The sequence below is a fragment of the Blennius ocellaris genome, assembly GCF_963422515.1.
Source record: "Blennius ocellaris genome assembly, chromosome: 12".
In the NCBI taxonomy this organism is placed as follows: Eukaryota; Metazoa; Chordata; class Actinopteri; order Blenniiformes; family Blenniidae; genus Blennius; species Blennius ocellaris.
In genome coordinates this window covers 723,528-795,616 of record NC_137661.1, presented here as the reverse complement: position 1 = coordinate 795,616, position 72,089 = coordinate 723,528, and the positions used below count along the sequence as shown (strand labels likewise).

At 42.3% G+C, this 72,089-nt stretch overlaps 2 pseudogenes across 2 annotated transcripts; one reads left to right on the top strand and one right to left on the bottom strand.

Moving 5' to 3' along the window:
* The first annotated feature begins 24,614 nt into the window (after nucleotides 1-24,614).
* Nucleotides 24,615-48,366, top strand: LOC308137094 (phospholipid-transporting ATPase ABCA1-like; annotated as a pseudogene). Its single transcript has 24 exons — nucleotides 24,615-24,667; nucleotides 25,641-25,758; nucleotides 27,169-27,287; nucleotides 27,647-27,791; nucleotides 29,106-29,287; nucleotides 29,549-29,641; nucleotides 29,926-30,166; nucleotides 33,387-33,527; nucleotides 33,795-33,911; nucleotides 34,005-34,202; nucleotides 34,440-34,647; nucleotides 34,943-35,119; nucleotides 35,488-35,710; nucleotides 35,790-36,008; nucleotides 36,806-37,010; nucleotides 37,327-37,440; nucleotides 37,841-38,012; nucleotides 38,188-38,319; nucleotides 39,075-39,226; nucleotides 39,321-39,458; nucleotides 46,569-46,813; nucleotides 46,981-47,038; nucleotides 47,154-47,356; nucleotides 48,274-48,366. The product of its transcript is annotated as a phospholipid-transporting ATPase ABCA1-like (transcript).
* Nucleotides 48,367-59,440: 11,074 nt separating this feature from the next.
* LOC308137093 (phospholipid-transporting ATPase ABCA1-like) lies at nucleotides 59,441-71,585 on the bottom strand (annotated as a pseudogene). The gene is made up of 22 exons: nucleotides 71,575-71,585; nucleotides 71,287-71,380; nucleotides 70,648-70,829; nucleotides 70,294-70,386; nucleotides 69,767-70,010; nucleotides 68,819-68,958; nucleotides 68,435-68,551; nucleotides 68,144-68,341; nucleotides 67,698-67,906; nucleotides 67,255-67,431; nucleotides 66,664-66,886; nucleotides 66,366-66,584; nucleotides 65,364-65,568; nucleotides 64,696-64,818; nucleotides 63,609-63,771; nucleotides 63,302-63,433; nucleotides 62,395-62,546; nucleotides 62,163-62,300; nucleotides 60,991-61,235; nucleotides 60,766-60,823; nucleotides 60,448-60,650; nucleotides 59,441-59,533 (listed from the first exon to the last, which is right to left on the bottom strand). The product of its transcript is annotated as a phospholipid-transporting ATPase ABCA1-like (transcript).
* Nucleotides 71,586-72,089: the final 504 nt, after the last annotated feature.

The window sequence follows — 72,089 nt, the reverse complement described above, 5'->3', positions numbered from 1 at the left end:
CTGCGACGGATTCAGAAACCTGCGGAAGAAAATCTCCAACGCGAGTGGATGCTGACTTCTGTGGGGATGGAAGGCCGCTTTGGTTACGTGTTCAGGTACCAGACAGGAGAACTCTGTTTATATCAAACGGAAACCGGTGAGATGGGCCTACACACGCCGTCGATTACGCTGACGCCGACGGATTGGGCTGTGTTCGGTACACTCTTACCGGAGCTGCAGAGACGCCTCCTGATGGAGGAGGAGGAGGAGAAGGAGGAGGAGGAGGAGGGGAAGAGGGGTCGGCGGTCGGTTTTATTAGTTAAAGGTTGTGTTAGAGGGTTAATTTATTTGTTTAATACGAGGGATAGGGGTATTGAAATTAAATAAATGCTTCTGTCTCACACACATAAGGTTAGTTAATCCTTGTAACTGTTGAAGATAACATGGTTGAGAAACATTTTAACGTTTAATTCACAGTATACAGAGCCTTAAACAGGTGTCTGAGCAGACCGCTGAACGGATACTTTACAGAAATGAGCAGGCGTGCTGGAGAGTTTTACTGTTTAAAGGTTACTTTGAAGAATTTAAATTTAACTCTTAAACTCAGTTTCCTAAGTGAACATACGCGGGCTTTTAATGTAAGGTTTAGTTTAAATGTTCAATTCACGGGTAGTAGTAGTAGTAGTAGTAGGAGGAGGGGTTTTTAACTGTTTAATTCTCTGAATACAGGATTTAATGTTAGATTTCATTCTAACAACAATGACAGCTTACAGCCTCGACTTAGGATTTAGAAGAAATTAAATAAAATACTTCTCACTCACACATAAGGCTAGTTAAAGCTCGTAACTGTTGAAGATAACATAGCTGAGAAACGTTTTAATGTTTAATGTTTAATTCACTGGATACAGGGCCTTAAGCAGACGTCTATGCCGACCATAGAACGGTTATTTTGAAGAACTTAACAGGTACGTTACAACTTCCTAAATTAGTTTATAAGGCTCTGAAGACAATTTCAAAGAGTTTTTTGTTTTGTTTTGTTTTTACTGTCCAAAGGTTACTTTAAAGAGTTTAAATTTAACTCTTAAATACTACTTTCTAACTGAACAGATGTGGACATTTAATGTAAGGTCTAATTTAAATGTTTAATAGCTGTATTAAGGATGGTTTCAAATGTTTCATAGCTGTATTAGGCGATGTTTTTAAACAGTCTATTGTTTAATTCTCTGTATACATGGTCTTAAACACTTCACAACACCAGGCATTACCTCGAAGTTTTGCAAGGCTTGGTTAGAAGTTACAACAACAACATTTTCACCGAGGCATAAAGATGACCCTCACGGAGGTGACGCTGAAAAACACGCCAACTTTTTCGGAATCTGTATGGTGTACCGACAACTCGCAATGGTCGGAAAAGAAAGTTTAGATTTAAGGAGGGCAACCTCGCCAGAATATCCAGAGTGAGAGGAACATTAGATAAAGAAATCCGAGCAGAGTTTTACGGACGAAGTATTTACCATGTCAGAATGCGTCGCTCCGTACTCCCGCCGTATACAATGTCAAAGATTATGACAGAGAACTTAGCGACGGTTCGTTCTACGAGGCAGAGCTACAAAAAAGTGGAACTGACTGAAGACAAGCCGTACAGACAGACAGAGGCCTGAGCATTCCCACGTATGCAGAGCAGATTGGTCACCAGGGGTTTATGTCACCCTGTCCCTGGTTAAACAACACTCGCTCAAGTGGAGCTGGCCCAGGCCACTGAGCTGCAGGGGGGTTGTGGTTCGCGGATATGTGTCAATTAGTCTACCCCTCCCCAAACATGGTACACTCTACTGAAGGAGTGAACTTCTCTACAAGAAACACAGTATCACACATTTCTCCACAGCCACCAATCTAAAGGCCTCCGTGTTTGAAGGATTTAACCGTACACTGAAAACAACATTGTGGAGATATTTCACTGCTTACAACACCCGACGTTACTCGGATCTGAATCTGTAGAAAGACTCCGTACAGATAGACAGAGGCCGAAGCATTCCAGCGTCGGCCCCACAGTGTGTCCACACACATCTACAGCCACCTGGAGCTCCCAACAATTTTACTTTTCATCTGGGTTTTGGGATGACTTGCGCTGAGCACACTGATCTGGTAAGTAAACATTGTACTCTGTTGTAAACCATTACGTTGTCTGATTGAGACAGGGCTTGTAACTTTTATCACATTCTGAACGTGACAGTGTACAATTTAAAAAAGCAGTTTTTATTAATGTTTTTTTTTTTTTTTTGATACTTGAAAATATATTAGGTAGCTGCAGCCCTAATTACATGCAATGCTACAACAACCTGGCGTGCTGATGGTTGGTTACATGTGCGTCTGTATTTTGAACTTGTTGCTTTAACTTTATGTTCTATTTCACTGTCCCTATTTCAGGCTGAAGCAGACGGGTCAGTTGTCCTCACACGCCCACGTCACAGCAATTAAAGTTTTCACTTAACGCCTCATAAACTGAACGAAGAATCCTTCTATTGTGAGTATTTATTTAATAGGTGGGGAGAAACCGGTAGTGTTGCAATGTCATTCAATAGACACTTTTTTTTTTTTTTTTTTTTTCCAAAGCAATGTACATCTGAAAGTTTATTCAACACAAGCAGGGGTCACATTAGGAGAAACATAAGCTCAGTCAGATCCACCAGGCCAGTCTGAGTCCAGTTAGACGAAGGTGACAACAGGCAGCACAGATGGACATTGATGTCACGATAGTTGGATTACGATGAAACCGATATTAAATGGATCAAGTTTGTTAATTCTAATTTAGGATTGTTTAAAATAAAATGTTAGTAGTAGTAGTTTGAGACGATTGAAGATGTTTTGTTCACAGCACGTTTAAATATGTAACTTTTAATTTCATTGCACATTTCACTTTGACTATTAGTCACATAATTCAAAAGTAATTCTCTGAACGTTTTTGTTTGTGAATGTTAGAATGATTCATTGTGCATTTTATTTTGTGAATGAAAAATAAATTCATCATTTTTAACTTGTGACAGAAAAATAAGTATCATAGGTTTGTGACTTCAGACTTTATCTTTTAACTTGTGACAGAAAATAAGTAATCATAGGTTTGTGACTTCAGACTTTTTAAGTCATCTATAATGTAATAAGTAATTCTAAAACAATTAATTGTACATTTAGAAAGAACTATAATCTAACTGAAACAAGTTGTAGTTTAATATGCTTTGACCCATGAAATGTAGTGAAACTCGTTCCTAATCAAGTACTCAACACATTGACGTTAGGTTTAACTGTTTTTTTTTTTTTTTTTTGCTTACATCTTTTCAGGTCCAGCAACACATTTTCTGCTGAAAAGAGAAGCTACTTGCTTAATCATTGCTGCTTGAAACATGGAAGCCACACTGGAACCCCGGCTCCCAAGTCTTCATAAAGAGTATCTCTGCACATTCATTTCATTCACTAGCCTATATTTAATCAGGAGAAACACTTTGAGATTAATAATCTCTTTTACAAGTGTGTCCTGGTTGTACCTGGTAGGTACATAAATTAATTACAGTGTCAGTAATACTAAAATGTTCTTTAAAACAAATAAATAGCAATAGACAAATACATGAAACACAATAAAAGTACAGACACAGAGAGCAGATGAAAGATAAAAAAATATAAAGAAAAAATTCTAAAAACCATCAAATAGTTTAAATCAAGTTAGGTAAGACAAGAACACGGTGACCATTTGTTCGTTTGGTTGTTTGTTTGTTTGTTTGTTTCCAGCCGCTGTAAAAGGCCCTAAACGCCCCCCAGTGAGAGCAGCTCTGTGAGTTTAAGAACGGTCTGTAAAGTATTCCACGAATATAGAGCAGATCACATGAAGGCTTTATGCCCCAGTTCCGTATGGACGGCTGGAGTTGTAAGTAAAATGAAGTCTTTGGACTTATAATGCACTCAAAGTACACATATCAACATGGCATGCTCAAATGAATGACGGCAAAATTTGTGAAACTGTATTTCACAGTCAGTTGTGCAACTTCGTGGCTCTTTGCACAGAAGCAGATTATTTTACCCGTCTGCAAAGACATTTTAAACTGAGACAAACACATACCACAAAATGATTTAGACATTTTAGTAATAATAAGAGGTGACCAGAGCTGAGATATTACCTGAATCACTGGGGAGCCGTTTTTGCAACAAATCTGTTCATTCACATCGACAATCTGGACGTGATTCTTCCATCAACCAAAGCAAGTTGTTTTCACAGTGTGGCCTTTATAGAAGTAAAGGATTCTAACACTTTGACCACCACTGTAACGTGGTCCCAAAGTACCCGGTCAAAATACTCAGTCAAATGAAAGGACTTCAGAGCAGTCTCACTGATCTCACTCACAAATGATCATAATCTGTAGGAATAGAAATATTATAGTATCATGGTAAATTAGTCTCAAGTTTCGTGGTGTGTTAAACAGAGTGTTTTCAAATAAGTTTTCATGTCAATTTCATCCATTGAGTGATCGTTCATAGTTTTGGGGACTCTGTTACTGTTAAATAACGTGTTTTTTAACTGAACTGTTATGTTAAGTCGGCTTCAATATGATGAATGACTAAAACTAAAGATAAGCCTTCAGTTACTTTGAGTACTGCAAACTCAAACAAGTTACCATAATCTAAATTCTTTAATTTACTTTGACTACTGCAAACTTGAAATAAACAAGTTAACATAATCTAAAAGTTTCTAAATTTGTTTCAATACTGTGAACTCACAAGAAGTAATTTAATTCAACTGACCCGGTCTAAGTTCACATTACGTAGTTCTTGTAAGTTACTGATTCTCATTCAGTCTTTAAGTATCACACCACCCGCGGCTTCAAGTCACACTGAGAGGGTGTCATTTGAATGCTAAAGTGTGTCACACGTGAATCTTGCAAGTGACAGAGAAAAGATTCACTTTTTGCAGTTCTCTTATGTCTGTGTGCATCAACACAGGTATCATTTATTTAAGTAAGGTATTGTCTCTGACAATCAGCACATACACGAATATCAGTATACAGAGGAATTAGACTATTTAAAACCCTTTGAATACCCTGCATTCAACAAAATAACCTTAATTCATAAAAACTCTCCACATAAACTAAATTAGACAGTTAGTAACACATCTGTTAAATTCTTCAAAGTAGCCATAAAACAATAAAACCATTTGGAAGACCAGCCCCACTAAAATGCACATTGAATCATTCTAACATTCACAAACAAAAACGTTCAGAGAATTACTTTTGAATTCATAGCGCATTTCACTTTGTGAATGAAAAATAAATTCATCATTTTTAACTTGTGACAGAAAAATAAGTATCATAGGTCTGTGACTTCAGACTTTATTTTTTAACTTGTGACAGAAAAATAAGTAATCATAGGCTTGTGACTTCAGACTTTATTTATTTATTTATTGTTTTAACTTGTGACAGAAAATAAGTAATCATAGGTTTGTGACTTCAGACTTTAAAAGTCATCTATAATGTAATAAATAATTCTAAAACCATTGTAGGACCTGGTAAAAATAAAACAAGGTATTGTAATCCAAAATCAGATTATTGACAAAAGGTTCGGTTGCTTGAATTACTTAGGACTGCATGTAGAGAATTCACTGCTTCCTAAACCAGTGGGGCTGGTCTTCCAAATGGTTTTATTGTTTTATGGCTACTTTGAAGAATTTAACAGATGTGTTACTAACTGTCTAATTTAGTTTATGTGGAGAGTTTTTATGAATTAAGGTTATTTTGTTGAATGCAGGGTATTCAAAGGGTTTTAAATAGTCTAATTCCTCTGTATACTGATATTCGTGTATGTGCTGATTGTCAGAGACAATACCTTACTTAAATAAATGATACCTGTGTTGATGCACACAGACATAAGAGAACTGCAAAAAGTGAATCTTTTCTCTGTCACTTGCAAGATTCACGTGTGACACACTTTAGCATTCAAATGACACCCTCTCAGTGTGACTTGAAGCCGCGGGTGGTGTGATACTTAAAGACTGAATGAGAATCAGTAACTTACAAGAACTACGTAATGTGAACTTAGACCGGGTCAGTTGAATTAAATTACTTCTTGTGAGTTCACAGTATTGAAACAAATTTAGAAACTTTTAGATTATGTTAACTTGTTTATTTCAAGTTTGCAGTAGTCAAAGTAAATTAAAGAATTTAGATTATGGTAACTTGTTTGAGTTTGCAGTACTCAAAGTAACTGAAGGCTTATCTTTAGTTTTAGTCATTCATCATATTGAAGCCGACTTAACATAACAGTTCAGTTAAAAAACACGTTATTTAACAGTAACAGAGTCCCCAAAACTATGAACGATCACTCAATGGATGAAATTGACATGAAAACTTATTTGAAAACACTCTGTTTAACACACCACGAAACTTGAGACTAATTTACCATGATACTATAATATTTCTATTCCTACAGATTATGATCATTTGTGAGTGAGATCAGTGAGACTGCTCTGAAGTCCTTTCATTTGACTGAGTATTTTGACCGGGTACTTTGGGACCACGTTACAGTGGTGGTCAAAGTGTTAGAATCCTTTACTTCTATAAAGGCCACACTGTGAAAACAACTTGCTTTGGTTGATGGAAGAATCACGTCCAGATTGTCGATGTGAATGAACAGATTTGTTGCAAAAACGGCTCCCCAGTGATTCAGGTAATATCTCAGCTCTGGTCACCTCTTATTATTACTAAAATGTCTAAATCATTTTGTGGTATGTGTTTGTCTCAGTTTAAAATGTCTTTGCAGACGGGTAAAATAATCTGCTTCTGTGCAAAGAGCCACGAAGTTGCACAACTGACTGTGAAATACAGTTTCACAAATTTTGCCGTCATTCATTTGAGCATGCCATGTTGATATGTGTACTTTGAGTGCATTATAAGTCCAAAGACTTCATTTTACTTACAACTCCAGCCGTCCATACGGAACTGGGGCATAAAGCCTTCATGTGATCTGCTCTATATTCGTGGAATACTTTACAGACCGTTCTTAAACTCACAGAGCTGCTCTCACTGGGGGGCGTTTAGGGCCTTTTACAGCGGCTGGAAACAAACAAACAAACAAACAACCAAACGAACAAATGGTCACCGTGTTCTTGTCTTACCTAACTTGATTTAAACTATTTGATGGTTTTTAGAATTTTTTCTTTATATTTTTTTATCTTTCATCTGCTCTCTGTGTCTGTACTTTTATTGTGTTTCATGTATTTGTCTATTGCTATTTATTTGTTTTAAAGAACATTTTAGTATTACTGACACTGTAATTAATTTATGTACCTACCAGGTACAACCAGGACACACTTGTAAAAGAGATTATTAATCTCAAAGTGTTTCTCCTGATTAAATATAGGCTAGTGAATGAAATGAATGTGCAGAGATACTCTTTATGAAGACTTGGGAGCCGGGGTTCCAGTGTGGCTTCCATGTTTCAAGCAGCAATGATTAAGCAAGTAGCTTCTCTTTTCAGCAGAAAATGTGTTGCTGGACCTGAAAAGATGTAAGCAAAAAAAAAAAAAAAAAACAGTTAAACCTAACGTCAATGTGTTGAGTACTTGATTAGGAACGAGTTTCACTACATTTCATGGGTCAAAGCATATTAAACTACAACTTGTTTCAGTTAGATTATAGTTCTTTCTAAATGTACAATTAATTGTTTTAGAATTACTTATTACATTATAGATGACTTAAAAAGTCTGAAGTCACAAACCTATGATTACTTATTTTCTGTCACAAGTTAAAAGATAAAGTCTGAAGTCACAAACCTATGATACTTATTTTTCTGTCACAAGTTAAAAATGATGAATTTATTTTTCATTCACAAAATAAAATGCACAATGAATCATTCTAACATTCACAAACAAAAACGTTCAGAGAATTACTTTTGAATTATGTGACTAATAGTCAAAGTGAAATGTGCAATGAAATTAAAAGTTACATATTTAAACGTGCTGTGAACAAAACATCTTCAATCGTCTCAAACTACTACTACTAACATTTTATTTTAAACAATCCTAAATTAGAATTAACAAACTTGATCCATTTAATATCGGTTTCATCGTAATCCAACTATCGTGACATCAATGTCCATCTGTGCTGCCTGTTGTCACCTTCGTCTAACTGGACTCAGACTGGCCTGGTGGATCTGACTGAGCTTATGTTTCTCCTAATGTGACCCCTGCTTGTGTTGAATAAACTTTCAGATGTACATTGCTTTGGAAAAAAAAAAAAAAAAAAAAAGTGTCTATTGAATGACATTGCAACACTACCGGTTTCTCCCCACCTATTAAATAAATACTCACAATAGAAGGATTCTTCGTTCAGTTTATGAGGCGTTAAGTGAAAACTTTAATTGCTGTGACGTGGGCGTGTGAGGACAACTGACCCGTCTGCTTCAGCCTGAAATAGGGACAGTGAAATAGAACATAAAGTTAAAGCAACAAGTTCAAAATACAGACGCACATGTAACCAACCATCAGCACGCCAGGTTGTTGTAGCATTGCATGTAATTAGGGCTGCAGCTACCTAATATATTTTCAAGTATCAAAAAAAAAAAAAAAACATTAATAAAAACTGCTTTTTTAAATTGTACACTGTCACGTTCAGAATGTGATAAAAGTTACAAGCCCTGTCTCAATCAGACAACGTAATGGTTTACAACAGAGTACAATGTTTACTTACCAGATCAGTGTGCTCAGCGCAAGTCATCCCAAAACCCAGATGAAAAGTAAAATTGTTGGGAGCTCCAGGTGGCTGTAGATGTGTGTGGACACACTGTGGGGCCGACGCTGGAATGCTTCGGCCTCTGTCTATCTGTACGGAGTCTTTCTACAGATTCAGATCCGAGTAACGTCGGGTGTTGTAAGCAGTGAAATATCTCCACAATGTTGTTTTCAGTGTACGGTTAAATCCTTCAAACACGGAGGCCTTTAGATTGGTGGCTGTGGAGAAATGTGTGATACTGTGTTTCTTGTAGAGAAGTTCACTCCTTCAGTAGAGTGTACCATGTTTGGGGAGGGGTAGACTAATTGACACATATCCGCGAACCACAACCCCCCTGCAGCTCAGTGGCCTGGGCCAGCTCCACTTGAGCGAGTGTTGTTTAACCAGGGACAGGGTGACATAAACCCCTGGTGACCAATCTGCTCTGCATACGTGGGAATGCTCAGGCCTCTGTCTGTCTGTACGGCTTGTCTTCAGTCAGTTCCACTTTTTTGTAGCTCTGCCTCGTAGAACGAACCGTCGCTAAGTTCTCTGTCATAATCTTTGACATTGTATACGGCGGGAGTACGGAGCGACGCATTCTGACATGGTAAATACTTCGTCCGTAAAACTCTGCTCGGATTTCTTTATCTAATGTTCCTCTCACTCTGGATATTCTGGCGAGGTTGCCCTCCTTAAATCTAAACTTTCTTTTCCGACCATTGCGAGTTGTCGGTACACCATACAGATTCCGAAAAAGTTGGCGTGTTTTTCAGCGTCACCTCCGTGAGGGTCATCTTTATGCCTCGGTGAAAATGTTGTTGTTGTAACTTCTAACCAAGCCTTGCAAAACTTCGAGGTAATGCCTGGTGTTGTGAAGTGTTTAAGACCATGTATACAGAGAATTAAACAATAGACTGTTTAAAAACATCGCCTAATACAGCTATGAAACATTTGAAACCATCCTTAATACAGCTATTAAACATTTAAATTAGACCTTACATTAAAGGTTTTATTGTTTTATGGCTACTTTGAAGAATTTAACAGATGTGTTACTAACTGTCTAATTTAGTTTATGTGGAGAGTTTTTATGAATTAAGGTTATTTTGTTGAATGCAGGGTATTCAAAGGGTTTTAAATAGTCTAATTCCTCTGTATACTGATATTCGTGTATGTGCTGATTGTCAGAGACAATACCTTACTTAAATAAATGATACCTGTGTTGATGCACACAGACATAAGAGAACTGCAAAAAGTGAATCTTTTCTCTGTCACTTGCAAGATTCACGTGTGACACACTTTAGCATTCAAATGACACCCTCTCAGTGTGACTTGAAGCCGCGGGTGGTGTGATACTTAAAGACTGAATGAGAATCAGTAACTTACAAGAACTACGTAATGTGAACTTAGACCGGGTCAGTTGAATTAAATTACTTCTTGTGAGTTCACAGTATTGAAACAAATTTAGAAACTTTTAGATTATGTTAACTTGTTTATTTCAAGTTTGCAGTAGTCAAAGTAAATTAAAGAATTTAGATTATGGTAACTTGTTTGAGTTTGCAGTACTCAAAGTAACTGAAGGCTTATCTTTAGTTTTAGTCATTCATCATATTGAAGCCGACTTAACATAACAGTTCAGTTAAAAAACACGTTATTTAACAGTAACAGAGTCCCCAAAACTATGAACGATCACTCAATGGATGAAATTGACATGAAAACTTATTTGAAAACACTCTGTTTAACACACCACGAAACTTGAGACTAATTTACCATGATACTATAATATTTCTATTCCTACAGATTATGATCATTTGTGAGTGAGATCAGTGAGACTGCTCTGAAGTCCTTTCATTTGACTGAGTATTTTGACCGGGTACTTTGGGACCACGTTACAGTGGTGGTCAAAGTGTTAGAATCCTTTACTTCTATAAAGGCCACACTGTGAAAACAACTTGCTTTGGTTGATGGAAGAATCACGTCCAGATTGTCGATGTGAATGAACAGATTTGTTGCAAAAACGGCTCCCCAGTGATTCAGGTAATATCTCAGCTCTGGTCACCTCTTATTATTACTAAAATGTCTAAATCATTTTGTGGTATGTGTTTGTCTCAGTTTAAAATGTCTTTGCAGACGGGTAAAATAATCTGCTTCTGTGCAAAGAGCCACGAAGTTGCACAACTGACTGTGAAATACAGTTTCACAAATTTTGCCGTCATTCATTTGAGCATGCCATGTTGATATGTGTACTTTGAGTGCATTATAAGTCCAAAGACTTCATTTTACTTACAACTCCAGCCGTCCATACGGAACTGGGGCATAAAGCCTTCATGTGATCTGCTCTATATTCGTGGAATACTTTACAGACCGTTCTTAAACTCACAGAGCTGCTCTCACTGGGGGGCGTTTAGGGCCTTTTACAGCGGCTGGAAACAAACAAACAAACAAACAACCAAACGAACAAATGGTCACCGTGTTCTTGTCTTACCTAACTTGATTTAAACTATTTGATGGTTTTTAGAATTTTTTCTTTATATTTTTTTATCTTTCATCTGCTCTCTGTGTCTGTACTTTTATTGTGTTTCATGTATTTGTCTATTGCTATTTATTTGTTTTAAAGAACATTTTAGTATTACTGACACTGTAATTAATTTATGTACCTACCAGGTACAACCAGGACACACTTGTAAAAGAGATTATTAATCTCAAAGTGTTTCTCCTGATTAAATATAGGCTAGTGAATGAAATGAATGTGCAGAGATACTCTTTATGAAGACTTGGGAGCCGGGGTTCCAGTGTGGCTTCCATGTTTCAAGCAGCAATGATTAAGCAAGTAGCTTCTCTTTTCAGCAGAAAATGTGTTGCTGGACCTGAAAAGATGTAAGCAAAAAAAAAAAAAAAAAACAGTTAAACCTAACGTCAATGTGTTGAGTACTTGATTAGGAACGAGTTTCACTACATTTCATGGGTCAAAGCATATTAAACTACAACTTGTTTCAGTTAGATTATAGTTCTTTCTAAATGTACAATTAATTGTTTTAGAATTACTTATTACATTATAGATGACTTAAAAAGTCTGAAGTCACAAACCTATGATTACTTATTTTCTGTCACAAGTTAAAAGATAAAGTCTGAAGTCACAAACCTATGATACTTATTTTTCTGTCACAAGTTAAAAATGATGAATTTATTTTTCATTCACAAAATAAAATGCACAATGAATCATTCTAACATTCACAAACAAAAACGTTCAGAGAATTACTTTTGAATTATGTGACTAATAGTCAAAGTGAAATGTGCAATGAAATTAAAAGTTACATATTTAAACGTGCTGTGAACAAAACATCTTCAATCGTCTCAAACTACTACTACTAACATTTTATTTTAAACAATCCTAAATTAGAATTAACAAACTTGATCCATTTAATATCGGTTTCATCGTAATCCAACTATCGTGACATCAATGTCCATCTGTGCTGCCTGTTGTCACCTTCGTCTAACTGGACTCAGACTGGCCTGGTGGATCTGACTGAGCTTATGTTTCTCCTAATGTGACCCCTGCTTGTGTTGAATAAACTTTCAGATGTACATTGCTTTGGAAAAAAAAAAAAAAAAAAAAAGTGTCTATTGAATGACATTGCAACACTACCGGTTTCTCCCCACCTATTAAATAAATACTCACAATAGAAGGATTCTTCGTTCAGTTTATGAGGCGTTAAGTGAAAACTTTAATTGCTGTGACGTGGGCGTGTGAGGACAACTGACCCGTCTGCTTCAGCCTGAAATAGGGACAGTGAAATAGAACATAAAGTTAAAGCAACAAGTTCAAAATACAGACGCACATGTAACCAACCATCAGCACGCCAGGTTGTTGTAGCATTGCATGTAATTAGGGCTGCAGCTACCTAATATATTTTCAAGTATCAAAAAAAAAAAAAAAACATTAATAAAAACTGCTTTTTTAAATTGTACACTGTCACGTTCAGAATGTGATAAAAGTTACAAGCCCTGTCTCAATCAGACAACGTAATGGTTTACAACAGAGTACAATGTTTACTTACCAGATCAGTGTGCTCAGCGCAAGTCATCCCAAAACCCAGATGAAAAGTAAAATTGTTGGGAGCTCCAGGTGGCTGTAGATGTGTGTGGACACACTGTGGGGCCGACGCTGGAATGCTTCGGCCTCTGTCTATCTGTACGGAGTCTTTCTACAGATTCAGATCCGAGTAACGTCGGGTGTTGTAAGCAGTGAAATATCTCCACAATGTTGTTTTCAGTGTACGGTTAAATCCTTCAAACACGGAGGCCTTTAGATTGGTGGCTGTGGAGAAATGTGTGATACTGTGTTTCTTGTAGAGAAGTTCACTCCTTCAGTAGAGTGTACCATGTTTGGGGAGGGGTAGACTAATTGACACATATCCGCGAACCACAACCCCCCTGCAGCTCAGTGGCCTGGGCCAGCTCCACTTGAGCGAGTGTTGTTTAACCAGGGACAGGGTGACATAAACCCCTGGTGACCAATCTGCTCTGCATACGTGGGAATGCTCAGGCCTCTGTCTGTCTGTACGGCTTGTCTTCAGTCAGTTCCACTTTTTTGTAGCTCTGCCTCGTAGAACGAACCGTCGCTAAGTTCTCTGTCATAATCTTTGACATTGTATACGGCGGGAGTACGGAGCGACGCATTCTGACATGGTAAATACTTCGTCCGTAAAACTCTGCTCGGATTTCTTTATCTAATGTTCCTCTCACTCTGGATATTCTGGCGAGGTTGCCCTCCTTAAATCTAAACTTTCTTTTCCGACCATTGCGAGTTGTCGGTACACCATACAGATTCCGAAAAAGTTGGCGTGTTTTTCAGCGTCACCTCCGTGAGGGTCATCTTTATGCCTCGGTGAAAATGTTGTTGTTGTAACTTCTAACCAAGCCTTGCAAAACTTCGAGGTAATGCCTGGTGTTGTGAAGTGTTTAAGACCATGTATACAGAGAATTAAACAATAGACTGTTTAAAAACATCGCCTAATACAGCTATGAAACATTTGAAACCATCCTTAATACAGCTATTAAACATTTAAATTAGACCTTACATTAAATGTCCACATCTGTTCAGTTAGAAAGTAGTATTTAAGAGTTAAATTTAAACTCTTTAAAGTAACCTTTGGACAGTAAAAACAAAACAAAACAAAAAACTCTTTGAAATTGTCTTCAGAGCCTTATAAACTAATTTAGGAAGTTGTAACGTACCTGTTAAGTTCTTCAAAATAACCGTTCTATGGTCGGCATAGACGTCTGCTTAAGGCCCTGTATCCAGTGAATTAAACATTAAACATTAAAACGTTTCTCAGCTATGTTATCTTCAACAGTTACGAGCTTTAACTAGCCTTATGTGTGAGTGAGAAGTATTTTATTTAATTTCTTCTAAATCCTAAGTCGAGGCTGTAAGCTGTCATTGTTGTTAGAATGAAATCTAACATTAAATCCTGTATTCAGAGAATTAAACAGTTAAAAACCCCTCCTCCTCCTACTACTACTACTACTACCCGTGAATTGAACATTTAAACTAAACCTTACATTAAAAGCCCGCGTATGTTCACTTAGGAAACTGAGTTTAAGAGTTAAATTTAAATTCTTCAAAGTAACCTTTAAACAGTAAAACTCTCCAGCACGCCTGCTCATTTCTGTAAAGTATCCGTTCAGCGGTCTGCTCAGACACCTGTTTAAGGCTCTGTATACTGTGAATTAAACGTTAAAATGTTTCTCAACCATGTTATCTTCAACAGTTACAAGGATTAACTAACCTTATGTGTGTGAGACAGAAGCATTTATTTAATTTCAATACCCCTATCCCTCGTATTAAACAAATAAATTAACCCTCTAACACAACCTTTAACTAATAAAACCGACCGCCGACCCCTCTTCCCCTCCTCCTCCTCCTCCTTCTCCTCCTCCTCCTCCATCAGGAGGCGTCTCTGCAGCTCCGGTAAGAGTGTACCGAACACAGCCCAATCCGTCGACGTCAGCGTAATCGACGGCGTGTGTAGGCCCATCTCACCGGTTTCCGTTTGATATAAACAGAGTTCTCCTGTCTGGTACCTGAACACGTAACCAAAGCGGCCTTCCATCCCCACAGAAGTCAGCATCCACTCGCGTTGGAGATTTTCTTCCGCAGGTTTCTGAATCCGTCGCAGATAAATCGTCTCTCTGCGAGGAGCATTTGGTGGATTCGAAAAGCCGGTAAATATCGTTACCGCTGTTTCACCTATGAGAGAAGTCTGTGTCGTTTCTGTCATCTGAGCCATGGTGAGTCGATCGCTATTTATCTCGTCACGTATTCTGAGCCTGAAAATATAGGCTCGAAACATTCCCTTTTTTTATTCCCGACGTGTCCTCCCCCCTCCCTTCTCTGCTCCTCTGCCGACCCCCGGATCCTCCTCCCCTCCTCCTCCTCACCCTCCTTCCCCCTCCTGACCTTTTCTGCGTGAGAAAAGCACTTTATCTAAAATCCTAAGTCTAAAAATGTAAACAGGATTTTGGTGTCGCTGATGTAAACAAACCAACTGCTCCCCTTCCTAAACTCTGAGCCTGTCCGTCTGCAGTAATGGTCGTAAACGGTCGTAAACGGAGGAGGAGGGTGACGAGTCTTCAGCCACTTTGCACAAAGATATACAGACAGACAGACAGATTGTATTAAACATTTAAATTAACCCCCTAACACAGCCTTTAACTAATAAAACCTTCAGGAATGAACGTTATAACCTTAGTTCTGTTTAAACCCCCTCTATTCAGAGCATGAGCTTCCCACGACCGTAAACTAATGTTTCTTCAGAATAACAATAACAACACTGACCACACCTGGTGCAAACGCCTAATAAAACCATCAGGATTAAAACGTTATCGCCTTAATTCTGTTAAACCCTCATCTTCCCACGACCGTAAACTAATGTTTCTTCAGAATAACAACAACAAGGACACCTGGTGCAGACATCTGTTGCAGACACCTGTTGTAGGCTATCAATCAATCTGACATATAGCACCTGTACGACCTTTATGACCTCCTCCCCCCTCAGAAAGGGGGGCGGGGCGGGGCGGGGGCGGGGGGCTGGGGGGCGGGGGGCAGGGGGGCGGGGGGCGGGGGGCGGGGGGCGGGGGGCGGGGCGGGGGGCAGGGGGGCGGGGGGCGGGGGGTAATCAATCAAATTTTGACACAAAGCACATTGCTATTTCTCTCTAACGCCTGCCGACATACTGAGTGATAATTTTAACAGGAGCAGCAACGAGGCAGATGGAGGAAGCTTCAGAGGAGAATCACATACAGCAGCACAGAGGATTGTTGGCTGCCCTCTCCCCTCCCTCAAGTACATTTACACCTCCAGAAGCCTCAGCTGAGCACAAAACATCACCAGTTCACACCCTGGTTTCCACCTGCTGGACCTGCTGCCCTCTGGTGGCAGAGACACAATGTTGGCCAGAGTCACAACCACCCTTCATGGACACATTCACACACATTCTGCACTGCCAGAGTACTGTTGTACATTGTATAATGACAATAAAGGCTATTTACCCTCTTGTATTTGAAGGAGATGAAGCAGTATTTAGTAGCCTCAGCAGCTACTGTCAGTGATGGTACTGTCCTACACTCTGAACTGCACTTACTGCCATGAAATATGTCCCACAGTTATTATTCCTATGACCAGTTTCAATCTAAACGGCAAGGTGTTGAATGAGAATCTCTTCTCCCCACATGACTGGGACACATGTTGCACAGTGTGCAGCTCCTCGCATTAGAGGCGACAGAAGCAAAAGCAGTGCAGAAATGAGGGCGAGACCGACGGGGACACAAACTTGGTCTGCGTCCAGGGAGCCGCTGCTTTCAGCAGGAAAACTGCCACGCTGGTCCAGGTACTGTTCAGGTTTCCATCCATGTACGTCTTTCCATTGCAAGTGCAGATATTTTTCACATCGGCTGTTTTTTTACAGAAAGTACTGAACCCATTTAACCGAGGGACGACTGTCTGCGTCAGACATCCTGCAGCCTGCTGCTGGAGGCACGTTTATATGATGGGAGGAGCAGAGGCGTCACGACGGGGAGGCAACAGGCCATTGCCCAGGGCCCTGATTTCAATTTGTGTTTTTTGTTTGTTTTATATTTTTTTTTGTGCGTGGTTGCATTTATATCATATTTAAAATTTTGCACATTTAAATATTGGGTGTAAAGTTTGAAATATGTATTTTATATATTAATTATTTAATAAAGTATTTCTTTACTGACCTGTCATCCTGGACTTCATTCCTCATTCTTCTGGGGCCGGGAGAACCCATAGTCCTTCTTGCGTCGGGCCCCCAGGGCGTCTAGAAACGCCCCTGCTGGCAGGCCGCTGGATTCCACGCTGTGAATACAGGGCAGAGTCGAGTCTAATTACAAATATGGGACAAAAACATAATATTCAGTTGTGTGTACAGACATTTTGTACAGCAGGTGGTCAGTATAAAATAAAGGCACCTTGTGCAGCATGTGGATCCATAGGGCGCTTTATTATAGTAGTGAGAGATTAAAAAAAGAAAGAAAAAAACAAGTACATGTTGTAAGTAGAGAGAGAGAGAAAGAGAGAGAGAGAGAGAGGGGGAGAGAGAGAGGAGAGACCGGCGAATGAGAGAAGATGGAGCTCTTCAAGACCACTTCAACAATTGTGCTGGAAAGCTTAAATACAGTTTTAATGTCTTAAAAATTCACGATTTCTTCTCTTGATCAGTGTAAATGTGGTTTAAAGGAGCATTTTGTGTTTGATAAAGTGAGTTGGTGTTTCTGATTAGGACCTTCTTGTCCAGCGTAAGGCTCAGTTTTATTATCACCCCCCAGTGGCACTGGTCAATAGAGGATGCTGAGTCTCTGCTTATTAACTCTGTCACCTCTAATTCACCATTTGAAAGGAGAAAATTGGCTGAAAAGCTGCAGGTTCAACTTTCTCCATCACTGATAAATTTAAATTCACACAAACAGAAATGTGTTCAGAATCTTGAAAATGTTTCCAGGTTTGTTCATGTTTCTAAAAGTTTAGATTAATGACTGAAACAAGCAGCTTATTTTGCACTTCTTTTTTTGAGGTTTCTATCAAAACATTCTAAAATGCTTTGAAAGATGTCTTGATGTGTTGTTTGAAAATAAACCTGATAGAACTTTTGTTTTCCCTAAACTCAGGTGGATCGTTTGTGGTGAATCTTCAAATGTCCATTGAATTAAATCATGGAGAAGATTTTTTTTTACTTTAAAGCAAATGCAGCTGGAAATGTAAAGGAAGTACTACACTCAGACCAAGTGGGGGCCCTAAGCAGGATTTTATTTTAGGGCCCCCTTCCAATAACATAATAATAATAATAATAATAATAATAATAATAATAATAATAATAATAATAATAATAATAATAATAATATACAATTACTAACGAATCAAACGAACAGCCTCTATCAACAGTGGAACAAGAACTTTACAGATGAACACGTCTGAAAAAACTTTACATATAAACAGTTTATGCCAAAAAAGTTTTTTCTTTTCTATTTCAACAACATCCCACCTTCAAGTGAAGCACGAGCCTCTTCTTGTTTGGACTTTTTCTTTCTTTTGCGAGCTCCCGAATCGTATTGACGTTTGGAAGCCGCCTCTCTCTCTCTACTCTCCACCTGGAAACAACTGCCTGCCGGCGCATCTGACCGCTGATCAGTCAGATGGTGACGCTTCGCACTTTCAATCATTGCGTCTCTTTCTCTCTCTCTCTCTCTCTCTCTCTCTCTCTCCGGCCTCGGGCTGACTTGGTGGCGCGCCTCTCGGCAAAATGCACGCGCATCCTTTGCGCATTTGCAGAGAATGATGATACTTTATTGATCCTGAGGGAAATTCAATTCACTTGCGCAAAATGGGGCCCCCATGGATCGCGGGGCCCGACGCACAGCGCGAGTTCTGCGTGTCGGGAGGAGCGGGCCTGACTGCACTCCACTTTGGGTTATTTTGAGGGGGATGATTCACTGTTTAAGGCTTTAGAAAATACAGATTCTGGGCCGACAAGAGTATCTGTGCATAAACCTATGAAAAGTGACGCCTACACCAGTCTTCCTAAACGCCTTAGGTGGCTTTAAACCTCCTTGGAATCTAAAATATGATGGACTAACACAGAATAGCATTTTATAGCCCCTTTGCACAAAATTACTTTGTTTCAGCACAAACACAACATTTGACAAAATTACTTATATGCAGTTTAAAAAGCTAAAATGTAATAACAGAATGTCAACGATGACATGATTGATATCTAACTAATTAGATTGAAATTAATTAAAAGCAAATCTAATATATTGGACAATAGCCAGGAATACTGTAAAAAGGTTTCATGTGTTTGGGAATGTGGTCAAATGAACCACAACCATCACTGCCTTGGTATTTATGAGATCCTCTTGAGAGAACAAGGTCCGTTTCCCAATCAAAAACAAAATTACCACAGAAAATATGGAAAAACAAAGACCACTTAGGAATAGGATTTATAGGAATAAAATGATAAAGAAAACCTCCCAAAAATATTTAGTAAAAAGGTGTTGCACATATATTAAATAAGTACAGCTGCTCTTATCACAAACATTATTTCTTCAGTTTGGCAACCGAGGAAACTATTTTCTAATAATCATTCCAAAGTATTTGGGTGGATACTCAACCAAAATAACCCAGTACTCCTCTGCTACACAGCTACCTCCGAGGTTGACTTGACAATTTTCATTTTATATATATGTGTGTGTGTGTGTGTGTGTGTGTGTGTGTGTGTGTGTGTGTGTGTGTGTGTGTGTGTGTGCGTGTGTGTGTGTGTGTGTGTGTGTACTGTATATAAAATATAAATTATATATTATATATATATTATATATATAAATATATATATATATATATATATATATATTTATATATATTTATATATTTATATGTCACATTTTGTTCCATTTGGAAAATGTATACTGTCTTAATCACAGTTCACACTGTAACAAATCAAGCTTTTAATGAAATGTTTATTTACCTTTGAAACCATTGCAGAGATGCAGAAATCAAGCTCATTGTAGAAATCAGGTAAAGAAGTGACGCACCAATATGAAGACATTTACTGATAAACAGTCCAGCTCAGTAGATGTTTATTGTATGAGGAAAAAGTCAGTAATGAACATACAACACAACCGTATCACGACGCGGATTTTCACTGTAATAGAATTGTAGTTTTTAATCACAATGAATCTACCGCCCTGGAGACATCAGACGCTGCAAAACGTTCAGTTGAGGGAATGCATCAATCATGATCTTCACACCAGAGCATACAAGGCAGATTACGTACTGCTGTAATAAAACAGCCGGTCCTTTCAGTATTTAAAGGATTTAGAAGCCTTCATCTGCGGACGTCGTTGCACTTACTCTTTTGGAATCATATGTCAACTTTAAAAGTTTTCCACTCAGGATAAAATGATCAGTAATGAACCTCATCAAGCATCAAGATGCTTCGTGATTCGCCGTACCTTCTCCTTCTTGTTTCTGTTGCCGTGTTTCTTCCAAGGTTTCCCCGCCATCGTTTCGGATCCTGCTTTACCTGCGAGGACGGTCCACTGCCTGGTTTGTATCCCATGATGGACTGAACCCCTTTGGACAGCGCCCGGACATTTTCCTAAAAGAGAGAGGTCTATTAACACTAAAGCAGGACACGTTGATTTCTACAGCACCATTAAGACACAAGGCAATGCACAGTGCTTGACAAGGAAACACATTAAAACAAAGCAATGAAGAAAGGAGAATAAACTAAAAGCTGCACCAACAAGTTTGATCTGAATCTCATTTGGTGGGAAATCCTTTAATCCTTGCAATAGATTTCAGATGGCAGTGAACTGATTTAGTTATTTTCTTAATGTCATTGTTGAATTCTAGGTCTGAGTCCATAATCACGTCCAGATTTCTGCCTTGATTTCATGTCCCAGGTGACATGGAGTCAAAATGAGAGTTGAACCTTTTTTCTTTGGGGCCAAAAACAATTACCTCCCATGTTTTCTGCATTACATTAGAAAACATTCCGACACATCCACTTATTATTTAGATTTATGCACCGACTCTAGTTCCTGTCCTGCAAGTAAGATCTAAACCAATTTAATGCAGTGCCAGAAATTCCCAACAAGTATGTCAAGTCGTATGTTGTAGTCAAGTGTGTCAAAAGCAGCACTGAGCTCCAGGAATAATAAATCTGAAACTCTCGATGTGTCATTGTTCACATGAACGTCCTTCAGCAGTTCAAATACAATTTAAATGTTGGAGTTTGACCAGAATCCATGTGACAAAATGCAGCAGGTATACTTCACCTGGTGGAAAAAGTTCTTTATGCTCACTTGCAAGAATAACGTATGCTATAAATCATTCCGCCTGCATTGCTGAACTTGACAGTGCCGTCCAACAAATATGACGTAATAATTTTAATATATATTTAATTAATATGTTATAATTACTAATTAATACAATGAAACATAAATATCAATATATACATATATATCTACAAACTCTGGAAAATTTTAAATTTTAAAAAATTGGCTACATTGTTTAACGAACATTAAAATGGTAGAATTATCAAAAAATTCAAAGTATAACTTTTCCTTAAATAAGTTGGAAGTCGCAGTAACAGAGAACAAGTGTTTTTGAGTTACTTTTTTTTTTTTTTTTTTTAGTTACTATGGATACATGGTGCTAACCAATCAGGGTGGCAGCTTCAGCAGCCAATCAGCAACGCAGCTGCACTGGCAGCCAATAGGAAGCCGTTGCTACTTGATGGGCAGTTAGAAGACTAACTCGGCTTCAGTCCACGGTCAGCCTTCTCCGGAGCAGCCATTGGAAAAACTAGCTGGAGCAGCCGAGCTGAGGCATCAAAAATCAAAGTAAGTCTTTACACATTCTGTTGTTTTTAGATCATGCTGGATTCTTTAAGTTGCTTCTTAAAATTTATTCACTTCAGTCTATATCGCTGAGAGGTTTTGATGGTTTAAACTCTGATGACAAACTTTTTAGTTTAAAAGTACTGACGCCAAGTACATCCAAGTTTTAACTAAGAGAGTAGGAAAAGTAACATTTCACACTGAAAAAATGCTGTAAGTTCAAAAATCCTTCAAATTGGTCACTTGGCTATCGAATAACAATCATTTGTTTGAGGACTACAAATCCATCAAGGCCTGACAGCTAGCTGCTAAAGCTAACCTGATGACCTGCAGGCCGTCTCCATGGCAACATACATAAACACCTACCATTTTAATTCTACTGTGTACTTTGTTGACACTTTTTCACTAGTATTGTCAAAATTAATTCAGAAATGTTCTAATTATGTTGCATCTCCTTTGTTATCTGTGTTTAAATATGGTGGAAATATTTGTTGAAGGTTAAGTGCTGCAGTCTGGCCGAGTGTGACCACTTTTATAACAATTGAGATCAGAAGTGATCGGGGTGTTGATGTGTTTTTAGGCCTGTGAGCAGGTTGAACTATTTTAAGGTGCTTGTAGTTTTCGTCTAAATACATGATTGTAAGTGAAAACAGAGAGCAGAGCCGTCACTCATCAGAAGAAGTTTATAAACAAGGAGCTTTGACCAGGTTTTTTTTAATTATCTGATCAACTCTTGTCAGTTTATCTTAAAGTGGCTCCATGTTTTCATGAAGTTCTGTTTTTAAACCAAGCTTGTATGCTGTAAATTACACTCAGATTATTCAGTCCAGTTTACAGTTTACACAGTAACGACACTGAAACTCCAAACACAATCTAGTTTTAACTAGCAGAGTGGGAAAAGTACCATTTCAAACTGTATTTTCACTCAGAAGCTTTAGAAAGAGTTCAATTTGTAGCATTTCAGTTTATTTTAATCATTTATCTTACATTTAATTGTCCTGAAGTATTTATTGTTGCTGCAGCTATTGAATTGTGGTTGATGTTCATTAGATGTATTTTCAGTTGTGTTTATATAAACTGTTGTGAAATCATAAATTCAGTCACTTCTGATGTTAAGAACTAATAGTACCAGTATCATTATTCTTATAACATGTTTGGCTTTTAAGTGACTGTCAACCTCATTCTAATATTCAAGTCTTTTTCCATCTCTAGAATGGGCGGTTGCAAAGCGATGGCGGATTTTCTGGAGCCTAATCCCAGACCAGACCCCGTCCACCTTCAATGGCTGGAGCTCCAGGTAGAATCCACACTCCTTCAACAAACATTCACTGCACACTAAACCATTCTGGACGTGTGAAATATGGATTAACCCTGTTGTCCTTTCACACCTTTGTTGTTTTTTTGTAACTCCTGCAATCAGACTTGCTTTTGTTGTTGTTGTTGTTGTTGTTGTTGTTGTTGTTGTTGCCTGAATACCCGTTTGAAGATACATCAGTTTTCCGTTGTGTGTTGCCAGGATCACAGCTATGGCCGGCCCCCTCTCCCGGCCAAGAGGAGGAAAATCAAAAATGCCTCGGGTAACGTGGCTCATTCACAACACAAAGCTGCGGCTGTTTTTGTTGTTCATGATATCTAACCAATCCACTTCTCGTTTGTTTTCGTAGATGGAGAAAGCTGGACAAGTCGTAGTATTGAGCTGTTTTTCTCCACTGCATCCTACTCCGCCGACCTGCTCACTCCTACCAGGCTCAGACTAACAATGTCGAACGTGTCTCGAAAGAGGAAGAGCATGGAAAAGGCCTGGGGGGCGCCCAAGGGCAAGAAGGTGAAGGTGAGCGCTGCTGCCCATCAGCTCACCATAAAACTGGATCCAGATACAGTGAGGGACTTGTTTTCCCATTACAAACATGTTGAATGAGTTTATTTTCTCTCTTTCAGACGTTGGCCGATGCAGCCAAGACGTCCACGAGCATAAAGGTAAGATCACTTATCCTGACTCACTCCCCCCCCCATCTTGCCTGAACACTCGTTTTCAACACGGTCTTCCATTGTGTGTTTTCAGGGCCACGACTCCGGTCCACCAGCTCCCTCCAAACAGAGGCCCCGCCCACTTCAAGTGGACGAGAGGAGTGGCTGCTGCAAAAAGGTAACGAGCTGCAGGCAGAGTTCACAAGTTTTCACTCATTGATGTGGAAGTTATTTCTATTTGTCAAAGTAAAGCTCAGCTCAGCAGTTTTCAGGGTATTTCATTGTCCTTTTAATGCTTTTTTGATGCAGAGATGGTTGAAACAATGGGCGGAAGAGCGCGTGGAGGACAAGACCTCCCAGCAGAATGGCAGATCCTCCCCCAACCTGCCTTCTAGTGGTACGAATATCATGCTGGATTCTCACAAACAAGCAGAACTGAGCTAGTGGAGGCTGCTGTTGACTTTCCCTGTGTCATTGTTTTATGTTTATGTTGTATAAGAGCTTTGTAGCTCTTCCAGGTTGTGGCTAGTTGAGGAGTGTTGGTCTCGGCTTTCCTGAAGTTTTTCCTGACATCTCATCTTTTGAAATTCACAGAACTCACCCTGCCACTCAAGAAGCGCTGCTCTCGGTATCTGGCGGAGTTGATGCCACAACCCATCTGACTCGCCACACCAGCAGAGCGCCAAGAACTTTGTAAATAAAACTAAAAAGTTCTGTGAAAGGTGGTCACTGACTCATTTGTATGCTCAAATTGTCCCCAGAGATGGAACACACACACACACACACACACACACACACACACACACACACACACACACACACACACACACACACACACACACACACACACACACACACACACACACACACACACACACACCTGGGGGGTATTGCACAAAAGCAGGGTAAAGGATAAAGCCTGGAAAAATCAGCTGTCCTGGATAAAGTTATCCCCAAATCGGTTGAACCAAAGCTGGCCAGGTTTATCCAGGTCAAGTAACCATGGTGATTTATCCTCATGAAGACGTCCCTGGTGTGGCTCTGCTGTCTGCGCTGTGAGAAATTATTGTTTTACAGAATGTTAATAGTTTTTATACATGTTTGTTCACCAAACTATAATAAATAATCATTTAATTTGTCTGTTGACTTTTGGTTTTAATATTTTTTTAATGATCATGATGACAAAATAACATAAAAACACAAGATTCGAGCAATGAAAGTGAGAAGTCAGATGGTTTATTAGGAATATTTTCCTTATTAATAAAACACCAACACTGAAAAGTTAGAAAAGATACAGAATAATGTGACAGAAGACACTTTTAAGCGTTGTAAAAATAAGACAATGGATACTATACATTATTTGGACCTCACCTTTTAACTTTAACATATCTCTATTCAATTAATTTTTTTCTGTCAGGCCTATGGCTATGTTGTACGTCTCTGAGACCAATCTGCCTGCTCTGGTTCTTCTCCTGCTTTACGGGTACTTTTAACAAGATTTCACACACTGCTGTCACGACAGTAATATCTTTTAACATATATCACATGTTTATCTACTTTCTGGAATGGCTTCATTTTGACCAGGCACTCCTCAGCCACCTCAATAGTCTATTTCTGCAAAACAGTGTGATCCAGTTCAATGACGTTGTTATCAATTTTGCTCTTCTAGTTTATTTTACATCACACTGAAGGTTTTTAAATAATTATACCGTAATTTTTAGGTTGTTTTTTTTTCAGTGGAGTTGATAATCTACATTACAATTAGAGCTGATATGTATATGGTGCCTCCTGTCATTCATGCTAATGTGTTGACCAAAATAAGACAAACATTTTTTTAATACATTGCCTTCACCTGAACAAAAGAAATGAGGCGACAGTAGCTGACCTCCATGATAATCTCCAGCAATACTGAACATTACTACCTGTTACTGGCCAGTGTGTGTCCGGTCTCTTCCATTCACTATTGGCTATTAGTGACATTAACTCACATGCGTGTAACTCTTGTTCTGTCTTTTTCTTATTCCAAAGTAATCCTGCAATAGTTTGTGAGAAACAGTTTGATGCCATCAGTGACCTGCTGACCGGTCGGGAACATCTGGAGCTGTATGCCCGCCTGCGGGGGGCGCCAGAGGACTCTGTCTGCAAGGTAACCAAACAGGACAGAAGAAGTGTGGCTCTATCGCCTGATGGACTCGTGGTGATGCTGTGAGAACATCTGTGTCAATTCCTCACCTCAATCCAAAAATCTTAAACACACACACACACACACACACACACACACACACACACACACACACACACACACACACACACACACACACACACACACACACACACACACACACACACACACAATCATAATATGACTTATTGCTCTCTGTCACCATCAACCACGATGTCCAATTAAACTAGAATTCTCTTTGTTTTTGTTGTTGTTAACTTATTCGTTCTGATTTTTCTGAATATTAACATCTTTGTTTTTTCTTTGTGCTTTGACTTGTTTATATCTGTGGCTCTGCTTCCGGGGTGCATTGTCCCGCCCTCAATGCCGCCTCGACCAATTAGCTCTTTGTCCGTGACTTTACGGTTCTTCTCTCTGAATTACCAGCGCGAAAGTTTCACTCCTACGGCTTTTTTGCAGGATCCCTTGTCTTTAACGACAATTTTCACCCGATTTGAAAGGTTAGTAGACGTTACTTTCTGTATACATTTTGTGTGTGTGTGTGAGTGTGTGTGAGTGGGTGTGTGTGTGTGTGTGTGTGTGTGTGTGCGTGCGTGTGTAAGTGCTTGCGTGTGCATTTTCCGTCGGAGATGTTGTCCCTTTAAAATTCACATTTTAAAGCAGCAATTTTCACTTATATGACTGAAAAAAAATAATTGGTCGGTCAATAAAATAGTTTAAGTAAATTTACTATTTTATTAACCAATTTTTTTTTACTGTGGATATTGTGAATATATAGTTACTCCTGTATTTATATGAATCAACTGTTTAATTTCCACTGGATATTGTAAATATATAGTTACTTCTGTATTTATATGTATAGATGCATATATATGTATCTAATTATCTATACAGTCTGTTCTTTTAAGTGCAACTATCCTGCCTGTCTTCAGGTTTTTGTGCCATGTTGAGCTGAGATTTAAAAAAAACAAATGTAGATTTAGAAAATATATGTTAAATGTTGTATTTTATTCTTGTTTTTTTCATACTGGACATCAGATTACCTGAAATACTAGGAACTCTCTATATCTTGTAATACTTCAGAAGCCTCCAATGTCAGTGTTGCTATGGACACTGTTCAAATTGGTATTTCAATGTTGATTTGGTTGTTTCTGCAGAGGGAGCCGGTTTTTAGAAATACTCGGGGAGGCCAGGTCATCCTGGCCAACTCTGCTGCTGCTTCTGCCTATCAAAAGCCTCCAGGTGGCTTCTGTGATGCTCTTCCTATGCAGAAAGTCCTGCAGGAGGCCAGCGGCAGTTCGGCGTCTTGGGGGTGACCCAAACAACCAGGTGCATGTGTTGGGGCAGTTTACTGTGCAGTTTGGTCATTTTCAGGGCGTCACCTTCCAGTGGCTGCTTGGAAATGCTCTGGGCTCTGCAGCCTACATCGCCTATGACATTGGGAAGGAGGTTCCCAGTGCTGCACCGTCTCCCTCAACAAGTTCAAGCTCAGGGTGAGTCTCCAGGCATGTCTCTCTTGAGAGGCCGCCACTTGGTGGACACGTCGAGTCATTGCATTCTCCCTTTGTGCGCCGTCGCGCCCCTAGTGGTCGTTACGGTCACTGCCTCGAACCAGACGCCTGCCTCCCTCTGCTGTCCGTTCGAGGTCATTACACCCACTCACACTGACCCTCCAAGGTCCGCCGCCACCTGGTGGACACTCGTGGCCACTACATCCCCACTCAGGCTTCCACACACACACACACTCACACACTCACTCACTCACTCACTCACACCCTCTTTCTTTGTACATAGTGTTTGCTGTTAGTAGATTAGATCTCCATGTTTAACGTTTATTACTTTATTACTGCAGGCGCAGTTCTGGAACACCCGCAGGGAAAAGATTGAGGGGGTTCCTTCTGAGGGCCAACGAGACGTTCTCCACCTTCCTCTTGACGAACAGCAGCTGGTCACCGGAGACTGTGGACCAGCTGCTGAGGGCTCGGCTTCACTTTCAGGTACATTCTCCAACTTTAGTCCTCATTTAACGAAATGGGGTTGTTAGACCTCGGATCTCCGATATGGCCTCAGAATGGCTGGCGAGCGGTTTGAGCAGTGAGTAAAATCAGGGAGGAGTCAGCTTTGTAGGTGGTCCACATCTTTCTTTCTTTTATTTTCACACGTGCCCAAAACAAAAACTTACAACGTGCTACAAAAGCATTGGAGGATTGAGGAGTGTGGCTTCTCCAGCAGCAGAACAGTGAATGATGTAAAAAGGCGCCTTAAATACACTTCCCTCAACTGGGTGAAACCATTAAAACTCCATTGGTACTAAAAGTTAACATTAGTGTCTAAAAACCAAGTTAAAATCCTCCAAACCAAAACCCTAACTATAACTTAATGAACCAAAACTCCTATTAACCAATACCTCTAAAACCAAACACCTAAATAGTAAATTAAATCCTAAACCCTACTACAACTGTGTGCAACACCCCCACTTGCTCCTCCTCTTGGTTCAGCCCGGAACCTTCTTCAATGTGTCCGTCCCAGGGGGAATCTTTTACTCGGACACCAGCCTGAACACAAGACAAGGTAAGTGGAAACTCCTCACACACCACATCTTCAAACATTCACAGCACACATCAACAACTAAAATAATAAGATATTCTTAAATACACATGTTGCACATTGCTCAATTCATTGTTGTGTTTCTCCACAGGTGGCCGGACCTATCGACAACAGACGATTCAATAAGTAAGTTAAAACAACAATTGTGTGCAAATTCATTTATATATGTGCAAATATCTTTATCTTAAAGTGCCGTGTGCTTCTTAAAGTGCTGATGAACATTATAAAGTGCTGAAAAAGTGCTGTGAGTGCATCAAAATAAAGGAACGAGCTTCCTGTTCGTTACAGGGGTTTTTTTTCCCGTGTGTAGAGCAAAAGTTTGGTAAAGCCCCGTCAACGTGATGTTTTGTGAATGTGTCAACATGAGATGCAAAACGTATTCAGATTTGAAATAAAGATTAAATTATAGATTATTGTGATTTATAATTATATTAATGGTAACACAAAAACAGTCAGAAAATAGATACCATTATTCTATACTGATTTAATTGATTCTATGAACTAAAGTTGGAAATGGTAAATGGTAATCAGTCAAGAATAATAAGACTCGGAAAATATGAAGTACATTTCAAACTATAGAAATATGATCTTCAGGATGTCCTCATGGTGTCGCTCTGGAGCCCAATGACTTATTCTCCCGCTGTTCTTCTTTCTGTTGTGTGATTATTTGTCTCGTAACGTGATTTTAATTTTGTGCCACGCAGGTTTCTCCGACCGGACCTCAAATGCAGCTGAAGGACTTGGTGTGCAATGCGAGTGTCCTGAGACAGTGGCTGACGGTAGACGAGGGAGAAGCCGCCATGAACGACCTCCAGACGGCTGTGTGACCAGCCTGCTGACGTTCTGCCTCTTTCTGTCTCAACTCCACCTCACCAAGTTCCTCACGGTAGACTCCAGTTAACAGGGGAACCGGGGTTTTTACAAAGAAGCGTTATCGTATGTTGACTATGGCTGATATTATCGGGAGATAATATCCACTTGGCATTCTGCTGTATGTACGTACTTCATAAGAGCACTTTATTAGTGCACGCAGGTCCTATGCTTCCTTTTATGTGTTGTACAAACTAAGTTGTCACTTTCTAGTTTCTAAATCTTCCCAAGGAGTTTCCTATTTCACCACTGGTGATATTGTGTGCGTCTCCTCCAGAGAGAGCGTCTGATGGTCAATGCTGGAGACCTCAGGTCCATCAGTCAGGCCGTCACGTCCGTCTCTCAGGAGCTCGCTGTCCTCATGGATGATGTAAGAACGCACATTTGTTGTTGCTTTTTCATGCCACTGCGTTGTATAGATGACGAACTTCACATTTATCATTGAATCCCTGTAAATTAAATGGAACATTCTAACCATTTTTCTTTCTTTTTTTAAAACCTTATGTCGCGTTGTATTATTTTGTGTTTCTAATTATAAAATGTTTTGATTGTAATGCTTTTCCACCAGTTTTATGCCTTCAATCTAGCACTTTCATGTTTCGTGTCCCTTCCTTAAACTAATTTTCGCTCTCTTCTCCTTCTTTCTTCCTCCAGTTCTCCTCCCTCTCCAGTTTTGCAGAGATGAGTGCAACACTTCACCTCCTGTCTCCAGAAAATCGCACAGCATTGCCCAGAGAAAGCTTCAGAGCTTTCTCAAGAATCATGTGCGGTCACCTGGAGATTGGAGGCGAACGCATCCCCTCCCTAAACTAGTATGAAGACAATGACATCAAGTCTTTCTTGGGCAAGAACGGCACTGAGGACCTGAGGTCCGTTTCACGAAGCAGGTTTAAGGATTACCCCAGGTTAATGAACACCGAGTTGAGGGAAATGCGGGATTTTCCGTTTCACAAAGGGAGGTAACTCAAACCAGAGGAAGCGGGGTAACTCAAGCCTGTTTCACGAAGTGGTGTAACGTCAACTCCCGGTCAGTTACCGGGGCAACAGACGCTCTAGAACTAACCTGGTCGGGAGCAGGTTTTTGTCAGTGAACATGGAGTTTTGCTCTGGCTCTGCCCCCTTTCAGACGGACACGGGATTTCATTTCCTCATTCAGCGGGGGAGTTTTGGTGAAACAGTTCTGCAGTGCCTTATTCCAGAGGCAAATTAGACGTCAACTTTATTCCCTCAATATGGAATGTGCTTTTGATAATGATCTGATTGATGAAGGCGCAGCACTACTTCGCCAAGAATTTAATATTCGCAGATAATAATAATATTTGCATCATCAAAAAGGAAGGTGTCTGCAAATGCCAGTACATCTATGTGCGGGCATAGATGTACTGGCATTTGCAGACACCTTCCTTTTTGAGCGGTACCATTTTACTGCTGAGACCATTATGTACATCCACAGTTTAATCGCTCTGTACATTAGCAACATCACCAGCTGAGCCTTGCCCTGACGTCATAGCAAATATTGTAAGTTGTGCTGCATTTCCTCGTAAATGGCAGAGCTGTCAGAGACACCATATGCCATCATCACTTCGGGGTCTGACCACCACCATCACCACCAAATAAAGACATGATGCACAATTCATTTGGTCTTTTTTATTTCCTACAAATACAAGAGCTAGTTTAGTTAATGTAGTTAGTAGTTAGCATAATTCACCTGGGACTGTACCCCCACCCTTAACTTGTGCTCCAGTAGTTCAATTTACAGATTTGCATTTCCTTAGCAGTTTTTTCCATCTTCTGGAGCGGGTGGAGTCTATAGATCTGTTTTACAGATAACTGGGAAGACATAAGGAGGACATTCAATTATTACAGTTGGACATGAATTGACAGAATGAACCTCAGGTGTTTACTGAACATCTGTCTCACTGTGTCAGTCCTTGCAGTGGATGTTGAGGGACCCTCCTGCTGCTGCCCAGCCAGGCCCTGTTAAAAATAATGTGTCAATACTTCAGTGTAGACAAAATATCACTCTTTATTCCACCACAATGTTTCAGAAATGTAAAGAGGATGAGAATTATCATACCTCTATTGGCCTTTGTGGATCCTCCTCTGTAAAGGCAGCAGACAGGGTTTCCTCGTACTCTTCATTCTACATGAATATGTTTCAGTAAATTTAAACTACCATTTAGCAAGATCTTTGGAGTGTTGCCTACTTACAAGGTCTGTTGTGGCATGAGGGGGTCCAGCAGGCAGAGAGCACCATCCCAATCTGTTGGGTGACAAAAAAAAGACATGATGGGGAAATAAAGATGAACAGAAATAGGCTTAAAGAGATATATAGGCCTCGGCATATTATATATTATGAAGGAAGTGGTATCTTGAGGGGTGAGCTCTGAAGAGGAGCTCCTCCAGGGATTCCCTCAGCCACTGGCCTCCCAACATTCTGGCTTAGGGCTCCTCTGCCTCTGTTAAAGGTGGAGGTGCTGGGCCACCACCCATTTTTCATCTGCCTTCTTTCTGTTGGAGTAAAGTGTGCGTTAGTTTAGCCTTAATTATTTGACAGCACATGATATGGGTGAGAAGACATTTATGTGTTTTATTCCCAACATATCGCTGTTTGAAAACAGTGATATGTTGGGAATAAAACACCTGCACAGTCAAATGGCCACTTGATATTTACTGTACAATGTCACACATGATCGAAATTACGTTTAGAAATGTATTGATTAACAATTAAATTAGCAGCGGTCTTACCCGATTGGACAATGTTTTTATATTTCACTTTCAGCTGCTGCCAAGAGGCTTCTCCCCGCGCTTCTGCACCTAAAAGAAATAAATTAATAAGCTACCATCCAAGTAGTATTCCCTTGCAATAATGTTGCGATGACAAAGACGTTTGAACTTACACATTCACTTGAGCAGCGATCTTCTTCCACGCCGCCTCCCTCTCTTTAGCAGCCGCTGCGCTGTTGCATTTTTTTTTTTTTATATGTTCATATTCGCATATGATCGGATCAATACTTCCTGCTCCACTGGCGTCAAAAACTCCGCCCTCCGCGTCTCAGTTGTCATGGTGACTCGTTGAATCGGGGCTCCATTGATGCGGTCTTTTTAGAGTCGTGGTGCACGCGCTCAACGCCAGGTGAAACTACTCTGAGTTCATCAAACTGGTCAAAATCCGGCGTCGTGAAACCGAAAACTCCGCGTTTTCTGTCTCAGTGTAACTCAATTCAGAGCTCGGTGTTAAGCCCATGGCTTCTTAAACCTGCTTCGTGAAACGGACCTCTGGACCTCATCGGTGATAACAACACAAGTACCATTCTTTCCAAATCGTGGTGGTTTTGTTGTGAGATTTGAACGAGTGCAGAACATTTTCCGTGACTCTCTGTGTGGCAGGAAGGCATGAGTTTGTGTGTAATTAGGGCAAATTGTTAATCATAAAATTTAACTTAGAAAAATAATGTCTCTTGAAGGTTAAGACCACGGCTGCTGGTAGGTTATGAAGACTTACTAGCTGTTGGGCATTGAGAGAAAAGTTGGGCAAATTAAATAAATGAGAAAAATCGACATGCTGATTTTCCTTACAAATGTTTCACTGTGAATAGCGGTGCCTTTCTGCTGTATAACATTTATTGTAGGTCTAAAAGTCAACAACGGGTGGTTACTGTTGATGTTTTGACCTTTGTTTTATATAAATGGATATCGTATTGTTGGATATGACTATTTTTTGAGAGGTTGGCAAGAGCTGAAGACAGCGTGCAAATTTTTTTGAGCAGATTTAATTGGATAGGGGGTTTTATTCATAGAATTCAGAAGAACTGTGTTTTCTCACTAACTAAGGATCAAGTCAGTAACGGTCATATGAGGGTTGATGTATTTGAGATGTGTAATACCTTGACTGATCCATGCTGGGTTTTTTGTTGACCAAGAAGTCAGGATCGGCCACTACTATTGGGTCTGGACAATTAACCTTTTGTTTACCGCTTCTCATGTGGTTTGATTTTCTGTAAATAATCATAATGCAGAAGGAAATTTAAGGACAACAACATTATATTGTTGAAGAGAATGAAACTTACTTGTGCACACGGGTAACAACTCATCTGCTTCATTTCTCCTTGCAGCTCCATTCTGTAAAAGTCTGATCCAGGGTCTTGGAGTCCAACCCTCTGTCTCGCATCGTGTGGCGAGGAATCAAACCTCTGTTCATCGGGAAACTGCTTTACACAGCAGACACTCCTGCAGTGCAGCAAGTCATGAAAGAGGTACAAGAAACAAAGCTCAGACTCTCAGGATTTGACCTGTTGTGGAACGTGAAGATGTTACTTTACAGGCTTTTTTTTACCCCAACAAACGAAAGCAGGTGGATTTATTCAACCTCTGGTTTTGTATGTGTGCCTAATAAGATGGTCTATGAGCTTTTTCAGGGGAAGTTGTGGGGTATTTTTCAGCTTAGCAAGTTTTGGCCCTTGCTCTTGCACTGGTTGAATAACCCATCACTTTATGCTGACATTAAGTTGTTTCTTTTGAAGGTGAACAAGACTTTTGAAGACCTGCAGATTATCCAGGAACTGAATGACGCCTGGATTGAAGTTGGGCCACGAATCAAGAGCTTCATGAAAACCAGTGTGCAGATTCAGCTGCTGCAGGTCTGACCCTATAGACGCCCTCCCAACACAGGAGGAAAGATCTGTGACGCTGGAAATCCATCTCTCATTTACACCATGTTGTGTGTGAACCAGGATTTGTTGAAGCGTCCAGAGATTGCCGTGTTGGTCAACTTGCGTTTGGAGAATTCTCCATGGACGGCCTCGCGCATCGCTCGGTTCCTGTCGACGCCCTCTCCGGACACCCCAAGGAAGCCTGGAGCCCCACCGACCTGGCTGGACATCTACAATGACCTCACTCACACAATCACCACGTTGGCACAAATCACCGAGGTTAGCTTCTTTTGATGTTCTATTTCTAATCCATGCTGATCTCGTAATAGTCAAGGAAGTTCGTTCCGAGCCTGAATATATACCACAGCATGAATAATTTTTACTTTGAAATTTCCCCCAAATACTTTTAAAGTTGTACAGAGTGTGAAAAGGGGAATTTGTTGTTTTTACTGCTCACAAACTGTTTTATTTTGAAGGTGTTGTTTTCTGGCTGTTTTCACCTTTTCTGGCCTGCAGTGCTTCTCCTTGAACAAACTGGAAGGACTGGAGTCTGAGGCTCAGCTGGTGAACAGAGCCCTGGAGCTGTTGGAGGACCGGCAGTTCTGGGCAGGTGTGGTTTTCCTGCTGCCCAACACATCCTGGGATAAGCTGCCCCCCCCCATGTCGTCTACAAGATCCGATTGGACATTGACGACGTGACCAGAACCAACAAGATCAAGGACAGGTACTGAAGATGATCCAGAATCTCTTCCTTCACTCTGTCTATTGTTTTCCAAAGTAGCATAAGCTAAACGTATCTTCTTCTCTTATACTCTGTACTGATATGTTAATCATAATGCTGATAATCACGGTGAGTGGTTGTCTAGTAGGTTTGTGACAGAATGTCACTGCTAATGATCTTTTAGAGTGTTTTTAGAGTCGTATCAATATCCTGTTCAGTTTTGAAGATGTGTCTTGCTGCAGAGGGATTCTAATTTTAGCTCCTACATTTTAACACGACTCCTTTTTCTTTTCTCGAGGTTTTGGGATCCCGGTCCAGCTGCTGACCCCTTCAGTGACATGCGCTACATTTGGGGGGGCTTGGTCTATGTTCAGGACCTCGTGGAGAGAGCTGTGACACGCATGTTAACTGCAGTCCAGCAGACTACTGGCATCTACATCCAGCAATTGCCCTACCCATGTTATGTCGATGACGTATGAGTGATGCATAGTCTTAAATAAACAAAATCACAGAGAATATCAAAATGGCCAGACTTTGTTAACTAGTTTAACTTCACTCGGTTGTTCCGAGGTAGAAAATACAGGTATGATTGGCTCCAACTCCATGTGTTATTAATATAGATAAATTAGATGGAAAATATCAGTTGCTCTTTTAGATGTTACTGTTTGGATGAAGACCCTGGTCTTGTTTACTGGAACTCATCAGTGAGGCTTAATAACATTTGATGAACAATTTGGGGAAAAATCCCAAAATATTTTTCCTTTTTCAACAACGGTCTTGTTTTATTTCGTCGTGCCATCTGCTGCATCTTTACTTTGCTTAATTTCCACCTGCTTCTGACAGTTTTCTTGGAGTGCTGAACCGCTCCCTGCCGCTCTTCATGACACTGGCCTGGATCTACTCGGTGGCCATGATCATCAACGGTGTAGTGTACGAGAAGGAGGCGAGGCTGAAGGAAACCATGAGGATCATGGGTCTGGGAACTAGAACACTTTGGCTCAGCTGGTTCATCAGCAGCATCGTTCCTTTCCTGATCTCTACGGCACTTCTTCTCGCCCTGCTCAAGGCAAGACAAGCAGCCCCTGTAAAATGCATGCTACAAACCTGTCTCCTGTCCACTGACGGTGTCCCTCTGTTTTGTCCAGTGGGGGGACATCTTGCCGTACAGTGACCCAGTCGTCGTCTTCTTCTTCCTCACGGCCTTTGCCACCGCCACCATCATGCAGTTTCCTCATCAGTACCTTCTTCTCTAAGGCAAACCTGGCCGCTGCCTGTGGCGGCCTCATCTACTTCAGCCTCTACCTGCCCTACGTCCTGTGTGTCGCCTGGAGAGACGCCTCGACACCACATACCGGGTCTTAGCTGTAAGCCAATCAAACAAAAATGTCACATGTGTATACTGTCTGTTCCGAGACAAAGCTGTCGTCTGTTGCTGCTGTGAGTTCTGTGAATTGATTTGCATTGTCGCAGGTTTTAGTGGTTCCTGTGATTCAGAGTGTCAGTAATCAGTAAATGCTTTCAAATCTTCACCTCGCTGATTTGGTATTTGATTTATAACAGAGTTTTAACTGCAAGTCATACATGTTTTGTTGACAAAATCAGTAATAAAACCCAATAATGTAAAACTGTGCAGCCTAAGCACAGGACTAAATGGATGAACAGCACTCAAGTTAATGCTGTTGCTCCATGATAGCCATTCATTTCAAAAGGCTGTTGCACTTGGAACAGCTTCAATCATCCTTCCTCTTTACTACCTTGTCTAACTTAGCATCACAAGGGGCTGGAGGCAAACCTCCACTGACTGTTGGTGACGGCAGGATACACCCTGCACAGATCAATTGCTCCATCATTTGGCAAACACTCAGACGAATACGATGAGACATACTTTGTGGTTGTAAAAAGAAAAGCACAAAGAAAGTAAACCCATGCACCCACAGGGAAGCGTGCTAAATACACACCAGAAGAAGCCTAAACACAACCAGGACTCAAGCGGGGATGTTATTGTTGCACTTTGAAGTGTCCTGGTACAAAGCACTGACACCCAAACTGCTCCCAATGGGTGAATGTGGCCAACAAGTGTTTCCGAGGCTTTCGATCGGCGGAAAAGTGCAATGAAATTCAAACGTTTGCTATTTGTGATGTCCATGTTTGCTTCTTTCAGAGTTTCCTCTCCACGGTGGCCTTTGGCTTCGGTTGTGAGTATTTCTCTCAGTATGAAGAGCAAGGTGTTGGCATCCAGTGGTACAACCTGCGCTCCAGCCCCATGGAAGGAGACACCTACAACTTCACCACCTCCATAATCATGCTCTGTGTAGACGCCTTCCTCTATGCCATTGCAGCCTGGTACATGGAAGCAGTGTTTCCAGGTATGAAGACAGTGGCTTTATCGCAGCTGGACGCAATAAAAGTACAGTAGAAAGATTAAATCAAGCACGTGTCAAAAGCTAACAAATACTATGACCATTTTCATTTTGTGTCAGAGCAGGGTACTAACTGTCAGAGAGGAAGAGACAATTTAGGAGAACAGTTGATTACAACTGAAAAGCTGTATCGTCAACATGATGGTTGTTATATTTTTATAATAGGTTATTATAAAGGCAAAAAATCTTGTATTCTCTTCTACACATTTACACACACTGATTAGCTGAAATAGTTTTTGCTGTCGTTTTCTGTTTTATGCAGGTGAGTATGGGATCCCCAGGCCCTGGTACTTCATCTTTCAGATCAACTACTGGGGTGGCGTTCCTCTTGAAGCAAGCATGCCAATCCCTCCTCCACCTACAGAGCAGGATGAAGGTACGAGACGTTCTCTCTCAAGTTACACTCTTTTCTGACACAGTCCTCTAAAAGGAGGCTTGTGAAGTGCAGTTTGAAAAAGGAAGCCACTTTAGTGATATGAAGTCATTTATTGGACAGACTTAATCTGTCAATCTGCCCCAGGCAGTAAAAAAAACATCAGTTTTCAGGTATAAAGTAACTTTTTTCTGACTTTTGTGTAGTTCTGTCAATTCCTGAAAGCTACCGGACTTTTACTTTCTTCACTAGCTGACAGTTGTCTTCATTTTACTGCCTGTAGGTGGAAAAATACCATTTGCAATATAAATGAATAAACAGGTTAACAATATATAAGCGCATATTTAGTCGAGAATACTTGACTAGATAATATATTGCATTGTGTGTTGTTGTCTCTAAATAGATCACATTGAACCAGAGCCCAGCAATTTGATCCTGGGCGTGAGCATCAGAAATCTGGTCAAAATCTACAAGAACGGGGCCAAACTGGCCGTCAACCACCTCAACCTCAAGTTCTTTGAGGGACAGATCACGTCTTTTCTTGGACACAATGGAGCTGGAAAAACCACCACCATGTAAGAGCTGAAAGAAAATATTTATTAGCAATTAGTGTTTCATTTTCTTGTGCCTGTCAATTCAGTTTGGTGTTTTTTCTTTCTTCATTCACTGCAATGTGGTTCGGTAATGAATCTGAAATAGTGTCAGCCCTCCTGCAGTTGCCTAACTTTGAGTGTATCTGATGCTTGTCAGATCTGTCCTGACTGGCCTCTTCCCACCCACCTCTGGGACTGTGGACATCAAAGGGATGGACATCCGTCATGACATGGATATCATCAGAAGAACGCTGGGAGTGTGTCCACAACACAATGTCCTGTTTGACATGTAATTCTCCTCCAAGTCTTCTAGCAATGTTCCTTGTCTTGACTTTCTCCCTTCACGTGTTGTTCTTTTCTAATTGAGCATTGAAATGGAACACAAGTCAAATACACGCAATACTAAATCAATGCAGAGCTAAATTACCTGATAATCTGCCAACTGGCCTGATATTTATTTCTTAATAAACCATTGATGCACACAAGATACAATTTAATTACACCCTGAACCGATGCAGCCGATACATGATGGTATACACATTGCTATTAATACTCTCTGAAAAGTGTCTATATGATATTTGGCATTGGAAGCCTCATCGATTGGTCACATCATTAAAGACCATTCAAGTATAGAAAACAACTTTAAAAAAACAACAAAACACTGCCTGTCTGGACAGAAATCCACAAAGTCCCTAGAGGTTTCTGTCGGCCTTCAACACAAAAGAAACTGTAGTTTGGTATAATTTATTAGTTACTGTTGTTTCAGTTTTCTGAAGCTCTATTTTACAAGCTTCCGAGGGCTCAGTGACCTCAGTGAATTTCAATATTTAATTTCTAGATTACTGTCTTCTAAAGACCTTATGAGACTGGGTTCTGTCTGCCAGACAGACATTTAGCAAGATGTGGTTACTTCAAATTGAAGACTGTTATGTTGGAGATATTCAAAATGGAATTGACAATATAGAGAATAATATTGTAAAATGCTATGAACAAAAACTGTAAATGGCGTCACAGCTTTGACATTTTTCTCTTTCTTCTTCCCAGTCTCACGGTGGAGGAGCATGTGTGGTTTTATGTCTGTCTGAAGGGTCTGTCAGAGGAAGAGGTCCATGAGGAACTGGACACGCTGCTGGAGGATGTCGGCCTCCTGCACAAACCACATGAGCAGACCAAAAATCTCTCTGCTACAGACTATGGTTTGACGTCGCTGCATCAAAAGGTTGAAAAGGAAAATCCAGCTTGGTGAGATACATGTGTTCAAAGTGTCTCTCTGTCTGTCTTGTCTGTTAGGAGGGATGCAGAGGAAGCTGTCTGTGGCTATAGCGTTGGTTGGCGGTTCAAAGGTGGTTGTCCTGGATGAACCCACTGCTGGCGTTGACCCCTATTCCCGCAGAGGAATCTGGGACCTGCTGCTGAAATACCGCAAAGGTATTGTACTGGGGCAGCACTATGTTACTGTGGCTTCTGAACAGTATTTTTTAGCTGCTTCCAAGTTGGATTGCACCTAAATGAAATTCTGATTTTACCTATTTATTATTTCTCCCTGTGTGCTGCGATCTTAAGTTAAATGTTAAGTAAATGGAGTAGATTATTCAGACTTATGCGTTGACTCTAGCAGCAGTTTTCTCCCAGTCGTCTCCTCCGCTGCTGCAGCGCCGGGACTTTTACGGCAAAATAACTCAATTTTCAGTCTGTTGCCATCGTGACTCGTGGTATCAGGGCTCCATTGATGATGGCTTTTTATTGTGGTTGTGCATGCGCTTAAATCAAGTTCCACATACTGAGAGTTGATTGAGCTAATTCAGATCAGAGACTCAGAGTTCAGGGTGAGACTCAGAGATTATTGAACCTCCTTCTGGAATCCCCCCAGGAGGAATGAGAGAAAAACACATTTTGAAGCTTGTCAGATCATTATGCCATGTGCTAAGACAAGATGCTTGCCTGCATGTACTAAAAAAAGCAAGAATGGTTTAAAAAAGAAAATAAGGACTTCCGGTAATGGTGGGTGAGGAGTAGACACGTTTTCTCCAGCTCCCGAACTTATTTCATTGTAACAGTAGAATTACCCCCTTTTTAATCAGAAAACGCCGAAAACAGTGACGCTTCGACTCCGAAATGACTTCCAGGACAACAAAACAGCAGCTTCGGAAGGATTCTCCGCCCAAGGAGGACAAAACGGACAGCAGTGTTAACATGGCCGCGCTGACTCACCTGCTGGAGGAGCACAAGACTGCCCTGTCCGTGGAGTTCAAGACCACCATCTCCACACTAGAGTCAAAGCTTGATATCGTTCAAACTACTCTAAACGCTCACGGGCAGAGCATCTCTTCACTGGAAGCTAATGCGGACGTGGTGAGTGATCGTTTGGACTCGTTGGAGGCTAAGTGTGCGGAGCTAACTGCTAGCAACGCTAAGCTAAAGGCCAAAGCCGCGGACTTGGAGTCGCGTAGCAGGCGGAATAACATCCGCATTATGGGGCTGCCAGAATCGATCGAGGGCCCCCAACCAACGACCTTTTTTGCCTCCTTTCTGCACGAACTCATTGGCAAGGATACCCTGCTATCCCCCCCTGTGTTGGATCGTGCACATCGGTCCCTGGCCCCAAAACCAAAGCAAGGCGAAAGACCGAGGCCAGTGATAATTAGGTTTCACAATTTTCAGACGAAGGAGAAAGTGATTCGAGAGGCCCGGAAAAGAAGATCTGACATGCAATACCTTGGTAAGCCCATCGCTCTTTACGAAGACTATACCCCCGAGGTGATGGAGCAGCGCGTCGCATACCGGGACGTCATGCAACAGCTGTATAAGCAGGGGCTTAAACCCTCACTTCTCTACCCGGCCCGACTGCTGATCACCACGGAGGGAGGGGAAAGACTGCGGCTGCCATCTGTGAAGGAGGCTAAGGAATATCTGGCTGCCAAGCATTCTTAGTGAGATCTGCACTGGACACGCTAATGAAGGCCACCAGGTACCATGCTGAAGTTCGTTTTGTTTTGGATGCTGATGCTGTTTTGACCAGTGGAGCCCTCCCACTCGGTGGCGGGGATCGGTACTGAAGCCCAGCTCATTGAAGACCTTCTTTCGTTATTTACTTAATCATCTTCCTAATGAGCCTGATGCAGAACACTAACATTTAGATCTGTTCATAAACGTTCAATATGGTCCCAATGAAACGAGTGTTCTGCCTTCTGAGGTTGCCTTGTCTAGTATAAGCTGTTCACAAATATTATCTTCCCTTTTGTTTTCCCTCTCTTTTTACCATATTCAGTGTTCTTGTGCCTCTCTGTTCTAGGGAGGAATATTGTTGTTTTTTTTTGTATAGCTACACTATTTTACAGAGTCAATGTTGAATTAATATAAGTTTACTGGTTGAATATTTAATTCTGCAGAAAACCTGTTAATTCATTCTTGTATATTATTACCTGCATATTCAAGGTTCTACATCTTACCATTTTTTCCAAACACCTTAAACAGCTCGTCTGTATGCATTTTGATATGATTAATTCTTTCATTTACATATTAATTTGATTTCTATTATGCTGTTTCAACAAAGACATATTTGGATATTATAACATTTATTTCTTACTTCTTCGATACCTTGTTGCCTTTGGTGTGCTCAATTTCATACAGGCTGCTGATCAGTTGCTATACCTGTTAATCTAGGGGTTAATTCTCTTTGTGTTCCCTTTTCCATGGGAGCAGGAGAAACGGGAGTAGGAGGAATAGGAAGTTTGTATCTTGTATGATACAGGAGTTTAGTTTTCCTAAGGGATTATTTGTGATGTGTGTGTATGTGTGTGTGTGCGCATGTGTGTGTACTGTTTCTTGTATTGTCGTCGTCGTCCCCTCCTCCCCCCTCTTTTTTTTATGTGTGTGTGCTTCCTTTTGCAGCTCAGTCAGCTGATTCTGATGAAAGCCTATTTTGATGACAGGTAGAAATATCCGCTTTATTTCGTGGAATGTCAAAGGACTGAACAATGTCGTCAAGGCCAACAAGGTAATATCGCACCTACAACACCTCAAGGGAGATCTGTGCTTCTTACAGGAAACTCACCTTCGTAATTGTGATATTTCTCGTTTGAAAAGGCCCTGGATGGGTCACTTGTTCCACTCTGGTTTCACTGAGAAAGTAAGGGGTGCTGCGATTGTTATACACAAGGACATCGCTTTTGAACCATCTGTTAATATATGTGATCCTAACGGACGCTTTGTTATAGTTTCGGGCAAATTGCAGAATATTCCTGTGGTTCTAGCCTCGGTATACGCTCCCACGTGGGATGATGAAAAATTTATATCAAAATTCTTTTCCTCTCTACCTAATATAGCAGACCATCTCATCATTATTGGGGGTGATTTTAATCTGGTACAGGATACAACTCTTGATAGGTCATCTGCAAAACAGACCACCCTAACAAAATCAGCTGCTACCTTGAAATTCCACACTGACCATCTGGGATTGGTGGACCCTTGGAGGACTAGGTTCCCTTCTAATAAGGAGTTCTCCTTCTTCTCTCATGTTCACCATAGCTTCTCACGAATCGATTTTTTCCTGGTAGATAATAAGTTGTTGCACAATATTGTTGCTTGTAAATATCACAGTATAGTAATCTCTGATCATGCCCCTACTTCAGTTGACATTTCCTTTTCCCCCTGCAGACCGGCTCACAAATTCTGGAAATTTAATTCACAGTTGCTTTCAGAAGCTAAGTTCAAAGATTTTCTTACCAAAGAAATAAATTTTTTCTTCGAAATAAATGACACACCTGATATCAGCAGTGATATACTGTGGGATTCCTTTAAGGCTTATCTACGAGGGCAGGTTATTTCATTTGTATCCCATTTTAAAAAAAAGGAACTCTCTAAATTAAAAGAATTATCAGATAAAATACACATTTTAGATGCTGAATATGCCACCAACCCTTCCGCTGTGTTATATAAGGAAAGATTGCAGTTAGAGTCTCAATATGAATTGTTGTCAACCAGAAAAGTTGAGATTCAGCTTTTACAAACAAAGCAACGCTTCTTTGAACAAGGGGACAAACCTGGCAAACTTTTGGCATACCAGGCCCGAGCTGCAAGTGCCTCAAGACATATACCCAAAATAATGACTCTGAACGGGTTAGTCACAATGGACCCTAGGGAAATTTGTGATACCTTTTCTTGTTATTATTCAACACTTTACTCTTCTGAGGTCTCCTCTTGTATTTGGTCAGAGCCTACCTCTTTGGACTGTTTGGCATATCCCCAAGTAGACAACGATTTATTTAGTAATCTAGGAGCCCCCATAGCGGTTGCTGAGGTCCTGGAGGCTATCAGTTGTTTACAAAGCTCCAAATCTCCTGGACCGGATGGATACTCCATAGAATTTTTTAAAACATTTTCCAGCATATTGGCTCCTATCCTGGTGAGGGTATTTAACGATGCATTTATAAATGGGAGACTACCATCTACATTTTCAGAAGCATCAATAACCTTGTTGCTTAAGAAGGATAAAGATCCCCTCCAATGTAGCAGTTACAGGCCCATTTCCCTCCTTAATGTTGACTTTAAAATTTTATCAAAAGTACTCGCCATTCGCCTTCAGAAGGTCACACCAACGCTAATACACCCAGACCAGACTGGTTTTGTCTCTGGTCGACAGTCTTTTCATAACACTAGAAGGTTATTAAACATTACATGCTCTTCTTCAGATTGTAACTCAGCGGAAATAATTTTATCATTAGACGCCGAGAAGGCATTTGACCGCGTGGAATGGGACTACCTGTTCGTTATCCTACGTAAATTTGGTTTCAACCCCAACTTTATATCATGGATTAAGCTACTTTACACTTCCCCCATGGCTAGTATAAATATTAATGGTATAAAATCAAAATTATTTTCTCTATCCCGTGGCACCCGGCAGGGATGTCCTCTTTCCCCGTCCCTGTTTGCGCTTGCCGTCGAACCCTTAGCACTATGGCTTCGTTATGAAAGGAAATTTGAAGGGATCTCCAGATTTGGTATTTCTCACAAGCTCTCTCTGTACGCAGATGACCTTCTGCTTTATGTCACCAACCCAGCCAAATCCATCCCTGCTGTCTTAGATATTTTAGAACAATTCAGAAAGCTATCTGGCTATAAAATCAACCTTCACAAAAGTGAGTATCTCCCACTTAACTCCCCTGCAGAGAACCTCCCACCCTCCCTTTTTTCCTTTAGAAAAGCGACCCAAGGATTGAAATACCTCGGCATTGTTGTAACAAAATCACTCTCCGAATTGTTTGCTAAAAATTTTCAACCGCTACTCGAGCGTTGTAAATCGGATTTTGCTAGGTGGGCCACTATTCCTTTGTCCCTTGTGGGTCGTGTCAATTTAGTCAAAATGACAATTCTTCCCCGTTTTCTCTATGTTTTTGACCACGTTCCGGTATTTGTTCGAAAATCCTTTTTTTCTACACTTGACCAGTTGATTAACTCTTTTTTATGGTGCAATAAACGAGCTCGCATAAAGAGGTTAACTCTTCAACTCCCTAAATCTCTGGGAGGTCTGGCCTTACCAGACCTTCGCCGATACTATTGGGCTAGTAATGTCAAGAAAATCCTTTTCTGGAATGTTAAGATTGCACTCAATGATTGTCCTTTATGGGCCATCATGGAACTCGCCTCTTCACCTGTCGCATTATGGGCAGTGGTTTGTTCACAGTTACCTCTACCAACCAAACGTGTAGCGCAGAATACCATTGTTTCTGAGACCTTAAAAATTTGGAGTCAATTTAGGAAACAATTCGGTCTACACCCCTCATCGAGATTAGCCCCAGTGTTTCGAAACCCTTTATTCCTTCCATCTTGTTCTGACCTTGCATTTGAATTATGGTCAAACAAGGGTCTGCAGACCCTTGAAGACCTATATATTGATGATATTTTTCCTTCATTTGCAGACTTATCAAAAAGATTTACTCTCCCACAATCGCATTTATTCCGTTTCTTCCAGATCCGACATTTTGTACAAAATCAATTTCCTCATTTTCCTAATCGCCCCCCTGAGACCTTGATGGATTCCCTTCTCTCTTTGAAAACATCACAAAAATCCCTGACTTCAATCCTATACGATGCTGTTTTTAGAATGAACCCAACCTCCCTTAACTCCCTGAGAGTTGTTTGGGATCGTGACCTCCAAATATCTATATCTGATGAACAATGGGGCCGTATCCTTAATCTAGTTCACACATCCTCAATATGTGCTAGACACAAACTCCTACAGTGCAAGATTTTGCACAGGAGCCACTTCACTAACGCACGGTTAGCTAAGATCTACCCAGACAGAGCGGACTCTTGTAACAGATGTAATCTCGGACCAGCGGATCACATGCACATGTTTTGGTCGTGCCCCAAACTTTTTGAATTTTGGCGTACCATTTTCGATACGTTGACGACGGTCCTTGGTCGTGCAGTTAATTTGGACCCCCTTGTCGCTCTTTTTGGATTACCCCCATCATTTGGTTGGTCGAAAACCTCACAACAAATTATTGCATTCACTACCTTGCTTGCAAGGAGGCTTATCCTCCTGAAATGGACGCATTCATCCCCACCTACACATAATAGATGGATTCAAGAGATTTTGCGATGCGTGAGACTTGAGAAAATCAGATTCTCCCTGAACGGTTCCCTACAGGCCTTTTATAAACTCTGGCAACCCGTTCTACTGCATATAGACACCTTGCACATTGAAGCTGAAACACAATAAGCTGAGTTGTTAATTCTTTATTTATTTTAGTTTATTATTTTATCATGTTGTTATTGTTGTCGTTGTTTTTGTTTTTGTTTGGTTTTTTGTGTGTTCGTTTGTTTGTTCTGTTTGTTTGTTTTTTATTATTATTTATTTATTTTTAATTAATATTTAATTATTTACATAATTTTTCATTGTGATTATCTTCAACCCTTGAGTCCTTGTCTTGTCTTGTCTTGTCTCGTATTGTGGTGTGAATGCTGCGAGTGAATGATTTATTTTGTTTGGGAAGGGAGAATTGCTCTCCAATGCACCTTGGTTTTATATTACGTTTTACTGTAGCGAGTTTAATTACATTGAGAGATGACCATTGTTGTACATCTGGTATGTTTTTACATGTGTCTGTACCTCCCAATGTAAAAACCAATAAAAATATTTGACAAAAAAAAAAAAAGAAAATAAAAGAAAGAAGGTGACCTTTCTTATGGTTTCTTGAAATGAAATGCACAAAGCTGGACTGAAGCACCTGCAGACAAAACTTGATTCCTGATGGGTACAAAAGTCAGTTCTTTACTTTTCGGAGATGCTCTATTAAAATTGGCTGGGTCACTGTTGGTTTCTCAAGCTACGCTTTAACTATAATGCTGGATTTCCTGATGCATACATGATTAACAGCCGGTGGGATCTATCGACAATTTCTCCCAAAAATTAGAATGATAAATTCAAGCATGCGAAAAGACCAGAATTTGAACCCCAGATTTCTTCCTGCTGCCCCCCCTCCCCAACTCAATAAGTCAATTCCCTGTACGTCGTGTCCCGTGTTCCTCCACCAGACCGGACCATCATCCTGTCCACCCACTACATGGATGAGGCCGAGCTGTTGGGTGACCGCATCGCCATCATCTCTCAGGGGAAGCTCTGCTGCTGCGGTTCTCCACTCCTCCTGAAATCCAAGCTGGGTTCCGGCTACTACCTCACTGTGGTGAAGCGAGAAGGCCTGGAGGCTGGTACTCCCAGCAATTCTAGCATCTGCACCAGCACCAGCATCAGCACCAACAAGCTGCCTCCTCTCACCAAGGTTTACCGTCGTCACATTCTTCACTTACCGAACTGAACACCCTCTCATTGTTTTGGTTCATGGAGCATGGAGCAGAACAAACAGAGTGACGTGGGCTCGCATTTATTTTAGAAATGACCTTGTTTTCCTGATGTATTAAAGGTTGATAAGTAGGATTTGTATTTCAGGACAGTGAGTCCTCCTTGAGTGAAGACACTGGGCTTGGCAGTGAGGAGAGCAGCTCCAGTGAGGACTTGGCTGCAGCCTGACCTCCCCGCTCAGGTCAATCAACTTTTGGATGCTATTGCGGATTTTAACGAGACCCATGCTGATGTCGGACTCGTCTCCATCTTCACGACAGACCTGGCAGCTTTGATGTCGTTGGCTCAGCACTACATTCCAGGGGCAAAGCTGGTGGAGGAGTCCAGATGCGAGGCAGTGATCAACCTTCCCCTGACAGCTGCCAAGGACAGCAGCCTGGCAGTCTTCCTGTCAGAGTTGGATCAGAAGCTTGGTGAGCTGGGCGTCAGCAGCTACGGGCTGTCAGATAGCATGCTGGAGGAGGTGAGATACACTTTCGTTTAGCGATTATTCACTGTACAACATGGTCAGGAAAAAAAAAAGAAGCATAACTTGTGTTTATATTTATATGAGTGATCGAGCACAAAATCCCTAAAATAGTCAAAAAGGTCCCTATGGTTGACACACGCACCTTCTGGTTTGTTGAATTATTTCAAAACCGTCTTACAGTTATTAAAGCTACTTCATTAATAGAATGTACAAAGTACATCAAATGAAAAGTAAAGTGGGCCTGCCAGCTCTCTCAGGCACTGAGTGTGAAAGTCTACCAGAACTCTCTGCATTTTCCAAAGTTCTAAATTTTACGTGGCGTTTGTCTAATTTTGAGCAATTTGAAATGAAAAGTTTTTGTGGTATGGCTTTTGTGATCCATTGTCAATTAAACGCTTGACTCGAGGTTTGGTAGTTGTTTTCTTTTCCTTTAAAAGTAAAAAAATCCGGTGGATTGGTTTTATATAAAGGCGTATTGACCTGCTGTTGACATGCTCTCACAATTGTTGTTCTCTGTACCTGATGTGATCATTTTCATGAGTTTATTTGTCTTTTTTACCTTTCGAGTTCATTTATTTCTTAAAATGTGTCAAAGATAAACAATAGACATCATTTATTCCATTTTTATCTTGATTTCTTTTCTCCCAGAGACGAGGCATGGTTTGAACCCACCACAGAGCTGAGCTCCTTTAACTGGTTATTTCAGATATTGAAAGTTTTGACACAGAACTTTTGTATTGAATTCATAATGAGAATAAGCATCAGTGAACGAGCAACATTAACTTTGCTTTACGAAGCGTTATGAAGTAACAATAAAAACTGTCTGCCCTCAGTGAATATTTTCTTCAGAATGTTTTTATACAGCATTGCAAACAATTGAATCATTGATCATGGCTCCCGTTTGACTCCAGATCTTTCTGCGAGTGGCAGAGGAGAAGCCTGCGGACGCCGAACCAGAGCTGCAGGCCGAGTCCAACCACGGTCAGCCATCAGCAGAGCAGTGAGCCCAGAGTCCTCCTGAAGAGGAACCTGAGGCAGGTGAGTACCGTCACTCAGCGATGCGCCGTTTGTATTTATTACACTCAATGCGAACAGTTGGCCTTCTGCTTCATCTTGGTTTTTGACGGTTTGTTTCCATTCTTCTTTAGCCTCGTCTGCTGTGAGTTTCTGTGTTTCTGCTCCTCAAAAGGACTAAAAGATTCTCTGGTCTCTGGTTTTCACATTCACAGCAATGACGCTCCTGGGAACCCAGCCATGGAGAACCTGCTGGAGGCTCTGCTGGATCAGCCCGGCTTTGGGACCAAGTGCATGGATAGAGAGGCGGAGGACACCAACACCACATATGAGAACCATTCACTTTATTTACAAGAAAATAAAAAGAATGAAATAAAACCACAACAGAAACAAACCAGCAAATTTGTACTGAGTTTCGAGGGTCTTGTCCTCATACAGCAGGTTGTCATTCTCATGCAGCAGGTTGTCATTCTCATACAGCTGGAGCTTCTCTTGTAAGATCTTGTTGGCCTCCACCAGCCATGAGTTCTTAGTGTAGAGGCTCATCTTATCATACATACAGAGGTTGTACTGTGCACACAAGTTCTCCATCTCAGCCTGCACCGTCTCATACTGAATTTGGAGGTTCTCCTTCTCATGGAGGACCGCCTCATGCTGAGCCTGGAGGGTTGCCTTCTCATGCAGGACCACCTCATGCAGAGTTTGGAGGGTCTCCTTCTCATGCTGGACCACCTCATGCTGAGCCTGGAGGGTTGCCTTCTCATGCAGGACCACCTCATGCAGAGTTTGGAGGTTCTCCTTCTCATGGAGGACCCCCTCATGCTGAGCCTGGAGGGTTGCCTTCTCATGCAGGACCACCTCATGCAGAGTTTGGAGGGTCTCCTTCTCATGCTGGACCACCTCATGCTGAGCCTGGAGGGTCTCTTTCTCATGCAGGACCACCTCATGCTGAGTCTGGAGGTTCTCCTTCTCATGCAGCAGGGTTTTGTACCGAGTTTGGAGGGTCTTGTTCTCATACAGCAGGTTGTCATTCTCATGCAGCTGGAGCTTCTTCTGTAAGACCTTGTTGGCCTCCACCAGCCTCATATTCTTAGTGCAGAGGCCCTTCTTCTCATTCATGACCGCCTCATGCCGAGTCTGGAGGTTCTCCTTCTCATGCAGCAGGGTTTTGTACTGAGTTTGGAGGGTCTTGTTCTCATACAGCAGGTTGTCATTCTCATGCAGCTGGAGCTTCTCCTGTAAGACTTTGTTGGCCTCCACCAGTCTCATGTTCTTAGTGCAGAGGCCCTTCTTCTCATTCATGACCGCCTCATGCCGAGTCTGGAGGTTCTCCTTCTCATGCAGCAGGGTTTTGTACTGAGTTTGGAGGGTCTTGTTCTCATACAGCAGGTTGTCATTCTCATACAGCTGGAGCTTCTCTTGTAAGATCTTGTTGGCCTCCACCAGCCTCATGTTCTTAGTGTAGAGGCTCATCTTCTCATACATACAGAGGTTGTACTGTGCACAGAAGTTCTCCATCTCAGCCTGCACCGTCTCATACTGAATCTGGAGGTTCTCCTTCTCATGGAGGACCGCCTCATGCTGAGCCTGGATGTTCTCCTTCTCATGGAGGACTGCCTCATGCTGAGTCCGGAGGTTTTCCTTCTCATGGAGGACCGCCTCATACTGGGTCCGGAGGTTCTCCTGCTCTTTCAGCAGCCTGTCTCTCTCCTTGTTTTTCTGCCTTTTCACCTCGTTCAGCTCTTCATAGCAGCGCTGGAACATTCTGGAGAGACTCTCGACTTTCTCCTGGAGATCCGCCTTGTCTCCTTGACAAGCTGAGCAGCTTTCTGAAGACGCCTCCGTCTTCTTCCGTCTGCCTTTCTCCGACGCTTTAGAGACCATCTGGAGACTCGCCAGTCTCTGGAGCTCCTCTTTAGTTTTCTGTATTTCCGGGCAGTTTGAAGTATTTTCCGGCTGGAATACTTCCTTGCTGGACTTCATGAGTTCTCGGACGCGACGCTTTACCATTGTCTCCTCACGAGTAAGGCCAGGACAAGGATCAAAGGCAGGGCTCTGTTTGAAACCTTCTCCTTCTTTGTGATTGTACCTTTGAGACATTGTCTAACTTTTTTATCAGTAGAATAAAACTATCACCGTTGTGGCTAATGTCGCAGCTCCTTGCTTGTCTTTGCAGCTCCACAGTTCAAATGTGGCGATCCAAGCTGGCCTCTCCTTTATATAGACCATGTGGTGACATCATATGGTCTCACTTTCATCTTGAGTTGAAACCCTCAGATCAAAGTCATACCCAATAGGGAAGCACTGATCCATGCAGAGTCTCCATGGTAACAGACAATGGCTCCTTTGATCTCCTCCATGAAGAGCCTCTCATCCGCTTTGCATGGGACTTTTTCTGCGCAGTTTTTGGGGGATTTATTGGGAAACGGTGAGTCGTTGACAGTGATGCCGGTTACTGGTACTCCAGGTAACTAGTTACTGGTACTTCAGGACAAGCAGTCCAAGGTTGATCAGTTGTCACTGGGAGGCCGATGCAGGTCATCATCGGTCAACCAATCAGAGGCGGCGGTTCACCTGAACTCTTGATTGGATCATAGCTCCTGAATCCTCCTCCGATCATTTCAATCAGACTTTTCCAATCCGAATTTAGACCTTTTTCCGCTATTCCTCCTTATTTCCGACCAGACGAACCACCTGACGTGTGTTTGGTGCTTCCAGTCCTTTAAATCCTCCATGTTGGATAAAATGTCATTTGTTGCCCACGGTGCTTTTCATCTTGTGTGTTATTGTTTTTATTTGTTGTTTTTTTTTTTAAAGTTTTGTTCTTAACTTTGCAGCTGAAACTCCAAACTAATCATGATCATGTCCCAGATTCCTGTGGATTGTTTTTCCAAGCTGATTCAGTTTCCACTCTCTGGATAATCTTTTTTTTGTTTCATCCCTTTTCTGCCCTTGTTCTTGTTCCTGCAACATTAAAGATCCTCAAAAGAACCAAAGAAGCACGAAAACATTGATCCCACAGCCAAAGTAAATAATCTCACACTGTTACTGGTGTTGCCAAACAATAAAAAAAAAAATAGATTTAATCACACAGTTTTCTGTAATAAGAAATCACTTCTTTTTTTCCCCTTCAGACTGAAACTTGTGATGGAAAATCATGAGATCAATGTGGAATCAACACCCAGAAACTATATTCTGGGTTTCTGATTTGACCTGTTGGTCATCCTGTTGGCGACGACGAATTTCAAAAGAGACCTGCCGTTGGCTGGGCCTAGGGCCCAGCCGTTGGCGAGGTCCCTAATAATAAACATTCGAAATACAATATAGAATTTCGCGACCAGGTGGGGGCCCCGGCCACTCTGAGGGGGTCATGAGAGTGACCGGATGAGTGCGGGGCCTCCTGCGGAATTCCAAAAGAGACCTGCCGTTGGCTGGGCCTAGGGCCCAGCCGTTGGCGAGGTCCCTAAAAATAACTTTTTGCCAAGTTCATAACAGCCAAAAAAGGAGCTTTAAGTAGAAGCAAGGCGTTCATCTAGCACCAGGGGTGTCAAATTCATTTTAGTTCAGGGACCCTAAACGCCCAGTTTCATTTTGAATGGGCTGGACCTGTAAAATAGTACGAGATTACCCTTTAATTTGAAACTGTCAATGTACACAGTATAGTGGTATTGACAGTTTTACTATGTGTTCACAAAGTACAGGGAGGAAGGGCTGAAAGGATGATTGATTATTTATCTATATTTCTATTTGCTGGTTTGTTTCTGTTGTGGTTTTATTTAATTCTTTTTATTTTCTTGTAAATAAAGTGAATGGTTCTCATATGTGGTGTTGGTGTCCTCCGCCTCTCTATCCATGCACTTGGTCCCAAAGCCGGGCTGATCCAGCAGAGCCTCCAGCAGGTTCTCCATGGCTGGGTTCCCAGTAGCGTCGTTGCTGTGAATGTGAAAACCGGGGCCTTCTCTGTCCCGCCGGGGTTGGGGGGGTGGTGGGGGGATGGCCCCCGGGGGTGCGGCGGGCTCCGCTGTCGGGGCCGGGGAGGCTCCCTGCCCGCGTGGCCTGGGAGCGCTGCACTGGCCGGTCCTGGCTTGGTGGCTCGGGTCGGGGCCCGGGGCTCTGCGCCCTTTATCCTTCTCCTGTGGGCCCCTCTGGCCTCGGGGGGGGGGGGGTCCTCTCTGCGCGCTCCGTCTGGTGCCTTCCGGGTTGGGGCATGGCTCTCCGGGGGGGTTTGTCGGGGCCTCCCTGGATCCGGTGGGTCGCTGGGTGCCGGAGTGGCGGTGTCCGGCCCTGGTGGCCTTGGGCCCCGTGGTGGTGCTGGGGCCCCCCAACAACAGTTCCATTCACATCCAGAGGACACACACACACACACACACACACACACACACACACACACACACACACACACACACACACACACACACACACACACACACACACACACACACACACACACACACACACACACACACACACACACACACACTTCCACTCCTCATTGACGAGATTGTTCTGTTAATTATCAAAACCAAGTTGTTGTTTGCTTTTGTTGTTGTTGTGTTTGTTTGTTTTATTTATTTATTTTTGTTCTATGTCCTTTTGTTTTGCTTTTGTTATAATTGTTGTCATTATTTAGGTCTTTTGCTCTGTTGTTGCTCAGGCTGGTCTTAATCTCATGGCAGTTGGAAAATATTTAGATCACTGTGGTTAATGTATTACATTATGTGGTTAATGTATTATCAAAAAAAAAAGAATGTATGTAGCACTAACAAGGGTATTGTATGTATTTTTTATTTATTTTGTTTCACCAAGTCTTTCTCTGTCTCTCCTCTCCTCTCCTCTATCCTCTCACCCCAACCGGTCAGCAGAATGCCGCCACCTCTGAGTCTGGTTTCTGCATAAGGTTTCTCCTTGTTGGGGGAGTTTTTCCTTCCCACAGTCGCAAACACACCTGCTTGCTCATGTGGATATGTTGGGCTTTTCTATTTTCTCTATAACAGCAAATTGGAATGACTGTAAAGTATTTTTTTTTTTTAATAAAAAAATAAAAAAAAAGTGAATGTGAAAACCAGAGACCAGATAATCTTTTAGTCCTTTTGAGGAGCAGAAACACAGAAACTCACAGCAGACGAGGCTAAAGAAGAGCACTTGTGAAAAAAAGAAAAAATGGTGTGCAGACGTACCTAAAGAAGGTGTACTGCTCTTTGTACATCCAGGGCTGCAACTGCAAGGAGCATTATGGAAACAAACCGTCAAAAAGGAAGATGAAACAGAAGGCCAACTGTTCGCATTGAGTGTAATAAATACAAACGGCGCATCGCTGAGTGACAGTACTCACCTGCCTCAGGTTCCTTGCGTCTTCAGAAAGCTGCTCAGCTTGTCAAGGAGACAAGGCGGATCTCCAGGAGAAAGTCGAGAGTCTCTCCAGAATGTTCCAGCGCTGCTATGAAGAGCTGAACGAGGTGAAAAGGCAGAAAAACAAGGAGAGAGACAGGCTGCTGAAAGAGCAGGAGAACCTCCGGACCCAGTATGAGGCGGTCCTCCATGAGAAGGAAAACCTCCGGACTCAGCATGAGGCAGTCCTCCATGAGAAGGAGAACATCCAGGCTCAGCATGAGGCGGTCCTCCATGAGAAGGAGAACCTCCAGATTCAGTATGAGACGGTGCAGGCTGAGATGGAGAACTTCTGTGCACAGTACAACCTCTGTATGTATGAGAAGATGAGCCTCTACACTAAGAACATGAGGCTGGTGGAGGCCAACAAGATCTTACAAGAGAAGCTCCAGCTGTATGAGAATGACAACCTGCTGTATGAGAACAAGACCCTCCAAACTCAGTACAAAACCCTGCTGCATGAGAAGGAGAACCTCCAGACTCGGCATGAGGCGGTCATGAATGAGAAGAAGAGCCTCTGCACTAAGAACATGAGGCTGGTGGAGGCCAACAAGGTCTTACAGAAGAAGCTCCAGCTGTATGAGAATGACAACCTGATGTATGAGAACAAGACCCTCCAAACTCAGTACAAAACCCTGCTGCAGGAGAAGGAGAACCTCCAGACTCGGCATGAGGCAGTCATGAATGAGAAGAAGGGCCTCTGCACTAAGAACATGAGACTGGTGGAGGCCAACAAAGTCTTACAGGAGAAGCTCCAGCTGCATGAGAATGACAACCTGCTGTATGAGAACAAGACCCTCCAAACTCAGTACAAAACCCTGCTGCATGAGAAGGAGAACCTCCAGACTCGGCATGAGGCGGTCATGAATGAGAAGAAGAGCCTCTGCACTAAGAACATGAGGCTGGTGGAGGCCAACAAGGTCTTACAGAAGAAGCTCCAGCTGTATGAGAATGACAACCTGATGTATGAGAACAAGACCCTCCAAACTCAGTACAAAACCCTGCTGCATGAGAAGGAGAACCTCCAGACTCGGCATGAGGCGGTCATGAATGAGAAGAAGGGCCTCTGCACTAAGAACATGAGACTGGTGGAGGCCAACAAAGTCTTACAGGAGAAGCTCCAGCTGCATGAGAATGACAACCTGCTGTATGAGAACAAGACCCTCCAAACTCAGTACAAAACCCTGCTGCATGAGAAGGAGAACCTCCAGACTCGGCATGAGGCGGTCATGAATGAGAAGAAGGGCCTCTGCACTAAGAATATGAGGCTGGTGGAGGCCAACAAGGTCTTACAGAAGAACCTCCAGACTCAGCATGAGGTGGTCCTGCATGAGAAGGCAACCCTCCAGGCTCAGCATGAGGCGGTCCTCCATGAGAAGGAGAACCTCCAAACTCTGCATGAGGTGGTCCTGCATGAGAAGGCAACCCTCCAGGCTCAGCATGAGGTGGTCCAGCATGAGAAGGAGACCCTCCAAACTCTGCATGAGGTGGTCCTGCATGAGAAGGCAACCCTCCAGGCTCAGCATGAGGCGGTCCTCCATGAGAAGGAGAACCTCCAAATTCAGTATGAGACGGTGCAGGCTGAGATGGAGAACTTGTGTGCACAGTACAACCTCTGTATGTATGATAAGATGAGCCTCTACACTAAGAACTCATGGCTGGTGGAGGCCAACAAGATCTTACAAGAGAAGCTCCAGCTGTATGAGAATGACAACCTGCTGCATGAGAATGACAACCTGCTGTATGAGGACAAGACCCTCGAAACTCAGTACAAATTTGCTGGTTTGTTTCTGTTGTGGTTGTATTTCATTCTTTTTATTTTCTTGTAAATAAAGTGAATGGTTCTCATATGTGGTGTTGGTGTCCTCCGCCTCTCTATCCATGCACTTGGTCCCAAAGCCGGGCTGATCCAGCAGAGCCTCCAGCAGGTTCTCCATGGCTGGGTTCCCAGTAGCGTCGTTGCTGTGAATGTGAAAACCGGGGCCTTCTCTGTCCCGCCGGGGTTGGGGGGGTGGTGGGGGGATGGCCCCCGGGGGTGCGGCGGGCTCCGCTGTCGGGGCCGGGGAGGCTCCCTGCCCGCGTGGCCTGGGAGCGCTGCACTGGCCGGTCCTGGCTTGGTGGCTCGGGTCGGGGCCCGGGGCTCTGCGCCCTTTATCCTTCTCCTGTGGGCCCCTCTGGCCTCGGGGGGGGGGGGGTCCTCTCTGCGCGCTCCGTCTGGTGCCTTCCGGGTTGGGGCATGGCTCTCCGGGGGGGTTTGTCGGGGCCTCCCTGGATCCGGTGGGTCGCTGGGTGCCGGAGTGGCGGTGTCCGGCCCTGGTGGCCTTGGGCCCCGTGGTGGTGCTGGGGCCCCCCAACAACAGTTCCATTCACATCCAGAGGACACACACACACACACACACACACACACACACACACACACACACACACACACACACACACACACACACACACACACACACACACACACACACACACACACACACACACACACACACACTTCCACTCCTCATTGACGAGATTGTTCTGTTAATTATCAAAACCAAGTTGTTGTTTGCTTTTGTTGTTGTTGTGTTTGTTTGTTTTATTTATTTATTTTTGTTCTATGTCCTTTTGTTTTGCTTTTGTTATAATTGTTGTCATTATTTAGGTCTTTTGCTCTGTTGTTGCTCAGGCTGGTCTTAATCTCATGGCAGTTGGAAAATATTTAGATCACTGTGGTTAATGTATTACATTATGTGGTTAATGTATTATCAAAAAAAAAAGAATGTATGTAGCACTAACAAGGGTATTGTATGTATTTTTTATTTATTTTGTTTCACCAAGTCTTTCTCTGTCTCTCCTCTCCTCTCCTCTATCCTCTCACCCCAACCGGTCAGCAGAATGCCGCCACCTCTGAGTCTGGTTTCTGCATAAGGTTTCTCCTTGTTGGGGGAGTTTTTCCTTCCCACAGTCGCAAACACACCTGCTTGCTCATGTGGATATGTTGGGCTTTTCTATTTTCTCTATAACAGCAAATTGGAATGACTGTAAAGTATTTTTTTTTTTTAATAAAAAAATAAAAAAAAAGTGAATGTGAAAACCAGAGACCAGATAATCTTTTAGTCCTTTTGAGGAGCAGAAACACAGAAACTCACAGCAGACGAGGCTAAAGAAGAGCACTTGTGAAAAAAAGAAAAAATGGTGTGCAGACGTACCTAAAGAAGGTGTACTGCTCTTTGTACATCCAGGGCTGCAACTGCAAGGAGCATTATGGAAACAAACCGTCAAAAAGGAAGATGAAACAGAAGGCCAACTGTTCGCATTGAGTGTAATAAATACAAACGGCGCATCGCTGAGTGACAGTACTCACCTGCCTCAGGTTCCTTGCGTCTTCAGAAAGCTGCTCAGCTTGTCAAGGAGACAAGGCGGATCTCCAGGAGAAAGTCGAGAGTCTCTCCAGAATGTTCCAGCGCTGCTATGAAGAGCTGAACGAGGTGAAAAGGCAGAAAAACAAGGAGAGAGACAGGCTGCTGAAAGAGCAGGAGAACCTCCGGACCCAGTATGAGGCGGTCCTCCATGAGAAGGAAAACCTCCGGACTCAGCATGAGGCAGTCCTCCATGAGAAGGAGAACATCCAGGCTCAGCATGAGGCGGTCCTCCATGAGAAGGAGAACCTCCAGATTCAGTATGAGACGGTGCAGGCTGAGATGGAGAACTTCTGTGCACAGTACAACCTCTGTATGTATGAGAAGATGAGCCTCTACACTAAGAACATGAGGCTGGTGGAGGCCAACAAGATCTTACAAGAGAAGCTCCAGCTGTATGAGAATGACAACCTGCTGTATGAGAACAAGACCCTCCAAACTCAGTACAAAACCCTGCTGCATGAGAAGGAGAACCTCCAGACTCGGCATGAGGCGGTCATGAATGAGAAGAAGAGCCTCTGCACTAAGAACATGAGGCTGGTGGAGGCCAACAAGGTCTTACAGAAGAAGCTCCAGCTGTATGAGAATGACAACCTGATGTATGAGAACAAGACCCTCCAAACTCAGTACAAAACCCTGCTGCAGGAGAAGGAGAACCTCCAGACTCGGCATGAGGCAGTCATGAATGAGAAGAAGGGCCTCTGCACTAAGAACATGAGACTGGTGGAGGCCAACAAAGTCTTACAGGAGAAGCTCCAGCTGCATGAGAATGACAACCTGCTGTATGAGAACAAGACCCTCCAAACTCAGTACAAAACCCTGCTGCATGAGAAGGAGAACCTCCAGACTCGGCATGAGGCGGTCATGGATGAGAAGAAGAGCCTCTGCACTAAGAACATGAGGCTGGTGGAGGCCAACAAGGTCTTACAGAAGAAGCTCCAGCTGTATGAGAATGACAACCTGATGTATGAGAACAAGACCCTCCAAACTCAGTACAAAACCCTGCTGCATGAGAAGGAGAACCTCCAGACTCGGCATGAGGCGGTCATGAATGAGAAGAAGGGCCTCTGCACTAAGAACATGAGACTGGTGGAGGCCAACAAAGTCTTACAGGAGAAGCTCCAGCTGCATGAGAATGACAACCTGCTGTATGAGAACAAGACCCTCCAAACTCAGTACAAAACCCTGCTGCATGAGAAGGAGAACCTCCAGACTCGGCATGAGGCGGTCATGAATGAGAAGAAGGGCCTCTGCACTAAGAATATGAGGCTGGTGGAGGCCAACAAGGTCTTACAGAAGAACCTCCAGACTCAGCATGAGGTGGTCCTGCATGAGAAAGAGACCCTCCAGGCTCAGCATGAGGTGGTCCAGCATGAGAAGGAGACCCTCCAAACTCTGCATGAGGTGGTCCTGCATGAGAAGGCAACCCTCCAGGCTCAGCATGAGGGGGTCCTCCATGAGAAGGAGAACCTCCAAACTCTGCATGAGGTGGTCCTGCATGAGAAGGCAACCCTCCAGGCTCAGCATGAGGTGGTCCAGCATGAGAAGGAGACCCTCCAAACTCTGCATGAGGTGGTCCTGCATGAGAAGGCAACCCTCCAGGCTCAGCATGAGGCGGTCCTCCATGAGAAGGAGAACCTCCAAATTCAGTATGAGACGGTGCAGGCTGAGATGGAGAACTTGTGTGCACAGTACAACCTCTGTATGTATGATAAGATGAGCCTCTACACTAAGAACTCATGGCTGGTGGAGGCCAACAAGATCTTACAAGAGAAGCTCCAGCTGTATGAGAATGACAACCTGCTGCATGAGAATGACAACCTGCTGTATGAGGACAAGACCCTCGAAACTCAGTACAAATTTGCTGGTTTGTTTCTGTTGTGGTTGTATTTCATTCTTTTTATTTTCTTGTAAATAAAGTGAATGGTTCTCATATGTGGTGTTGGTGTCCTCCGCCTCTCTATCCATGCACTTGGTCCCAAAGCCGGGCTGATCCAGCAGAGCCTCCAGCAGGTTCTCCATGGCTGGGTTCCCAGGAGCGTCATTGCTGTGAATGTGAAAACCAGAGACCAGAGAATCTTTTAGTCCTTTTGAGGAGCAGAAACACAGAAACTCACAGCAGACGAGGCTAAAGAAGAATGGAAACAAACCGTCAAAAACCAAGATGAAGCAGAAGGCCAACTGTTCGCATTGAGTGTAATAAATACAAACGGCGCATCGCTGAGTGACGGTACTCACCTGCCTCAGGTTCCTCTTCAGGAGGACTCTGGGCTCACTGCTCTGCTGATGGCTGACCGTGGTTGGACTCGGCCTGCAGCTCTGGTTCGGCGTCCGCAGGCTTCTCCTCTGCCACTCGCAGAAAGATCTGGAGTCAAACGGGAGCCATGATCAATGATTCAATTGTTTGCAATGCTGTATAAAAACATTCTGAAGAAAATATTCACTGAGGGCAGACAGTTTTTATTGTTACTTCATAACGCTTCGTAAAGCAAAGTTAATGTTGCTCGTTCACTGATGCTTATTCTCATTATGAATTCAATACAAAAGTTCTGTGTCAAAACTTTCAATATCTGAAATAACCAGTTAAAGGAGCTCAGCTCTGTGGTGGGTTCAAACCATGCCTCGTCTCTGGGAGAAAAGAAATCAAGATAAAAATGGAATAAATGATGTCTATTGTTTATCTTTGACACATTTTAAGAAATAAATGAACTCGAAAGGTAAAAAAGACAAATAAACTCATGAAAATGATCACATCAGGTACAGAGAACAACAATTGTGAGAGCATGTCAACAGCAGGTCAATACGCCTTTATATAAAACCAATCCACCGGATTTTTTTACTTTTAAAGGAAAAGAAAACAACTACCAAACCTCGAGTCAAGCGTTTAATTGACAATGGATCACAAAAGCCATACCACAAAAACTTTTCATTTCAAATTGCTCAAAATTAGACAAACGCCACGTAAAATTTAGAACTTTGGAAAATGCAGAGAGTTCTGGTAGACTTTCACACTCAGTGCCTGAGAGCTGGCAGGCCCACTTTACTTTTCATTTGATGTACTTTGTACATTCTATTAATGAAGTAGCTTTAATAACTGTAAGACGGTTTTGAAATAATTCAACAAACCAGAAGGTGCGTGTGTCAACCATAGGGACCTTTTTGACTATTTTAGGGATTTTGTGCTCGATCACTCATATAAATATAAACACAAGTTATGCTTTTTTTTTTTTCCTGACCATGTTGTACAGTGAATAATTGCTAAACGAAAGCGTATCTCACCTCCTCCAGCATGCTATCTGACAGCCCGTAGCTGCTGACGCCCAGCTCACCAAGCTTCTGATCCAACTCTGACAGGAAGACTGCCAGGCTGCTGTCCTTGGCAGCTGTCAGGGGAAGGTTGATCACTGCCTCGCATCTGGACTCCTCCACCAGCTTTGCCCCTGGAATGTAGTGCTGAGCCAACGACATCAAAGCTGCCAGGTCTGTCGTGAAGATGGAGACGAGTCCGACATCAGCATGGGTCTCGTTAAAATCCGCAATAGCATCCAAAAGTTGATTGACCTGAGCGGGGAGGTCAGGCTGCAGCCAAGTCCTCACTGGAGCTGCTCTCCTCACTGCCAAGCCCAGTGTCTTCACTCAAGGAGGACTCACTGTCCTGAAATACAAATCCTACTTATCAACCTTTAATACATCAGGAAAACAAGGTCATTTCTAAAATAAATGCGAGCCCACGTCACTCTGTTTGTTCTGCTCCATGCTCCATGAACCAAAACAATGAGAGGGTGTTCAGTTCGGTAAGTGAAGAATGTGACGACGGTAAACCTTGGTGAGAGGAGGCAGCTTGTTGGTGCTGATGCTGGTGCTGGTGCAGATGCTAGAATTGCTGGGAGTACCAGCCTCCAGGCCTTCTCGCTTCACCACAGTGAGGTAGTAGCCGGAACCCAGCTTGGATTTCAGGAGGAGTGGAGAACCGCAGCAGCAGAGCTTCCCCTGAGAGATGATGGCGATGCGGTCACCCAACAGCTCGGCCTCATCCATGTAGTGGGTGGACAGGATGATGGTCCGGTCTGGTGGAGGAACACGGGACACGACGTACAGGGAATTGACTTATTGAGTTGGGGAGGGGGGGCAGCAGGAAGAAATCTGGGGTTCAAATTCTGGTCTTTTCGCATGCTTGAATTTATCATTCTAATTTTTGGGAGAAATTGTCGATAAATCCTAGGCTGTTAATCATGTATGCATCAGGAAATCCAGCATTATAGTTAAAGCGTAGCTTGAGAAACCAACAGTGACCCAGCCAATTTTAATAGAGCATCTCTGAAAAGTAAAGAACTGACTTTTGTACCCATCAGGAATCAAGTTTTGTCTGCAGGTGCTTCAGTCCAGCTTTGTGCATTTCATTTCAAGAAACCATAAGAAAGGTCACCTTCTTTCTTTTATTTTCTTTTTTAAACCATTCTTGCTTTTTTTAGTACATGCAGGCAAGCATCTTGTCTTAGCACATGGCATAATGATCTGACAAGCTTCAAAATGTGTTTTTCTCTCATTCCTCCTGGGGGGATTCCAGAAGGAGGTTCAATAATCTCTGAGTCTCACCCTGAACTCTGAGTCTCTGATCTGAATTAGCTCAATCAACTCTCAGTATGTGGAACTTGATTTAAGCGCATGCACAACCACAATAAAAAGCCATCATCAATGGAGCCCTGATACCACGAGTCACGATGGCAACAGACTGAAAATTGAGTTATTTTGCCGTAAAAGTCCCGGCGCTGCAGCAGCGGAGGAGACGACTGGGAGAAAACTGCTGCTAGAGTCAACGCATAAGTCTGAATAATCTACTCCATTTACTTAACATTTAACTTAAGATCGCAGCACACAGGGAGAAATAATAAATAGGTAAAATCAGAATTTCATTTAGGTGCAATCCAACTTGGAAGCAGCTAAAAAATACTGTTCAGAAGCCACAGTAACATAGTGCTGCCCCAGTACAATACCTTTGCGGTATTTCAGCAGCAGGTCCCAGATTCCTCTGCGGGAATAGGGGTCAACGCCAGCAGTGGGTTCATCCAGGACAACCACCTTTGAACCGCCAACCAACGCTATAGCCACAGACAGCTTCCTCTGCATCCCTCCTAACAGACAAGACAGACAGAGAGACACTTTGAACACATGTATCTCACCAAGCTGGATTTTCCTTTTCAACCTTTTGATGCAGCGACGTCAAACCATAGTCTGTAGCAGAGAGATTTTTGGTCTGCTCATGTGGTTTGTGCAGGAGGCCGACATCCTCCAGCAGCGTGTCCAGTTCCTCATGGACCTCTTCCTCTGACAGACCCTTCAGACAGACATAAAACCACACATGCTCCTCCACCGTGAGACTGGGAAGAAGAAAGAGAAAAATGTCAAAGCTGTGACGCCATTTACAGTTTTTGTTCATAGCATTTTACAATATTATTCTCTATATTGTCAATTCCATTTTGAATATCTCCAACATAACAGTCTTCAATTTGAAGTAACCACATCTTGCTAAATGTCTGTCTGGCAGACAGAACCCAGTCTCATAAGGTCTTTAGAAGACAGTAATCTAGAAATTAAATATTGAAATTCACTGAGGTCACTGAGCCCTCGGAAGCTTGTAAAATAGAGCTTCAGAAAACTGAAACAACAGTAACTAATAAATTATACCAAACTACAGTTTCTTTTGTGTTGAAGGCCGACAGAAACCTCTAGGGACTTTGTGGATTTCTGTCCAGACAGGCAGTGTTTTGTTGTTTTTTTAAAGTTGTTTTCTATACTTGAATGGTCTTTAATGATGTGACCAATCGATGAGGCTTCCAATGCCAAATATCATATAGACACTTTTCAGAGAGTATTAATAGCAATGTGTATACCATCATGTATCGGCTGCATCGGTTCAGGGTGTAATTAAATTGTATCTTGTGTGCATCAATGGTTTATTAAGAAATAAATATCAGGCCAGTTGGCAGATTATCAGGTAATTTAGCTCTGCATTGATTTAGTATTGCGTGTATTTGACTTGTGTTCCATTTCAATGCTCAATTAGAAAAGAACAACACGTGAAGGGAGAAAGTCAAGACAAGGAACATTGCTAGAAGACTTGGAGGAGAATTACATGTCAAACAGGACATTGTGTTGTGGACACACTCCCAGCGTTCTTCTGATGATATCCATGTCATGACGGATGTCCATCCCTTTGATGTCCACAGTCCCAGAGGTGGGTGGGAAGAGGCCAGTCAGGACAGATCTGACAAGCATCAGATACACTCAAAGTTAGGCAACTGCAGGAGGGCTGACACTATTTCAGATTCATTACCGAACCACATTGCAGTGAATGAAGAAAGAAAAAACACCAAACTGAATTGACAGGCACAAGAAAATGAAACACTAATTGCTAATAAATATTTTCTTTCAGCTCTTACATGGTGGTGGTTTTTCCAGCTCCATTGTGTCCAAGAAAAGACGTGATCTGTCCCTCAAAGAACTTGAGGTTGAGGTGGTTGACGGCCAGTTTGGCCCCGTTCTTGTAGATTTTGACCAGATTTCTGATGCTCACGCCCAGGATCAAATTGCTGGGCTCTGGTTCTGTCACGCCCCACTCCTCAGAGGCCTCTTAGGGGCGTGGCTGGGTGTTCTTCCTCTCTTGTCTCTCCTCCCCTTTTGGTTGCAGGCTGTGTTTAAGGAGGTGGAGCTGCTGAAGGATTAATCTCCTGACTCAGGTCAGCTGCGACGACCGGGTGGAGCTCGTTTTCTGCTGATCAGCTGCACCTCTTAAGCATGTGCTCGACTCCACTCGGCGCTGGATCGTAAAACTCCCTGAGTTAGTAGACCTGCGTGTACGTTGTCCCAAGTTAGTCATCTACTAACGTCGTTTCCTTTGCTTTCCCTTTGAAGACTCGCCAGCCTCAGCTTCCTTGGTTCCTGACCCACCGTGACCAGATCAAACTCGCGCCCCGGTAGCTCCTGCCTCAGCTAGCCACCTTGACCTCCTGCCTCCGGAGCCTGCAACACCTTCACTCCACGCTTGTTAAAGAATAAACTCTTCGAAGCGTACTAATCTGTCTTCCGCTGGTTTCTCCGCACCTGAGCCTCTGAAGTCCCACTGTAACAGGTTCAATGTGATCTATTTAGAGACAACACACAATGCAATATATTATCTAGTCAAGTATTCTCGACTAAATATGCGCTTATATTGTTAACCTGTTTATTCATTTATATTGCAAATGGTATTTTTCCACCTACAGGCAGTAAAATGAAGACAACTGTCAGCTAGTGAAGAAAGTAAAAGTCCGGTAGCTTTCAGGAATTGACAGAACTACACAAAAGTCAGAAAAAAGTTACTTTATACCTGAAAACTGATGTTTTTTTTACTGCCTGGGGCAGATTGACAGATTAAGTCTGTCCAATAAATGACTTCATATCACTAAAGTGGCTTCCTTTTTCAAACTGCACTTCACAAGCCTCCTTTTAGAGGGCTGTGTCAGAAAAGAGTGTAACTTGAGAGAGAACGTCTCGTACCTTCATCCTGCTCTGTAGGTGGAGGAGGGATTGGCATGCTTGCTTCAAGAGGAACGCCACCCCAGTAGTTGATCTGAAAGATGAAGTACCAGGGCCTGGGGATCCCATACTCACCTGCATAAAACGGAAAACGACAGCAAAAACTATTTCAGCTAATCAGTGTGTGTAAATGTGTAGAAGAGAATACAAGATCAAGTTTGGATGTTTTTTTTAAATGTCTTTGCTTTTACAGCGTTTCTCTACATTATGTTTTAAAGATGGTTGAGAGATGAGGTTAAACCTGTTTTCATTGATCTAAGAACAATAACGGTGTTTTGCAAATCACTTCATAATATATGGATATTGGACACAAAATAGAACAGAGACAACAAAACCAAACTAAAATATTAATAAATCTACAGTCAACCAGTAACTTTGGACATTTCTGCCTTTATAATAACCTATTATAAAAATATAACAACCATCATGTTGACGATACAGCTTTTCAGTTGTAATCAACTGTTCTCCTAAATTGTCTCTTCCTCTCTGACAGTTAGTAACCTGCTCTGACACAAAATGAAAATGGTCATAGTATTTGTTAGCTTTTGACACGTGCTTGATTTAATCTTTCTACTGTACTTTTATTGCGTCCAGCTGCGATAAAGCCACTGTCTTCATACCTGGAAACACTGCTTCCATGTACCAGGCTGCAATGGCATAGAGGAAGGCGTCTACACAGAGCATGATTATGGAGGTGGTGAAGTTGTAGGTGTCTCCTTCCATGGGGCTGGAGCGCAGGTTGTACCACTGGATGCCCACACCTTGCTCTTCATACTGAGAGAAATACTCACAACCGAAGCCAAAGGCCACCGTGGAGAGGAAACTCTGAAAGAAGCAAACATGGACATCACAAATAGCAAACGTTTGAATTTCATTGCACTTTTCCGCCGATCGAAAGCCTCGGAAACACTTGTTGGCCACATTCACCCATTGGGAGCAGTTTGGGTGTCAGTGCTTTGTTCCAGGACACTTCAAAGTGCAACAATAACATCCCCCGCTTGAGTCCTGGTTGTGTTTAGGCTTCTTCTGGTGTGTATTTAGCACGCTTCCCTGTGGGTGCATGGGTTTACTTTCTTTGTGCTTTTCTTTTTACAACCACAAAGTATGTCTCATCGTATTCGTCTGAGTGTTTGCCAAATGATGGAGCAATTGATCTGTGCAGGGTGTATCCTGCCGTCACCAACAGTCAGTGGAGGTTGCCTCCAGCCCCTTGTGATGCTAAGTTAGACAAGGTAGTAAAGAGGAAGGATGATTGAAGCTGTTCCAAGTGCAACAGCCTTTTGAAATGAATGGCTATCATGGAGCAACAGCATTAACTTGAGTGCTGTTCATCCATTTAGTCCTGTGCTTAGGCTGCACAGTTTTACATTATTGGGTTTTATTACTGATTTTGTCAACAAAACATGTATGACTTGCAGTTAAAACTCTGTTATAAATCAAATACCAAATCAGCGAGGTGAAGATTTGAAAGCATTTACTGATTACTGACACTCTGAATCACAGGAACCACTAAAACCTGCGACAATGCAAATCAATTCACAGAACTCACAGCAGCAACAGACGACAGCTTTGTCTCGGAACAGACAGTATACACATGTGACATTTTTGTTTGATTGGCTTACAGCTAAGACCCGGTATGTGGTGTCGAGGCGTCTCTCCAGGCGACACACAGGACGTAGGGCAGGTAGAGGCTGAAGTAGATGAGGCCGCCACAGGCAGCGGCCAGGTTTGCCTTAGAGAAGAAGGTACTGATGAGGAAACTGCATGATGGTGGCGGTGGCAAAGGCCGTGAGGAAGAAGAAGACGACGACTGGGTCACTGTACGGCAAGATGTCCCCCCACTGGACAAAACAGAGGGACACCGTCAGTGGACAGGAGACAGGTTTGTAGCATGCATTTTACAGGGGCTGCTTGTCTTGCCTTGAGCAGGGCGAGAAGAAGTGCCGCAGAGATCAGGAAAGGAACGATGCTGCTGATGAACCAGCTGAGCCAAAGTGTTCTAGTTCCCAGACCCATGATCCTCATGGTTTCTTTCAGCCTCGCCTCCTTCTCGTACACCACACCGTTGATGATCATGGCCACCGAATAGATCCAGGCCAGTGTCATGAAGAGCGGCAGGGAGCGGTTCAGCACTCCAAGAAAACTGTCAGAAGCAGGTGGAAATTAAGCAAAGTAAAGATGCAGCAGATGGCACGACGAAATAAAACAAGACCGTTGTTGAAAAAGGAAAAATATTTTGGGATTTTTCCCCAAATTGTTCATCAAATGTTATTAAGCCTCACTGATGAGTTCCAGTAAACAAGACCAGTGTCTTCATCCAAACAGTAACATCTAAAAGAGCCACTGATATTTTCCATCTAATTTATCTATATTAATAACACATGGAGTTGGAGCCAATCATACCTGTATTTTCTACCTCGGAACAACCGAGTGAAGTTAAACTAGTTAACAAAGTCTGGCCATTTTGATATTCTCTGTGATTTTGTTTATTTAAGACGATGCATCACTCATACGTCATCGACATAACATGGGTAGGGCAATTGCTGGATGTAGATGCCAGTAGTCTGCTGGACTGCAGTTAACATGCGTGTCACAGCTCTCTCCACGAGGTCCTGAACATAGACTAAGCCCCCCCAAATGTAGCGCATGTCACTGAAGGGGTCAGCAGCTGGACCGGGATCCCAAAACCTGGATCCCACCGGGATCCCAAACCAGGATCCCAAAGACACATCTTCAAAACTGAACAGGATATTGATACGACTCTAAAAACACTCTAAAAGATCATTAGCAGTGACATTCAGTCACAAACCTACTAGACAACAACTCACCGTGATTATCAGCATTATGATTAACATATCAGTACAGAGTATAAGAGAAGAAGATACGTTTAGCTTATGCTACTTTGGAAAACAATAGACAGAGTGAAGGAAGAGATTCTGGATCATCTTCAGTACCTGTCCTTGATCTTGTTGGTTCTGGTCACGTCGTCAATGTCCAATCGGATCTTGTAGACGACATGGGGGGGGGGCAGCTTATCCCAGGATGTGTTGGGCAGCAGGAAAACCACACCTGCCCAGAACTGCCGGTCCTCCAACAGCTCCAGGGCTCTGTTCACCAGCTGAGCCTCAGACTCCAGTCCTTCCAGTTTGTTCAAGGAGAAGCACTGCAGGCCAGAAAAGGTGAAAACAGCCAGAAAACAACACCTTCAAAATAAAACAGTTTGTGAGCAGTAAAAACAACAAATCCCCCTTTTCACACTCTGTACAACTTTAAAAGTATTTGGGGGAAATTTCAAAGTAAAAATTATTCATGCTGTGGTATATATTCAGGCTCGGAACGAACTTCCTTGACTATTACGAGATCAGCATGGATTAGAAATAGAACATCAAAAGAAGCTAACCTCGGTGATTTGTGCCAACGTGGTGATTGTGTGAGTGAGGTCATTGTAGGTGTCCAGCCAGGTCGGTGGGGCTCCAGGCTTCCTTGGGGTGTCCGGAGAGGGCGTCGACAGGAACCGAGCGATGCGCGAGGCCGTCCATGGAGAATTCTCCAAACGCAAGTTGACCAACACGGCAATCTCTGGACGCTTCAACAAATCCTGGTTCACACACAACATGGTGTAAATGAGAGATGGATTTCCAGCGTCACAGATCTTTCCTCCTGTGTTGGGAGGGCGTCTATAGGGTCAGACCTGCAGCAGCTGAATCTGCACACTGGTTTTCATGAAGCTCTTGATTCGTGGCCCAACTTCAATCCAGGCGTCGTTCAGTTCCTGGATAATCTGCAGGTCTTCAAAAGTCTTGTTCACCTTCAAAAGAAACAACTTAATATCAGCATAAAGTGATGGGTTATTCAACCAGTGCAAGAGCAAGGGCCAAAACTTGCTAAGCTGAAAAATACCCCACAACTTCCCCTGAAAAAGCTCATAGACCATCTTATTAGGCACACATACAAAACCAGAGGTTGAATAAATCCACCTGCTTTCGTTTGTTGGGGTAAAAAAAAGCCTGTAAAGTAACATCTTCACGTTCCACAACAGGTCAAATCCTGAGAGTCTGAGCTTTGTTTCTTGTACCTCTTTCATGACTTGCTGCACTGCAGGAGTGTCTGGTGTGTAAAGCAGTTTCCCGATGAACAGAGGTTTGATTCCTCGCCACACGATGCGAGACAGAGGGTTGGACTCCAGACCCTGGATCAGACTTTTACAGAATGGAGCTGCAAGGAGAAATGAAGCAGATGAGTTGTTACCCGTGTGCACAAGTAAGTTTCATTCTCTTCAACAATATAATGTTGTTGTCCTTAAATTTCCTTCTGCATTATGATTATTTACAGAAAATCAAACCACATGAGAAGCGGTAAACAAAAGGTTAATTGTCCAGACCCAATAGTAGTGGCCGATCCTGACTTCTTGGTCAACAAAAAACCCAGCATGGATCCGTCAAGGTATTACACATCTCAAATACATCAACCCTCATATGACCATTACTGACTTGATCCTTAGTTAGTGAGAAAACACAGTTCTTCTGAATTCTATGAATAAAACCCCCTATCCAATTAAATCTGCTTAACAAATTTTGCACGCTGTCTTCAGCTCTTGTCAACCTCTCAAAAAATAGTCATATCCAACAATACGATATCCATTTATATAAAACAAAGGTCAAAACATCAACAGTAACCACCCGTTGTTGACTTTTAGACCTACAATAAATGTTATACAGCAGAAAGGCACCGCTATTCACAGTGAAACATTTGTAAGGAAAATCAGCATGTCGATTTTTCCCATTTATTTAATTTGCCCAACTTTTCTCTCAATGCCCAACAGCTAGTAAGTCTTCATAACCTACCAGCAGCCGTGGTCTTAACCTTCAAGAGACATTATTTTTCTAAGTTAAATTTTATTATTAACAATTTGCCCTAATTACACACAAACTCATGCCTTCCTGCCACACAGAGAGTCACGGAAAATGTTCTGCACTCGTTCAAATCTCACAACAAAACCACCACGATTTGGAAAGAATGGTACTTGTGTTGTTATCACCGATGAGGTCCAGGTCCTCAGTGCCGTTCTTGCCCAAGAAAGACATTTGTCATTTGTCATTGTCTTCATACCAGTTTAGGGAGGGGATGCGTTCGCCTCCAATCTCCAGGTGACCGCACATGATTCTTGAGAAAGCTCTGAAGCTTTCTCTGGGCAATGCTGTGCGATTTTCTGGAGACAGGAGGTGAAGTGTTGCACTCATCTCTGCAAAACTGGAGAGGGAGGAGAACTGGAGGAAGAAAGAAGGAGAAGAGAGCGAAAATTAGTTTAAGGAAGGGACACGAAACATGAAAGTGCTAGATTGAAGGCATAAAACTGGTGGAAAAGCATTACAATCAAAACATTTTATAATTAGAAACACAAAATAATACAACGCGACATAAGGTTTAAAAAAAAAAAGAAAAATGGTTAGAATGTTCCATTTAATTTACAGGGATTCAATGATAAATGTGAAGTTCGTCATGTATACAACGCAGTGGCATGAAAAAGCAACAACAAATGTGCGTTCTTACATCATCCATGAGGACAGCGAGCTCCTGAGAGACGGACGTGACGGCCTGACTGATGGACCTGAGGTCTCCAGCATTGACCATCAGACGCTCTCTCTGGAGGAGACGCACACAATATCACCAATGGTGAATTAGGAAACTCCTTGGGAAGATTTAGAAACTAGAAAGTGACAACTTAGTTTGTACAACACATAAAAGGAAGCATAGGACCTGCGTGCACTAATAAAGTGCTCTTATGAAGTACGTACATACAGCAGAATGCCAAGTGGATATTATCTCCCGATAATATCAGCCATAGTCAACATACGATAACGCTTCTTTGTAAAAACCCCGGTTCCCCTGTTAACTGGAGTCTACCGTGAGGAACTTGGTGAGGTGGAGTTGAGACAGAAAGAGGCAGAACGTCAGCAGGCTGGTCACACAGCCGTCTGGAGGTCGTTCATGGCGGCTTCTCCCTCGTCTACCGTCAGCCACTGTCTCAGGACACTCGCATTGCACACCAAGTCCTTCAGCTGCATTTGAGGTCCGGTCGGAGAAACCTGCGTGGCACAAAATTAAAATCACGTTACGAGACAAATAATCACACAACAGAAAGAAGAACAGCGGGAGAATAAGTCATTGGGCTCCAGAGCGACACCATGAGGACATCCTGAAGATCATATTTCTATAGTTTGAAATGTACTTCATATTTTCCGAGTCTTATTATTCTTGACTGATTACCATTTACCATTTCCAACTTTAGTTCATAGAATCAATTAAATCAGTATAGAATAATGGTATCTATTTTCTGACTGTTTTTGTGTTACCATTAATAGAATTATAAATCACAATAATCTATAATTTAATCTTTATTTCAAATCTGAATACGTTTTGCATCTCATGTTGACACACATTCACAAAACATCACGTTGACGGGGCTTTACCAAACTTTTGCTCTACACACAGAAAAAAAAACAACCCGTTTCGTTAAATGAGGACTAAAGTTGGAGAATGTACCTGAAAGTGAAGCCGAGCCCTCAGCAGCTGGTCCACAGTCTCCGGTGACCAGCTGCTGTTCGTCAGGAGGAAGGTGGACAATAATAATAATAAACTTTTATTTACACACAATTATGCTTTGTATAACGTTTACTGTACAATTAAAATTCAGAACAAAGAAATTCGCAAACTATATTACAAAACTATACAACTATATTACAAAACTAGAAAATTCCCGCGGAAATTTTATTGTGCCTGCCACCTGCCGCCCCCTGCTGCCGAGCGAGGCCGTGGCGGGGTCAATAATACGTGGAAACCATGTCATTAGCTAGTGATTCTCGATGGCAGCGCCAGCACGAGGCTACACTCTAAATTTCATCATAAACTACATCTTCTGTACTCTGCAGCTATCTTTGAAATCAAACATTTTAATTCATTTTCTTCCCTTAGTTTGTTATTGTATTGATATCAATTTATAGGCGCATGCCTCCCATTACATATTGATCAGGCTTTTGTCTTGTTGTTCATTTAACAGAAGCGCCTCCACGTGTATCTCCTTCTTCACCTCCTCATAATGTGAAGGATGTTGCTGCTCCTCCTGCTGGATGGAAGGTAATTCTTATATCCAGACCCTGGAAGGAATTTATGCTTCACAGCTGAGCTGTAACATTTGGGCCCAAATTTCTTTTACATATTTCTTTAGCTGAGAATGTGCAGAACATGATGGAGTATCTTTAATGTCACACTTGGGGCCAAGTTGTATTAACAGAAGACTGAACATTGTGTTGTGCTAAAAATAAACATAAAAAGAATCCAGTGTTACA